Genomic DNA, 72,089 nt, shown 5'->3' on the forward strand with positions numbered 1-72,089 from the left:
CGAAAATTGGATGTTCTTTTTGTATTTTGATGTTTTAAATCTCTCGTTGAAAAACGGTTTAATCGTCCTATTATCACCTTATACACTGACAATGGTGGTAAATTCCTGGCCCTCAAAGAATTTCTTGGTTTGCACGGTATTTCTCACCTAACCATACCCCCTCACACTCCTGAGCATAATGGCTACTCCGAACGTAGTCATCTTCATGTTGTCAAAACAGGTCTTGACCTCCTTCACCATGCGTCGGTACCTACTCGTTTCTGGCCGTATCCTTTGCCACTGCAGTTTATCTCATTAATCGGCTACCAAAACACCGCCTTTCCTACAAATCCTCTTTTGAATGCCTTTTCACTGCTTCTCCTAATCTCTCCAAGCTTCGTATATTTTGGTGTCTGTGCTATCCTTGGCTTCGCCCCTATGCCCCACATAAGCTCTCCCACTGCTCTTCTCCCCGTGTCTTCCTAGGTTACTCCCTTACCCAGAGTGCCTATCTGTGTCTTGAGCCTTCCTCTGGCAGAATCTTTGTCTCGCATCATGTTGTTTTTGTTGAGTCTGAGTAACCTTTTGCTAGTGGTGATGCTGGTGCTGGTGCTGGTGCTGGTTCTCCTTCTGCAGTGCTGCCTGGTAGTGTCCCTGTGGAGGATTCCCCGTCTGACGATTCTTCACCTCCCTGTCCTCCTGTGCCGTATCTCGTTCCACCCACCTGCTCCATCCAGTCTCCACCCATCGCCAAAACCCGCCCCACTACCCCCCCTCGGCCTCTTGAGCCACCTCCCGAACAAGCCACATCCACCCCACCCATACCCTCGACCTCTCATCCTATGGTTACCCGCTCCAGAAATAATATATTCAAGCCCAATCCTCGCTTTGACCTCACTGCTGTCACTGACACCACTCCATCTGAGCCATCCTTGCACACTATAGCTCCCAAGGATCCCCGTTGGCGTGCCGCAATGTCTGAGAAGTTTGATGCTCTTTTTCGCAATGACACTTTGTGTAGTAACCCAGATTCCATTTTAAGATAATAATATGATTAAGGGTTAGTAATTAACCAATTTCAGGGCTAAATCGAACTTCATAACTAAGAATTGGGCTTCCATTGTAATGGTCCGCGTGCGTCCCTTCACAGCTCAGTGGGCCGACAACCATATTCTAATTCATGGTCTTCTCCCCACCTGGCTAGGAGAGTTTTTGCCCTCCCCAGGGATCGAACCATGCACCTCCAGGCTTAAGTACAAAGTCTTTTGATCCCTGGTACTATTAAGCTAGTCTGGTACCAGGGATCCTTAATGTGAGGACCTTGATTCCAATCATCTAAAACAAATCTTTACCAAAATCTTTACCTTTTTGGTCCGGACTCTCTGTTGTTTATTAACGATTTTTTTGATTAGATGATTGGAATCAAGGTCCTCACATTAAGTGGTATCAGAGCATCAGCTGCTGCATACAATCTCTCCAGATAGAAAGGATATCCAATCAAAAATTCTTCAGTACCTCTAATCACCTTCTCTTCCTCATACTCAGCCTGTACGGCGAAACCAGTACTACAGCTTCCGGATCAGGAAGATTACGGAAATATCCTCATAAGAAATAAAGATGCCAGATCTTCTAATCAATAAGATTGCTGCGAGCTCAAAATCCATAATCAGACATTGAGTCTCGAGCGTCTTCAGCTATTTCGATGCTCATGATATAAGTGACTTTTCTGAACAAGAATATATACCTCAAATCTCAATAAGAAGAAGTGCAAGGCACCGTAAGGTCATAAATACAGAAGGAATAAAAGAATAATGAAGCGCTGATCAATCTCTCCTTCAATCAATAAGAAATGGTCTCATAAGATTAAGTCCAGCCAGAAGAAATATTCTGCTAAGTAATCGGCTTTACAATCGATAAGAATCAATCGAAGAGTCTGCGATAGAACTTGCTAATCCAAGAATCTTCAAATTCTAGGTAAGGACGTTGCTTTAGATCAATTCATATCGGCTCCAGTCTTGAGGTGATCAACAGGACTTCCACCTCCCGATAATATGGTCGAGGAAGGACAACTCGATCCAGTCAGAATTCAGACGCCGATAGAGAAAGTATAACACTGCTCGGCTTGCAATTCCGCAAACAACTCTCAAGAATCTGAAAGTTCAGTACAACTCTTTGAACGATAAGAATTTCATCGACAAGAATAGTCATGAATCCAACTAAGTATCTCTGAAAATCAAAGCAGCTGCTCACTTTCTTCTAATCAGTTTACACAACCAATAGTATTCTCAGTACTCCTCAGAGTAGGCGGGTTAAAACAACTGCAATCCCAACAATAATGCTCCCAACGGTGTTGGATAGATCTCCATCTGATCAGTCGCATTAACACTCTATCCTGTCTAGATTCTATGCAGTTCGATTCCTATTCAATATACATCAAGAACATAAATTTCATACTCAAGAGAGTTAGGACACAAATTACTTCATACAGTCATGACATGCTATATATACAGGCATATAAAACATGCAATCACATAATCCATGAAAACACATAATACATGTGATGATGTCGAAATTTTCCTTCGGGTTCGGTCTGGTAGAGTGAATCTCCAAATCCTCCACAAAGCGGGTCGGGTCGGGCACGATAGAGCTCTGCAAAGACAGAATCTAAAATTAGGGGGCGCCGAAGGTGTTTTCAGCGTGACCCCTCCAATGCCTAAGTCAGTGCTCGCAAGTGAAAAGAGCTTGACTAAAAGTAAGAATAAGAGAATATTCGTGCGTGAGTGTGTGAACAAGAAGTGAATAGAAGAGATGAATGTGTAAATCCATAGGAAATACCTGTATTTATAGGGGCTTGGAGGGGTAGGTTACCTTGTCAAGGTAGAATATGTGTTAAAGTAGGACTCTAATTGATGTGTCTGAAATCATATCAAATCTTGGATTCATAAGATATTTGTCTTTATCTGTTGCAGATCTTCATGTATCCGAGAAGACTAGAAGGTTCTAGATACCGAGCCCGTCTTGGGCTCGGGTCGGGCTCCACCCATACCGGTTAGGGCTCAAGCCCATGAATTTATGATCACGAGCCCATTCCCTAACAGAGCCATCCCAGACTGGGCTTTTAATAAAATAAGACTAGATGGGCCTCACTATATACTTCCAAAAATATGGATTATTGGGCTCGGGTCGGGTTAGACCCGTATATTTTTTAGGGGCATCAATAGTACCTCCCCCAACTGGTCTAAAGAAGTATGAATTTTAGACCACATAGTCCTCTGACCGGACCCCGAGCCCCATATATTATGCTTGTAATGTAATATACCACAAAGTGTTTTCTGTGAGCAGTCCGGATCTCGATCCTTGTCATGTGTTTTCTCTGATTGGTCCGGATCTCGATCCTCGTCATGTTCTTTCTCTGAACGGTGAGGATCTCGTGACTGTACGATTCCCGAGAGATTCCCTGAGTGACGTGGCATGCCCTGAACCGCTGATCCAAGATATCATCGGTCGGTTCAGGTCCATTCAATCCTCCTATAAATAGGACGGTAAAAAACTTCATTTTTTTTACTTTTACAGCCTGGGCGTTACTCTGTCAAAATTTCGAGAGCTCTCCCGACCCGAGCTGATATTCCCGTGTCTTTTCCGATCAGTCAGTTATCAAGCTTCTCATTTATAATTCCCGACCAACCATATTTTTTCGTAAGTTTTTCTATTAAATATTAAGTTAAGATGTCCTCCCCTGATGACTCCAATGTTAGGGAATTAGCCCTTTTTATAGATGTTCCTTCCTCTCCTCATCCCGAATCCCCTGAACCCTCTGATCAGGCAGAATTGGATGCCGACCCGAGCACTTTTGAGACTCGGGAGGCTAAGATGAGGAGACTTCATCGGCTTAGGAATGACGAAGCCCAATTAAAATAAGATGGGAAGCATTGGTTCGAAGTACTTGCTTCCCATCTTAGTTCGGACATGGGTCCAACAATTAGAGATAGGTCGGGCATGCCCGAAGCCTACACATTGATAATCCCGGGACGCCATGACCGGGCTCATAAACCCCCCAAGGGTTTCCTAAGTTTTAGCCTAGACCAAGTGAAGATGGGTCCTAGATTTCCAATCCCGCACATCATTTTGGCCCTGTGCCAATTTTTTTGTATATGTCCGAGCCAGTTGACCCCTAACTCTATTAGCTCTATTTTATCCTTAGGACTTTTTTTGTTTTTTCCGGGTTCCCTTAGATGTGGGGAATTTTACCAAATTCCTTCAGATCAAGAAAACAGCCCCGGATCGATTTTATATTTCTATCCGGCCCGAGTACAAATTTTTGAAGGGAAAACCAAGCTCTCATAAAGGTTGGAACAATAGATTTTTCTTTGTTCGTCCTGAGCCCGAGCAGCATTGGAAGTGTCGATCTAACTGGGCAATGAATTTTACTTCTCCTGACTTTCCTATTCCACCCAGCCATAATTTCACTAATTTTCTTGCTACCCCTCTCTGAAAAAACCTTCAATATCGAGAGCCTAATCAAGGAAGACCTGGTTTGCAAATATGGCTTTTGTAGGAAAGGGATAGAGGTTCAGGGTGATTTAGGTAGGGGTACATAACCTTTTCAATCATTTTCTTCTCTATTCTCCCGTGCACTCGTGTTAACCTTTTCTTCTTCTACAGACGAAAGAATAATCGAAGCTGGGATCATGGCGGACTTCCGAGCTGCAGCCAAGAGATTGAAACGGAAGAAGCCCGAGGCGTCTGCGGAATCCGCCACTGAATCCAAGAAGTCTGCCAAGAAATTTCGGGGAGATGAAGCCCCAAGCAAGCAAGAGCCCACTCTCCAAACCAGCACCGTCGTTCATGGAAAGGGGAAGGAGAAAGTTTTCATCGATCTCGGGTCCCTTCCCGAGCATATGGAGCGGGGTGATCCTGACCATCCGTGCAGCCCGGGAGTTTCTTTCTTTGCCCATCCAGACCAGACCAGGAGTTTGAATATTCTTCAACATATGGTCTCTACTGAAGACCTAGATATAGTCCGAGCGGTCCAGGACAAGGAGGCTGAGGAATCCTTGGCCTTGTCTTTCATGCAGGTAATTCCTTGTAATTTTCATTTAGCATTTTTTTTTCTTATTCTCCTACCCTTGAATAATACTTTGAATTTTCATTTGTAGACCATGGTCTGGGCGGGAAAGGTCACTGCTCGATCATACAAGGCCCGATCTGACCACTCTCTGAACCAAGATGCTCTAATAAAGCGGATAACCGTATTGACCAAGCAGATCAGTGACCTTAAAGACGCTCATGGTCAGGAAATACATGACATGAGGTCGGACATCGAGACTGCTCAGGACGGGTGGGATGAGGCTAAGAAGCGTATCATCGAGCTCGAGGATGTTCTGGCTGCCAAGGATCAAGAGTTTGAGATCGGATGGTCTGAAAAGAAAAAGGATTTTATCAACTCCTCTGAGTTTTCCGACCTATGTGCTGAGAAGAATGTGGCTTTCTTCGAGGACGGCTTTAAGGGGTGTCTAGCTCAGGTCAGAGATGAGGGATATTCTGAGGCTGAACATCCTTTCTCCTCCCTTGACTCTGCCAAGGCCTTGGATGACTTGCCTGACGAGGATGAGAGATCTGAGCGGGAGGAAGCTGAACAAGAGGAGAAAGAGCCTGAGAAAAAGGAAAGATGCCGCCCCTTAGTGTTTTTTATTTTCCATATTTGAAGAACAATGCATCCAACCTTTTATTCGGACCCTGCGTGGTCTTCCTTTTGGTTTTTAACTTGTTCCGTATTATGAATGGATGTCCCGCATATGACTTGTGTTAATATTTTGGCAAAGATTGCTTTATGAGTTTAACAAAATTTTGTCAAGTACTGGATTGATTCCCGAACTGGAATCCTAACAAAATTTTAACAAGTATAAGATTGATTCCCGAGCTGAAATCTTAACAAAATTTTGCTAAGTGAAAGAATAATATCCGAGCTGGAATCTTAACAAAATTTTGACAAGTATAATATTGATTCCCGAGCTGGAATCTTAATCAATTTTGCTAAGTGAAATTGATTCCCGAGCTGGAATCTTAACAAAATTTTGACAAGTATAAGATTGATTCCCGAGCTGGAATCTTAACAAAATTTTGCTAAGTAAAAGAATGATGTCCGAGCTGGAACTTTTATGATACTTACCCAATTAATGTGAGTTTTAATCTGATCACAAAATAAGTGGTGAGCACCGAAATAATCGGGCTATAATTTTGATTTTGACCACGAATAGCGTGGTAAGTGCCGAGCTGTTCGGGTCGGATTAGACTCATATTTTTTTAGGGGAATCAATAGTACCTCCCCCTACTGGTCTAAAAGAAGTATGAAATTTAGACCATGTGGTCTGGTCGGATCCCGAGCCCATGTAAGAACTCTTGTATTAACCAAGTACAAGTAACATTTCCCAACCGAATGGGCTTTTGATGGAGGCAACGAGTGGCGTGGTAGGTGCCGAGCTGGTTGGGCTTTGAATTTGACCACGAAGTGCGTGGTAGGTGTCGAGCTTGGTCGAGATTTTGAGATAACCATAAGTGGCGTGGTAAGTGCCGAACTGGTAGGGCTTTGTTTTTATCACGTATGGCGTGATGTGTGCCGAATTGATCGGGTTTTGTTTTTTGATCACGTATGACGTGATGTGTGCCGAACGGATCGGGCTTTGCTTTTGATCACGTATGGCGTGATGTGTGCCGAACTGTTCGGGCTTTGCTTTTGATCACGTATGGCATGATGTGTGCCGAACTGGTCGGGCTTTGTTTTTTTTTTTTTTTATCATGTATGGCGTGATGTTTGCCGAACGGATCGGGCTTTGCTTTTGATCACGTATGGCGTGATGTGTGCCGAACTGGTCGGGCTTTGCTTTTGATCACGTATGGCGTGATGTGTCGAATTGGTCGGGCTTTGCTTTTGATCACATATGGCGTGATGTGTGCCGAATTGGTCGGGCTTTATTTTTGATCACGTATGGCGTGATGTGTGCCGAACTGGTCGGACTTTGCTTTTGATCACGTATGGAGTGATGTGTGTCGAACTGGTCGGGCTTTGTTTTTGATCACGTATGGCGTGATGTTTGACAAATATATGTAATTTTTTCATTAATAATCTCACAAAACATGTAAAAGAAATAAAAAGGAAATGAACTACTACTATTAACAAAAAACTCAAAAATAATGAAATAACTCACAACCCTTTACTCCCATGGGGTCGGGTGAGGCAGCAGGTCGGACCGGGCCTCTAAGAGTAATATTTCTTCAAGTGTTGAGCATTCCACGGCCGTTTTCCTTATTTTCCTTGTGCATCTTCCAGATAGTAGGCAGCTACTCCTGCCTTCCCCACCACCTTGAAAGGTCCTTCATATTTTGCGTCCAGTTTTCCTCTCTCTCCATGGTGTTGGATTTTCCTCATAACCAGGTCTCCCACTTGAAAGGCTCGGGGTAAACCTTTTTATTATAGGCTCGGGTCATTCTCTTGCGATAGGCTGCTAACCAAACTGTCGCTCTAGCTCGATTTTCTTCAACCAGGTCCAAATCCATGGCCCTTAATTTATTGTTGTCAGGACCGTAGGCTATTATTCGAGCACTTTCCTGTCCAATCTCGGCAGGAAGGACTGCCTCAGTCCCGTACACCATATTGTACGGTGTCTCATCCGTCCCGGACCTTGTTGTAGTTCGGTAAGACCATAAGACAGATGGAAGTTCATCCACCCATTTTTCCTTAGCTGAATCTAACCGGGTCTTGAGTGTTTGAACGATAGTTCTGTTAGTAACCTCCACTTGTCTATTCCCTTGGGGGTAGGCAACATATGTAAAAATTTGTTCAATTTTCATCTGTTTACACCAAGCTTGGACCTTAGAGCCGCAAAAATACCTTCCATTGTCCGATATGAGCCTGCGCGGTATCCCGAACCGGCAAACAATATTTTTCCATAAAAAATTCAAGACTTATTTTTCTGTGATTTTGGCCAGGGGCTCGGCCTCGACCCATTTTGAAAAATAATCAACTACCACCAACAAAAATTTCCTTTGACCCGTACTTATTGGGAATGGCCCAACAATATCCATCTCCCACTGATCGAAAGGACAGGAGGCTACCACCGCCTTCATAAATTCCGCGGGCCTCCACTGTAAATTAGCATGCCTTTGGCAATTGTAGCGTGAGTTGACCAGGACGGATGCATCCTTCTTCATTGTGGGCCAGAAAAAGCCGGCCAGGAGGGCTTTCCGAGCCAAGGCTATACTACCCAGGTGATTTCCACAACAACCTTCATGTATCTCTCGTAGGACATAATTAGCCTCGTCCGGGCCAAGACACTTGAGAAGAGGTTGGGAGAATGACCTTTTGAAGAGTATCTTGTCAACCATCGCAAAACGTAAGGCTCTTTTTTTAATTTCCCAAGCCTTCTTATTATCACTCGGGAGCTCGTTCTTGGTTAGGTATTTGTGTATGTCATACCTCCAATCTCCTTCCAGTACGTCCGCTATTATGTCATCAAGACTTTCAAGTTGGGATATCATCTTTTTACCCTTCAGTCCGGGCTCAAATGGTTCTCCCACGGAACTTGCAAGACGGGCCAATTGGTCAGCCTTTGTATTTTCAGTCCTCGGGATCAACTCCATAATAAGTTTAGTAAAATCTTCTTTGGCTTTGTCTAATTCTTGAGCATATTTTATCATTTTTTTCATTCTTAGTTTCAAACTTTCCTTTACTCTGTTGCATGGCCAGTTGCGAATCGGAATAAAGGGTAGCTCGGGATATACCAAGTTTTTGAGCAGCCTTTAGCCCGAGCAAGAGTGATTCATATTCGGCTTCATTATTAGATGCTCGGAAATCTAACCTTATTGAGATGGTGGTTTCCTCGCCCCAAGGTGATACCCATCTACAAATATCTTCCAATGGTCTTCTTGTTCTAACTGAACAGTCTCTGCTAAGAAATCGGCTAGGGCTTGAGACTTGATAGCAGTTTGGAGTTCAAATTTTATGTCATACTCACTTAACTCTGTAATCCACTTGATCAATATTCCCGATTAATCTGGGTTTGCTGCAATTTTTCCCAAGGCGCTGTTGGTAAGAACAGTGATCTGATGAGATAGGAAGTAGGGCCTTAGTTTTCGGGTTGTAATGACGAGGGCCAAAGCTAACTTTTCCTGTGTCATGTAATTAAGCTCTGCTCCCTTTAAGGCATGGCTGACAAAGTAGACGGGTAAATGATTCATTCCCTCTTTCCTTACTAAGACTGAGCTGGAAGCCCGGGGTGTGGCAGCTAGGTACACAAAGAGCCCTTCGCCCTGAAATGGTTTATTCAATACCGGTAGTTCTCTTAAATATGATTTCAATTCCTGAAAAGATTTTTTGCTCTGTTCATCCCATTCAAAGTTTTTGGTTTTTCTGAGTGCTTTGAAGAAAAGAAAACTTTTGTCCGCCGATCTCGAGATGAACCGAGCCAGTGCAGCAATCCTTCCTAACAGCCTTTGCACTTCGTGAATATTTTTATGTGATGCCATAGAGATAATGGCCTGGACTTTCTCCGGATTAGCTTCAATTCCTCTCCTTGTGACCATGTAGCCAAGGAATTTCCCGGTCTGAACCCCGAATGTAAATTTGCTCGGGTTTAACATTAGTCGATAATCGCGAAGTGTCTGGAATGTTTGGGTCAGGTCGGAAATGAATTGCGCGGCTGTTCAGGTCTTGACCAGGATATCATCCACGTACACCTCAATATTCTTGCCTATCTGTTGTTTGAACACCTTGTCCATTAAACTTTGATAAGTGGCCCCAGCATTTTTGAGTCCGAAGGGCATAACCACATAACAATAAGTTCCTGTGGAGGTGACAAAACTCACTTTATTCTAATCTTCCTTGGCTAAGGGAATTTGATGATATCCCTGATAGGCGTCCAGGAAGCATAACAACTCATGCCCCGATGTAGAATCCACCAGCTAATCTATTCGAGGCAAGGGGTAGCAATCCTTTGGACATGCTTTGTTCAGATCACGAAAGTCCACGCACATGCGCCACTTGCCCAAAGACTTGGGTACCAGTACTACATTTGATAACCAGGTCGGGAAGTATACCTCTTGAATGTGTCCGGCTTTCAAGAGTTCCTCGACTTGTCCTTGAATCACAGTGTCTTTTTCAGGCCCAAAGTGTCGTTTTTTCTGAATAATTGGACGATATTCCTGGATAACGTTCAATTTATGCTCCATTACCTCTCTTCGCACCCCTAAGAGATTGGATACAGTCCATGCAAAGAAATCTTTGTTCTCGTTCAAGAAATTTATCAGTTTTTCTTTGAGGGAGGCTTCTATCGTCCTTGCCACCCTGACTGACCCAGTCGGAGGGCAAATCAAAATTTCTTCGCATTATTCTTCTGCAGTCATAGGGGTATTTTCTTCTAACAAGTTTACTTGCTCCCGGCCTCTAGGCCCGGGTCGGTCATCATGGCCAACCTTGACTGCTTTTTGTTATATCCGTACTTCTTCTACATAGCACTTGCGAGAAATCTTCTGATCTCCCTGAACCTCGCCAATTTCTTTACCCACAGGAAATTTGAGCTTTTGATATAATGCTGATGCTACGGCCATGAAGATAGTCATGGCCGGTCTTCCCAAGATAGCATTGTACGCAGAGGGTGCATCCACGATAATAAAACTGACAATCCGTGTTTTGCTTGTACGGTCCTTTCCCAAAGTAAGCGGTAAATTGATCAGTCCAGTAGGTCGGATGGCATGACCTGTAAACCCGAACAACGATGTCACCACTGGTTCTACCTTATACTCTCCTAAATCCATCTGATTTATGGTCTCTTGAAATAGTACATTGACCGAGCTTTCGAAATCCACAAAAATCCAGGCCACATCGTAATTAGTGACCAGAGCTCGAATAACCAGTGCATCATTATGAGTAGTATCTGACAAGCCCTTAAGATCATCGGAACCAAAAGAAAGGGTCGGGCCTGTTCTAACCATATGGTCGGCTATCTCCATGTTGCTCAATTTCCTACTGCTCGTTTTCCTTGCTCTATTGGAATCTCCATCTGTTAGTCCTCCGAAGATCATGTTAATGACTCCTCTCGCAGGTGGGGGCGGCCCCTGATTGTTACCCGGTTGATTTGGATTCGGGCGCTGAAAGTTGCCCCGTGGTGGCTCGGGTCCTTGTCTGGGTCCTAGGTGTTTGGAACCATCCCGACCCCTCTTATTCGATTGATATCCTCCGTTCTGCTTTTCTATGATGTCTTTTATCCTCGGATTTTGTTGAATTATTCTCTCAATTTCTTGTTCCAATTGTCGACAGTCATTGGTATTATGCCCATACTCATTATGAAAGTCACAGTACTTGTCTGACTTTGGCCTGCGAGGCCCCTGCTTGCTCCACGGGGGCCTTTGTAAAAGTTGTTTTTCTTCGCATATCTGGAGGGCTTGAGTCTTGCTCATCCTTAGGGGGGTGAAAGAGGTGAATTGCCCAAGCAGCTCAGGTCAAGGAACTGGTCCCGCTCTCCGAGACGTGTTAGGAGTTCTAACATTCTTTGGACTCAAGGGCTTGTCCGTCCACCCATTCGACCGGGAAACTTGTATCTCTTCTAAATTCACATATTTTTCCGCCCGAGCAAGCAGCTCGTCGTAAGTAGATGGTGGTTTTTTGATCAAAGATTTAAGAAAATCCCCCATAGCAAGTCCTTGGGTGAAAGAGCTGATGAGCAGATCAGTAGTAGCAGTAGGTACTTCCAGGGCCAAAGCGCTGAACCGTCGAATATATGTGCGCAAATCTTCTTGACCTTGCTGTTTGATAGCAAAAAGACTAAGAGTAGTTGTAGGGTGTTTTTTGCTACTAGCAAAGTGGTGTAGAAAGACCTTGCTGAAATCTTTGAATTCCTTTATATCCCCCGGTCGTAGTAGGTTAAACCATTGCTGCGCTGGCCCAATCAGGGTATTGAGGAAAACTCGGCACTTGATCGGGTCAGAATATTTGTGTAGCAGTGCGGCATTCTCGAAATGGGACAAGTGCTCTTCTAGGTCTCCTTTTCCATCATATTCTCCCACATGTGGGAATTTAAAATTTTTGGGGAGTTCGGACTCCAGTATTTCGGCAGAGAATGGAATATTCCGGACTGGCGTGGCTAGATATCTGGATTGTTTTTTCTTCAAAAGCTCCATCTCTTCTTTCAATTTCTTTATCTCCTCTAATTGTGCGTTCTGATCTGGTGGTGGGGGAGGGAGATTGGCCGCCCTTGAAGCCATTGCCTTTTCAACAGCGGCCGCAACCAGTTGCTCCATCTCTGTATCTACTCTATTCGTGCCAACCATCTTAAATCTGTTTCTTCAAATTCCCACAGACGGCGCCAATTTATGATGTCGAAATTTTCCTTCGGGTTCGGTCTGATAGAGTGAATCTCCAAATCCTCCACAAAGTGGGTCGGGTCGGGCACGACAGAGCTCTGCACAGACAGAAGCTAAAATTAGGGGGCGCCGAAGGTGTTTTCGGCGTGACCCCTCCGATGCCTAAGTCAGTGCTCTCAAGTGAAAAGAGCTTTACTAAAAGTAAGAACAAGAGAATATGCGTGCGTGCGTGTGTGAACAAGAAGTGAATAGAAGAGATGAATGTGTAAAGCCATAGGAAATACTTGTATTTATAGGGGCTTGGAGGGGTAGGTTACCTTGTCAAGGTAGAATATATGTTAAAGTAGGGCTCTAATTAATGAGTTTGAAATCATATCAAATCTTGGATTCATAAGATATTTGTCTTTATCTATTGCAGATCTTCATGTATCCGAGAAGACTAGAAGGTTCTAGATACCGAGCCCATCTTGGGCTCGGGTCGGGCTCCACCCGTACCGGTTAGGGCTCAAGCCCATGAATTTATGATCACGAGCCCATTCCTTAACAGAGTCATCCCAGACTGGGCTTTTCATAAAATAAGACTAGATGGGCCTCACTATATACTTCCAAAAATATGGATTATTGGGCTCGGGTCGGGTTAGACCCGTATATTTTTTAGGGGCATCAACATGCATACTCAATTTGGATATCTCGAATAATACTTCCGTACCTCTCTTAAGGCAGATTCTAGAAGCTCTCCTCTAGGTCCAAGCCTACCATACACCACTACAATACATAATCTAGCATGCCAAACATCAACTAACAGGCTCTAAAAGCCTTAATTAAACTATAGCCTACTCCCTATTTACCATAGGGAACCAAAGTCATACCTTCGTCCGTCGTCAGCCCGCTAATGGAGAATGCCCCACAACTTGGGCATAACCCTGCTGCAAATCCGCAGCTTCAAGCACAGCTCCGCTACTATATCAGACACTGTCTGAATATACTAAAATATATACTTTTTACTCCAACTCTAAAATAAGAGTACCCAAAAGACATTAAAATAGAGCCATATGGGTGAAGAAGAGGATTCTGAACGGCTGAAAATGAGCAAATCTAGCCCCTATTTATAGACGGATAACTGACGACCGTTCTGGAGATCAGACGCAATGTTCTGCACCGTTCAGCCACGTGTCATGATCTCGTCAACACCTATCCAACCAGCAGAACGGACGCAACGTTATCGAGATCGGACGTAACGTTCTGCACTGTCCAGCCACGTGTCATGATCTCGTTGACACCTATCCAACCAGTAGAACAGACACAATGTTCTCGAGATCGGATGCAACGTTCTGGTTCGGATGCAACGTTCTGGTTCGGTCCTTCCGAACTCGTTTGGCTGTTTCTGGACTGTTGTCGTGAAAAATTACTCGCAAGCGTACGAGTGTCAAGTTTTAGTAAAGTGAAAAATAGAGTGTCGATCCCACAGGGAATAATTTGAAAATATTCAATACTTGCAATTATAATAGTCTTAATTTTATTTAGAAAATTACACTTTAGAGAGTTAATGACAAAGTAAATAAATATAGAAAATTGAAAAACGCACACAAACACTATCCTGTAAACATTATCAATCAAAGGAAAATAGTCTAGAGGTTTGATTTCACCTGGTCTCAACTATATTTAATCTCAATCAATCTATTTTCATGAATTCATGTAAATTAATAACCAAGAACACATAGATTATACTATTTCCCTCTCCCGAGTATCAAATAGAATGTATCAATTACAGATCGATTTCAATATCCCTATACAAAATCTACTTGTAATGATATGTGTGAAACAATGTTTTTTTTAAGCTCTATTAAAGTTATAAGCTCTCCCGAGTCAAATAAACAATTAACAGTGTGAATTCTATTGATCCTATTCTAAATCCCCTCTCCCGAGTATCGGATTCTGAATAAATATGACAAATCAATTTATGGCCAGTAAATTGAAAAGACTATCAAACCTAAAATTACAATTAATTTAGAAGAATTCATTCATAAAAATCAACCATTCATAAATATGTCTTGACCAGGCTACATCTACCTCTAGACTTAAAAAGTTTAGTTCATAATAAAATTCATAAAAATATAAATCATATTCAAAAATTCAAACATAATTCAATCTCAAAAGAAAAAAAATAAAGTAAAGATAACAAATCCGAAGTCTTTCTTCCGTGTCCGGTCGAAAAGTCTTCGTCTTCGTTCCAAGCAACTCCAAATCTCGATCGAAAACCTTTTCAACTTTTCTCTCAAGATACTTTTTGTGTAGTATCCGCCTCCCCTCCTCATTAGGTCTGAAAAAATCCTTAAATATACCCTTAAGATTCGTCCAAACACCTTCCAAAAGTATCCAAAATTTTCCAAAATTAAACACAGCACTTCGTAATACAGACTCCGACGCGCGGGCGCACCACAACAGGCGCGGGCGCGCATAGCCTCCTGTGGATAAATTGTTGAGTCACTTCTGTTGACGCGCGGGCGCTCCACTACAGGCGCGGGCGCGCATAGTCGTCTGTCCAAATTTCTTCAAACTACAAACCATCTTCGCTTACTTCGCTCTTTACTTGACTTCTATGATTTCTTTTATCAAACTTTCATTATTTCCTGTAATTCCTGACATCCACAAAAACAACAACATCTTCCACATAATACAGCTCGAAACCAAGCAATTATCCAATAATATCAACACAAATTACGTGCACAAAATGCACTTATCAAATTCCCCCAAACTTAATTGTTTGCTAGTCCCGAGCAAAAATTCATTCAAGCCTCAAACACAAAACACTAACTATTCCACTCAACAAATCAAGACCAACCAAGAAATACTATGAAACAATGGCCTTAGCAAAATATTCAAAAAATTTCATCCAATCATATCAAACTAACATTTTTCAAACACATGTTAGTGACCTCCAGAAATTACAAATCCCGCAGCTCACGTGCAAAATACTCTTATCTAACTCAATTCACACATTCATAGATCATGAGGACTTTAACAGGTGAAAGGATCAAACACATGATAATTACTTCTGAAACCCACACGAAAATCAGGTTATTTCACAAAAGAAACTTGTGTGCGTGTTTCGGTCAAAAATTCATATTCATTACGAGTGTCAATCAATCATCCATAGGCTAGATTCTCGCAACCCTTCTTCACTAGTATATTGGGCAACTGAGACTCGGTCAATAGGACTTAATTGGCTTATAATGTAAGGCCTGGCTCATGGCTACAAATGAAGGATAAGAATTCAAAATAAGGAGTAATTCATATTCATGCTCAATCACGACTCCTTTTTCATTCACAATTTCACTTCTATTTCAATTCACTTCATTTCTTAACTTTTTCACAATTTTCTCAAAATTTTTTTTTTTTTTTTTTCTACTACCTTTTTTTTTTTTCATCTTTTCAATTCATCCACCACACCAATCCTTTCTTCACAAATAAAGCTAGGAGCATACAACATTTTAGCATTCAAATTACTCCCTTAAAGGTAGGAAATAGTGTATAGGTTAATCAGGTAGTCAATGTAGGACCTTGAAATAATGACGAATGGGGGTATACTCACACGTTTACACGCATGCCATTCGATTTTCAATAAGGCACAAACAAGGTACTAGGGATAAAATAGTAGTAGGTAGCTTGAAAGGCTCAAACGAATTCAGAAAAATCGCCTAAATCATTCCTAATCTCAGTTTTTGCCCGTATTTCGCCTCGAAGGGTGTCCGAACTAGTTCTAGACAAACTCAATTCACAAGTAAATCACACAAATTTTAACCAGTGCAGAAAAAATAATCATCAACAGAAAACGATGATTTGCAACTCAGATCACGTACCTAAAGTACTCATGTATATCTTGTGAAAGCTCAAAGGGCAACTAATGATACAATACTTCCAAAAAAAAAAAAAAAATCAAGCCCAAAAATCTCAAGAATTGCCTCATTCACTTCTATGTTTGTATGTTTTAATTCAGACTTAAGCAAGAGCACAGAATGTATAGGGATTCATTCATCTCAGTGGTCTACTGATAAAAATTCTTTTAGTTCAATCATGAAGTAACGCTAAAAAAATTTCATTTGCATCATTGGCCAATGTATTTTCATCTCTTTCATGGTTTCTTGGATGTAACTCACATTCACTCAAAAATTCACCCTTTCACAACCTCACAAACTAATCCAATCTCGCAAATGCATCCCACCACTACACAATACCGAAAACTAACACAATAAACAGAAAAAATAAAACAAAACAAACAAACAGGAATAAAAAAAAACACATTCAACACATTGGAATCATGACGCAAAATCCCCCCCAAACTTGGTACAATCAATGTCCTCAATGATTTAAACAAGAAATAAATAGGACATGTACCGCAAATGACGACCGTCAGTGGTCGTCGCCATCATCACTCATATCATGACTATCCACAGCAGGTGTCGGGTTTGAAGTACCACAAGCAGGTGGCCACTGCGGAAAAGGGGGAAACGGATGAGCCAAACTCGCCGCTTGAGGAAATTGGTGGCTTAATGCACCAGTGAATCCCAGCATATAATCGATGAAAACATCATGTCTTTGCTGAAATTGATGGAATTCTTGACGATGTTGGCGCAAACCTTCCTCAATGGAAGTAACCCGCGCTTCCAAAGAAGCTCGACTAGCAGCAGCTCGAGCATTGAAAGATCTTCTAGCTTCACGTTCTCTTTGTTCACTAGCATATTGGCGGCGAGAGGACGAAGAACCACCGGGTATGAGAGCCGTAGGCTTCAACAACTCTTCAGTCGGGCTTCAATCAACCCCCACTGCTTCACACAAATCAGTAATAATGGAAGGCAAAGCAAGGCCCCCCCTTGATCGACCAGTAAACACATTTTGAATCGTCTCTTGACAGATACGGCCCAAATCCATAGCCATTCCTTCCACGAGGCAATAAACAAGAATCGCCCTTTCACGTGTGACCTCATGATCATGGTCGGTGGGCTTCAGTCGAGCACAGACGAGAGCGTACCATCTCTTGGCATCACTTTTCAAATCAACCTTTCGCAACTTGGAAGGTTTAAAATCACTTCCCAATCTCCACACAGCACCCTCGACACAGATAGATTGGATAATAGCATCATAATCAATGTCCCCAGATCGGTATGCCACATACTCATCATTCTCTATTGGCGGAATCTGAAAGAGAGTATTAATGGCAACTGAATCAAATGGCACCATATGTCCTCTGACTAAAACTTTGAAGTCAACGTGTTTAACTTTCAGATTGGCATAAAACTCTCGCACCACTGAAATAACCGCTTCTTGAGGCTGCTTAACAAATTGAAGCCATTGACGCTGTATCGCCTCATCCCCAACATCGCATCTAATAATTCCATTTGGCTCAAAACCAATGGTAGTGTCAAATCCTCTCTCAGGCAGAATATTCTTAGAAAGCAACTCTTGATAATTTGCTTCGGCCGTTGGATTCCAAAACCGATGATTATCAAAATTAGGGGTGGAAGAAGAAGATTCCCCCAACTTTGTCTTCTTCTTAGGAGCCATAAAGCAAACACTTGGCATGCACAGTAGAAACTTGCAATTCACAAGAACACTTCAACAATCTTGATACCCACAACTAATAATTCCAGTCACCCCACCTCTACACGTCAATGAAACACTACTACAATTGATTCACCCCACGAAATGACAAATCCACTCCAAAAGCTCCGTCTAGTTCAAGAACTCAATAACCAGAAAATTGGGCACACACGTGAACAGAGAGCTTACCACTGGAGCAAGAGAAAAATCTACAATAACCCAGAAATGTATAGCCTTGCACCAAGCGTGATGCCTCACCTGTGACGAGAAGTTAGAGATTAGAAGAACGAAACTTTATAAGGTAGAGAGGAAGAATTGAGAGAAGAGAACAAAAATATAGAGATAAAAAGGGAAAACAATTACAATAGAAGAGGAAAAGGAAAGAAAAGCGTAATCTTGGAGAGAAAAGATTTGGAAGAGAAGGAAATATAAGGTAAAATGAGAGAAGGGGAATGAGAGAAAGAAGGGAAAGAAATCGGGCAATATGATTCTTCGGGGCGGGCGCGCATAGAGCCCTGCTCATGTTATTTTATGCGTATAGCGACGCGCGGGCGCGCTCGAGTGACCGGCGCCCGCGCATAGCTCTCTGTAGAACTGCACTTTTGTGCATTGAGTTCGGGCGCGGGCGCTCCACTACAGGCGCAGGCGCGCATAATCGACTGGACCAGTGACGCATTTGGAATTAATTCCTGAAAATGAAATAAAGGAAAAAAATAAATAACTAACAAGGAACTGACAAAATGCAAAGCAGAGACTGAAAATATAAAATTAAAACGAAAAGGACCAATGGGTTGCCTCCCATTTAGCGCTTGTTTTATAGTCCTCAGCCGGACTTGCACCAGTATTAAGCCGGGTCTGTGAGGAGAGTACTCTCAGTACTTCTTACTTCAGTACCATAATAATGTTTCACCCTTTGCCCGTTCACTTTGAATATTCTTCCATCTGTACATCGCAGCTCAATCGCACCGTGCGGATATACCTTCTCCACCATAAATGGTCCAGACCATCTGGACTTCAATTTTCCTGGAAACAGTTTTAGACGTGAGTTAAATAACAATACTTTCTGACCTGGTTCGAATTCGCGAGGTATAATGTTCTTATCATGCCACTTCTTTGTTTGTTCCTTGTAAATCATGGCATTCTCATATGCATCATTTCGAAACTCGTCCAATTCTGTCAACTGTAATTTACGTAACTCCCCCGATGCTTCGATAGGCAAAAAGCTTCTTCTGTGGCTCAGGTAGTAAATACTTTACAGGAAAGGGGTGCCATGGACTACACTATTGTCGTAGTTATCCATATTCAGCTTCTTGACTGCCCAAAATGCTTTATGCTCTAACTCCAAGGGCAAATGACATGCCTTACCGAACACCAACCTATACGGTGACATCCCAATCGGTGTTTTGAACGCAGTGCGGTATGCCCATAATGCGTCATCCAGCTTGAGTGCCCAATCTTTTCTATTTGTCTTCACCGTCTTCTCTAATACTTGCTTGATTTCTCGGTTAGAAATTTCCGCTTGACCATTGGTTTGCGGATGATATGCACACGCCACCTTATGCCTGAAACCATACTTAGCGAGTAAGGTATTAAAAATTTTATTACAAAAGTGCGTACCTTCATCACTGATTATTGCTCGTGGTGTCCCAAACCGTGTAAAAATGTTCTTCTGCAAAAATTTTACTACAACACGAGCATCATTAGTAGAGGTGGCGATTGCTTCCACCCATTTCGACACATAATCCACTGCTAATAGGATATAAGTGTAGCCAAAAGAAGGGGGAAAAGGACCCATAAAATCAATACCCCACACATCAAATAATTCAACTTCTAAAATGTTTGTGAGGGGTAATTCATGCTTTCTAGAAATATTTCCCGTTCTCTGGCACTTATCACATGATTTCACTAAGGTATAACTATCTTTAATTAACGTAGGCCAATAAAAACCAGACTGTAATACCTTAGCGGCAGTTCGGGTAGCTCCAAAATGTCCTCCATAGGGAGAGAAATGGCATTGTTCCAAAATTTCAGCTGCCTCTTGCCCCGCCACACATCGTCTAATCACTTGATCAGCACAACGTTTGAAAACATAGGGATCATCCCATAAATAGAACTTAACGTCATGGAAAAACTTCTTCTTTTGGTGTCGATTCAACTCTGGAGGCATAACACCACAAGACAAAAAATTCGCTATATCAGCAAACCAAGGGGTATAGGAACTTACCTCAAAGATCTGTTCATCCGGAAACAGTTCCTTTATGCTTTCCTCCTCCTTCACGTTCTCTAACTCCAATCTCGATAAGTGATCTGCGACTTGATTTTCACTTCCCTTCTTATCCTTGATTTCAAAGTCAAACTCTTGCAACAGTAGGATCCACCTTATCAAGCGTGGCTTAGCGTCCTTTTTTGCAAATAAGTAGCGAATCGCTGCATGGTCAGTATAAACAACTACTTTAGTACCAATTAAATATGGACGGAATTTATCAAAGGCAAAAACTACTGCAAGCATCTCTTTTTCTGTAGTAGTGTAGTTTTGCTGGGCGGCATCCATGGTGCGGCTGGCATAATATATGGCTCTGAAAATTTTATCTCTCCTCTGGCCTAATACTGCGCCCACTGCGTAGTCACTAGCATCACACATAAGCTCAAAGGGATCCTTCCAATCCGGTGCAATCATGATGGGTGCTGTGGTTAACGCTGTATTTATCTTTTCAAAGGCCTGCAAACAATCATCATCAAAAATGAATGTAGAATCTTTTTCAAGTAAATTACACAAGGGTTTTGTGATTTTAGAAAAATCCTTGATGAACCGCCGATAAAACCCTGCATGGCCTAAAAAACTTCTGATGCCTTTTATGTTCTTTGGAGGTGGAAGCTTCTCAATTGCAACAACTTTAGCTCGATCTACCTCTAACCCATTGGATGACACTTTATGTCCAAGGACAATGCCCTCTTGAACCATAAAATGACATTTTTCCCAATTTAGCACTAAATTCTTTTCCTGACACCTCTGCAAAACAAGAGACAAATTATGCAAGCAATGATCAAAAGATGTACCAAATACAGAAAATTCATCCATAAAAACTTCCATCACATCCTCCACCATATCTGCAAAAATCGCCATCATACACCGCTGAAAAGTTGCAGGTGCATTACACAATCCAAACGGAATCCTCCTGAAAGCAAACGTGCCATAGGTACACGTAAAAGTGGTCTTCTCCTGATCCTCTGGTGCTATAGCAATTTGATTATAACCTGAATACCCATCTAAGAAGCAGTAATAGCAATAACCAGAAAGTCTATCCAGCATTTGATCAATGAAAGGAAGTGGAAAATGATCCTTACGAGTAGCTTTGTTCAACTTTCTATAGTCTATACAAACTCGCCAGCCAGTTACTGTACGTGTGGATATTAACTCATTATTTTCGTTTTTAACTACAGTAATCCCACCCTTCTTAGGCACCACTTGAACCGGAGATACCCAACTACTATCAGAAATAACATAAATCACTCCCGCATTCAGCAACTTTAAAACTTCTTTCTTAACTACCTCTTTCATGGCGGGATTCAACCGCCTCTGATGATCAACATAAGGAGTATACGATTCTTCCATCAAAATTTTATGCATGCAAATTGTTGGACTAATACCCTTAATGTCAGAAATTGACCACCCTAAAGCAGTTTTAAATTTTCTCAGAACTCGCAACAATTTATCTTTTTCTACATCAGACAAATGAGCAGATATAATAACAGGACAAGTAGAATTTTCACCAAGGAATTCATAACATAGGTGCGCAGGCAATGCTTTCAGATCATGAGTTTCAGGCGATACCTCAGGTGCACTATTTTCCAATGCTTCAGATTCCTTAGAACTCACCATTTTTTCTTTTGGAGCGCTGTCTAGGAATATTTTTTGTTCATGTAACTCCCAATCTTCTTCCTTATCAACCACCTCGTCCGCCACTAAACACCTTTCTAGTGGGTCATTACTTCCTGCACATGAAAAGGAATTATGAGAATTAACAATTTCAATGCTCTTACATGTACTCACCTCGCGTGGCTCCCTCATGGTATGATAAATGTTGAAAATCACAGCTTCACCACCAACGCGAAGTGTGAGCTCTCCTTTATGGACATCGATCAGTGCGCGTGCAGTAGCTAGAAAGGGTCGTCCAAAGATCAAAGGAGTTTCTTCATCTTCATCCATGTCTAAAATTACGAAATCTGCGGGAAAGATGAACTTGTCGACCTTCACCAAAACATCCTCCACAATACCTCGAGGATATGTGAGACTTCGATCAGCCAACTGTAAAGTGATGGTGGTTGCCCTAACTTCTCCAAGCTCTAAGGTCCTGTAGACAGAAAAAGGCATCAAATTAATACTTGCTCCTAAATCACATAACGCTCTATTAACTTTAGAACCACCAATAAAACAAGGGATAGTAAAACTCCCTGGATCCTTAAGCTTTTGTGGCAATTTTTTCTGCAGGATTGCACTACATTCTTCTGTCAAATTCACCACTTCATTGTCTTGCAGTCTTCTCTTCTTGGACATTACATCTTTGATGACCTTTGCATAGTTAGGCATTTGTTCCAAGGCATCTGCAAATGGAATATTGATGTGTATCTTCTTAAAGATATCTAGAAACTTGGAAAATTGCTCATCAAGTGCCTTCTTCTTAAACCGCTGTGGGTATGGAAGTTGCGGTTTGTACATCGGTTTAGAGTCAGCTTCCTTCTTGGGCTCTTCAACCACAATTTCTTCAGCCACTGATTCTTCTACTTCTTTTTCTCTGCACTTATCTTCAGCTTCTAACTTCTTCCCACTTCTTAACTCAACTGCTTTACATTGTTCTTTTGGGTTCACTTCAGTATTGCTTGGAAACTGCCCTCTGTTTTGATCCTTCAGAGCATATGCAAGCTGTCCAATCTGTGTCTCCATGGATTTCATCATAGCTCCCAAACTGCACATGTGTGTCTCCATGCTGTCCATTCGAGTTTCAGTCCTCGACATTCGCTTGTTAGATTCAGTAACAAATGTAGACACCACATCTTCCAACGATGCTTTACCTTCCCCTTGATCTGTGTTGAATCCCGGAGGGGGTTTCAACACATTCTTGTTGTTGGCATAAGAAAAGTTTTCATGGTTACGTAAACCAGGATGATAAGTATTAGGAGGAGGGTTACCTCGATAATTTCCATAGCCTCTGGGATTGATATATTGAGCTTCCTCAGGTGGATGAGATTCTTCTATGGCAACCGATACACCTGCAGGTTCTGCGATATTCACTTTGCTCAGAGAAGCAACTTGTGTACTCAACGCAGATAACTGTGCAGTAATGGATGTAAGAGGATCCACACTGTACACTCCCCTCTTGACTCCCGTACGTTCAGATGGCCATTGATAACTATTGATAGTCATCTGTTCCAGCATATCATAAGCTTGAACGGGGTCCTTGGCAAATATAGTACCTCCAGCAGCAGAGTCCACCGACATTCTTGTATGCGTATTTAATCCATTGTAGAAAAACTCTATTTCTTCCCAATCTGCAATATTATTATTAGGACAACGCCTTAACAAATCTTTGTACCTTTCCCATGCCTCATATAGCTGTTCAGAATCATGCTGTTGGAAGGTACTGATCTCAATCTTTAGCTGGGTTTCCTTGGATGGTGGAAAGAATTTCTCTAAGAATTTCACAGCCATGCCCTCCCAAGTTGTTATGCGTCCTAGTGGCAATGCCTGCAGCCAACTCCGTGCTTTGTCCCTAAGAGAAAAAGGAAACAAACGTAAGCGTATTGTATCCTCAGAAACACCATTTATTTTAACAGTATCAGTAATCTCTAGAAAAGTGCGCAAGTGTAAATGAGGATCAGCTGTGGCAGTTCCATTGAATTGGTTCTGCTGAACCATGTTGATTAATGCCGGCTTCAACTCAAAGTTGTTGGCATTTATTGTCCCTCGAGCGATTCCAGAATAGTGAGCCTGGATCGTCGGCCTGAAATGATCTCTAATTGGCACCAAGGGTAATTCATTAACATTTTCTTCAGCCATGTTAAATTGTTCTTCTCTCCTAGCTCTTCTCAAAGCTCGTGCAGTTCGTTCAATCTCTGGATCAAAGAGCAGAGAATTCGCACTTTGAGATCTTCGCATAGACTGAAATTAAGAATAATAACAAATTATTAGTAATTAGATTAAAATAAAGAAAAACTCTAAATTAAAACTTCGACTAATTGGTAACAAGATTAAAAAATAATCAAAATTATTCCCCGGCAACGGCGCCAAAAACTTGTCGTGAAAAATTACTCGCAAGCGTACGAGTGTCAAGTTTTAGTAAAGTGAAAAATAGAGTGTCGATCCCACAGGAAATAATTTGAAAATATTCAATACTTGCAATTATAATAGTCTTAATTTTATTTAGAAAATTACACTTTAGAGAGTTAATGACAAAGTAAATAAATATAGAAAATTGAAAAACGCACACAAACACTATCCTGTAAAGATTATCAATCAAAGGAAAATAGTCTAGAGGTTTGATTTCACCTGGTCTCAACTATATTTAATCTCAATCAATCTATTTTCATGAATTCATGTAAATTAATAACCAAGAACACATAGATTATACTATTTCCCTCTCCCGAGTATCAAATAGAATGTATCAATTACAGATCGATTTCAATATCCCTATACAAAATCTACTTGTAATGATATGTGTGAAACAATGTTCTTTTTAAGCTCTATTAAAGTTATAAGCTCTCCCGAGTCAAATAAACAATTAACAGTGTGAATTTTATTGATCCTATTCTAAATCCCCTCTTCCGAGTATCGGATTCTGAATAAATATGACAAATTAATTTATGGCCAGTAAATTGAAAAGACTATCAAACCTAAAATTACAATTAATTTAGAAGAATTCATTCATAAAAATCAACCATTCATAAATATGTCTTGACCAGGCTACATCTACCTCTAGACTTAAAAAGTTTAGTTCATAATAAAATTCATAAAAATATAAATCATATTCAAAAATTCAAACATAATTCAATCTCAAAAGAAAAAAAAAAAAGTAAAGATAACAAATCCAAAGTCTTTCTTCCGTGTCCGGTCGAAAAGTCTTCGTCTTCGTTCCAAGCAACTCCAAATCTCGATCGAAAACCTTTTCAACTTTTCTCTCAAGATACTTTTTGTGTAGTAGCCGCCTCCCCTCCTCATTAGGTCTGAAAAAATCCTTAAATATACCCTTAAGATTCGTCCAAACACCTTCCAAAAGTATCCAAAATTTCCCAAAATTAAACACAGCACTTCGTAATACAGACTCCGACGCGCGGGCGCACCACAACAGGCGCGGGCGCGCATAGCCTCCTGTGGATAAATTGTTGAGTCACTTCTGTTGACGCGCGGGCGCTCCACTACAGGCGCGGGCGCGCATAGTCGTCTGTCCAAATTTCTTCAAACTACGAACCATCTTCACTTACTTCGCTCTTTACTTGACTTCTATGATTTCTTTTATCAAACTTTCATTATTTCCTGTAATTCCTGACATCCACAAAAACAACAACATCTTCCACATAATACAGCTCGAAACCAAGCAATTATCCAATAATATCAACACAAATTACGTGCACAAAATGCACTTATCAACTGTCTGAGACCCTCGGGACCCTTCCTACCATTTTGGATGTTTCTGATCTGATTTTCCACTTATTTTCACCAAATAATGTCTCCTTAAACACGTTTTGCCACTTTTAAAATTATATGTCATTTCTTAACATGTTTAAAATCACTTGATCTTGTAAAATGGAACCGGGCTATTACAAGCTAGATACAGACTCAATTCAAGATTTAAATCCTTGAATTTTCTCGTCACAATCTACACCACAGTTCTCTCTATCTGAATTCTCCCTTCTCTTCTCTCTCAAACTCTTTTCTGAAGATTGAAGAATTTGATTTTCTGTTATGTTTATGGCTGGCTTCCATCTGCTTATATAGAGAAAATACACCGACTTTCTTCTTGGGATTTTAGGTCAACGAGTTGTTCCGGCCCATTCATTAAGTCAATCATGGCCCAACTCCAATAAGCTATCCGAAGCTTGATGCAATAGATCTGCCCTCACGTTTGATCTGCTTTGATCTACTTCTTTGCACTAAGCTCCAAACTCCATGAGCAATCGATCTGCTAGCTTAACTCATCTGCCCGTCGAATTCGATTTGATCCCAGTGCTTGATCTGACTATGAACTCATCTGACCACTGTACTTCGATCTGATCCCTTATCTCTTCTTTTCCAATCGAGCTGATAGAAGTACACTTCAACACAAATACTACATGAGCATGAATACAAGTGTGCGGGTACCAAGAATCGAGGTCAAGAATATCTGATCAAGAACAAATATAGGCCCTGGGTATGTAGCACTCTTCTTCGTCGCACCAGGAGGTGGCTCCCATACCCGATAGTGGAATAACGGTGACCTGACACGAGTCCACGTGTCCAACCATCCACTAACAAGATAGGGTCAACACCCTACTACATGATATCTCAAGGATATAAGCTCAAGATGCTCATGCATGAAGCATAATAACATGTCATAATATATATATATAGACAAAATCATGCCATATAATCAATGCAACACATAATACATTCATACTCAGCCTGGATATCTCGAACAGTACTTCTGTACCTTACTAAGACAGTCCTAGAAGCATCCATCTAGGTTCCAAGCCTATCACCAGCACTACAATGCACAATACCCATGCATTATAAACTTGCTCTAAAAGCCTTAACTAAGTTATTGCATAGTCCCTAATATTAATAATATATCGGAAATACCTCCGTCCGTCGTCAGTCCGCTGAAGTCGATTGCCCCATAACTTGGGCAAAACTCTGCTATGACTTCTGAACGCCTCGCCAAGGCCCCGCTACTCGACAAATATGGCTAGAAATCCCCAAAATACACAAGAAACGAGATTGAAGAAGCTGGAATGAGCAATGAAATGAGGCTTTCGACTCCATATTTATAGGCCACGATCGGAACCTCCAATCTCTACGATCGGAGCTTCCGATATGCTCCAATAACCATGTAACATGCATCTTTGACAAGTGTTCCTGCCAACAGATCGGAAATTCCGAACTCAGATCAGAGCTTCCGATCTCCACCGATGACATCATCATTCTAACCTCACTATTTTGATACTTGGCTGGGAACGATCGGAGCTTCCGATCCCTTCTTCTTCCAAACGCAACATAGCTTCCGAACTCAATGCAGTTCAGAGCCTCCGAACTATGGTTCGGTGTTTCCGATCTGTCCTTTAACTCCGGACCCTCTGGGCTATTTTCGAGCGTTTTGGATCCATTTTTCAACTCTATTAATCCAATAGAAATTTTATTAATCATGTTTTATCCTTTTAAATCACTTAATCTTATAAAATGGAACTGGGCTACTACACACACAACATCACTATCTTAACCTATTTAAGAGGGAAACCCTATGCTAATCATCATAGATTTCAAGACATGCCATTCAACTCGATCATATGCTTTCGAAGTATCTATCTTAAGAGATGCTACCCCCTTCTTGCCTATACATTTGCATTTAAGATAATGACTGATTTTGAAAGCAATAATAACATTATCTGTAATACTCCTCCCAGAAATAAAGGCACTCTGCTGCTCCGAAATAATAGATTTAATCACTTTCTTCAATCTATAGCCATCACTTTTGAAACGATTTTATAATCACATTGCATAGGGAAATAGGGCGAAGATCAGAAATAATTTCAGGCCGCTTCTTTTTTGGGATCAATACAATAGAAGTGTCATTCAGGTTCTCTAGGAAATAGCAACGATTTAAGAAATCCAAACAAGCAGAGGTAACATGAGTACCTATAATATCCCAGAAGTTTTGGTAGAAACTAGGGTTCATCCCATCTGGCCTTGGCGATTTATCCAGATGCATTGAATATAAAGCTGTCTTAACTTCATGCTCATCAAAATGCTGCGAAAGGATCTGAACCTGATCATGTCTAGACGTTTAGAACATAGGGGTATGAGGTTTTGAGTACCTTCTCCCTTTGATTCGAACAAGTTCTGGAAATAATAAATGATGAGTTCATTCATGCCATCGCCCCAAGAACACCGTTTGATTGGAAGTTTATGTGGAAGCTAAAAGTGCCGGCTAAAGTGAAGAATTTTCTATGGAGACTTTTCTCCTCTTGTCTGCCAACGAAGAAAGCTCTCTTAACTCGGAGGATGAATGTGATTGAGTGGTGTTCATTGTGTCGTCATGAACCAAAAGATGAATTTCATGCATTAGTTGCTTGTCCTCTTGCTCGAAATTTTTGAAGTCTCACTTCTATTGGGAGTAATCTGCCAATCACTCATTCTATCTTAGAGTGGTGGAATAGTATGGTAATGCGTCTCAAGCAATCAGATATTGAATTTGCTTGTATCGTTCTTTGGTTTATTTGGCAGAATAGAAATGATGTAGTTTGGAATGGTAGAAGTCAGCTTGCAACTTCTATTTTCCAGTCAGCAATCCAGCTTCTTTATCAGTGGAAGGCAGCTTCGATGTCTGCTGCTCCTCTTCAGCAAACTCCTCAGTTTGTTCACAGTACTATTTGGAAACCACCACCAGCAAATTACTTGAAGTGTAATACAGATTTTGTGGTGTTCGAAGGAGAAGAGTATATTGGTTTTGATTGCATCCTAAGAAATTCTCATGGACTGGTGATTGATGCTATTTATGGTACTTTGAGGAGGTAATTTTCTCCAACTACTGCTAAAGCTATTTGTATTAGAGATGCCCTTAGCTGGATGAAGACCAAAGGATTTTCGCATGTTGTTGTGGAATCAGAATCCTTTCTAAGGATGTTTCTTATTGTAGTTTTTCTTTTGCGTATGGATCAGCGAATCAGGCGGTTCATGCCTTGGTTAGAGAAGCTGTTTCTTTGACTGATCGGCCAAATGGGTCACTCCGTCTCCTTCTTTGATTTTCAATGTAATTTTTCCGGACTTGGTTTAATATTATCAAGTGTTAGTTTTAAAAAAAAATTCATGCTAACAAATACCAAACAAAACAAAAGAGCTACAAAATCAAAGAGAACAAACATAACCGTACATTATTTTATATGGCTAATTTCATACATTACTCATATGAAATCACGAGATTGTTGAAAAACCCTATAACTGTTAGTTTTTCGTATTTTCAAATTTTTAGCACAAACACCCCTTAAAACGCGTACAAACATGGAGTGAATACTTAAAATTTGAAAACATAAGAATGTATGCATTCAAGATTTAAAAACACATGAAGTTAATATATCATTCGTTTTTCATAAGGAATTTTTAGCAATATCGAAATTTCAGAAAGGTGATATGCAATTAACCCTATTTTAAATTCTAAAAGTTATGCTTCAAAATTTAGTTTACAATTTTTGAGCTAAGCAATCGATCCAACCTCAATTTTTTACACACATTCTATTTCCAATGAATAATTAATATAGTTATTGGTTTCCAGCTTTAATTTTGTAAAATTTAAAACAATTTTTATTTGATTATTATATTATTTATATTTATATTTAATAAATAAAAATATAAAGGAGCCAGAAAGTTGAAGGGCAAGATCCCACGTGTGTGTAGCTAGTTTCTTGCATACATCGGAAGAGAGATGTCGTGCCTCGCGTCGTGCTGTGCGTCGATGACTTGCGGCCTCTGTTCATCGGTGGCGTCCAGTATCACCAAGCGCTCTGCAAGAATCGCATACTGTGGACTCTTCGGCTTCTCTTTGATCGTGTCTTGGGTTCTTAGAGAAGTAGCTGCACCTTTGCTTAAAAAATGCTCCTGTGAGTATGTTGTGATCGAAATTGAGGGGGGAAAGTTTTGTTCTTTGGGGGGATTTCGAGCTAGGGTGATCAGTGTTCTTGTATCGTGCTTGTTTTTGGTTTTACTTTAGTTTTCTTGGCATTTTTGCAAGTGGGTGTTCCTTGTGTGTGTTGAAAAAAATGATTGAATGATGACAGTTTTATGTTCTTTTTTGAAGATGTGTGAATAAATTAATTTATTTATTCAGTGTCTTGTTTATGTGTACATGAGATTGTTGGAATTCATGTATGATGTATCAGTAATCGAGTTCAAATTTCCATGGCATTGAATCGAATTTTATGCTTACTTTGTAATGGAGAAAGTAGCTGTTATTGCGATTTGCATCAAATGTTTGTGGATGGTCCTGATTTTCTTCTTTAAAGTATCCAACTTTTGTTTCTTGATCAGTACATACATGCATGAGTTGCCTGGTTTGAGATCATCATTCACGCATTCAGACTGAGACGCTGGTATGATCTTTGGTGTACCTTGTAGGGATAAACACTTCAGACAACCTCTCAAACGAATGGTTTCAAATGCAAGCTGTTCTTCGTGTCAGCTTGGGGAATTTCTTGTTTTTTGGAATACTAGCCCTCATAATGATCGGAGTGAAGGATCAAAACGACAAACGTGATTCATTGCATCATGGTGGATGGATTGCGAAGATGCTGGTTTGGACTTTGTTGGTTATCCTCATGTTTTTCCTCCCGAATGCCATCATATCGATATATGGTTAGCCTCTATCTCTTTTTTGCAATATGTTGCATATTTCATTTGTGGAAGTTTAGCTAATATATTTATAATATTTTCTTACAATTCTTATCAAGATTGCTAGTACTTATCTGATGGTGACATTTTGTTGACTGTCGAGAGAAAACTTTTGGTTTGTGTAGGATTTATTTCGAAGTTTGGTGCCGGGGCCTTCTTATTGGTTCAAGTCATAATATTATTAGATGCCACACATTCATGGAACGATTCATGGGTAGCCAAAGATGAGCAAATATGGTAGTCCAAATAAAAATCATATCCTCTTTTTAATCCTGGGTTTTTTGGTCTGCTGATAACCATGTCCTTGTTGTTTTCAGGTATGTTGCCTTACTTGCAGTATCAATAGCATGCTATCTTGCTGCATTTACGTTTTCGGGAATTCTATTCATTTGGTTTAACCCTTCCGGACATGACTGTGGCCTTAATATCTTTTTCCTCTCGATGACCATCATTCTTGCTTTTATCTTCGCTGTTGTCGCGTTACATCCCAAGGTAAATGCTTCGTTTCTGTATGTTATGACGTTAATTCAACTTAAATTTCGAGAATTTTTCGATATAAATAACACAAACCTGTTGCACGACCTGGTGGAAAACAGTAGTTTGTTATTTTTCAATTGGTAAGAACTTTGATTTCGACAGGTTAGCGGCAGCCTCTTGCCTGCTTCGGTGATATCCGTTTATTGCGCGTACCTTTGTTATACTGGGCTCTCTAGTGAACCTATAGAATATGTATGCAATGGTCTCCACAACAAGTCAAAAGCTGTAACTTTGAGTACCCTTATTCTGGGTATGCTTACTACAGTTCTCTCAGTTTTATATTCTGCTCTCCGAGCTGGATCTTCGACAACCTTTTTGTCTCCACCAAGTTCACCCAGAGCAGGTATTTAAACCTGCTGAAAATCTTAATAATTTTTAATGCTAATGGTATGTGTTTTTTTCTTTTTTCTTTTTTTTTTTTAACTTTACCCATTGGCTCACTTTTAATTATCATTCATGATCCTATAATCACATGACTGCAAATGTCATATTTACCTCTTTAATAATGTCTCATTTGCAAATATTATATTTCTTTATTTCAAATTTATTCTTTAAAGTGATACTCTCTTACCATGTTCAAATCTTTCCTCAATTATTACTTTGGGGCGAAAATGTATATTTTTAATTTTTTACATATACATTTTTTTAATAAAATTTATGTGTTGGAACATTGTGTGACAGATGACAAGAAACCTCTCCTAGGCTCGGACGAACTTGAATCCGGGAAAGGATCCGGTAAAGGGAAGGACTCAGAAGCACGACCAGTTACTTACTCTTACACATTCTTTCATCTGATATTTGCTCTAGCTAGCATGTACTCAGCCATGCTTCTTTCTGGTTGGACGAGCAGTTCAGAAAATGCTGACCTCATAGACATCGGTTGGACTTCAGTTTGGGTTCGTATCTGTACCGAGTGGGTCACGGCTGGATTGTATATGTGGTCTCTTGTGGCTCCATTGCTGTTCCCTGATCGTGAATTCTACTAAATCTTTGCTATTATGTATAGATGTTAGTATCAGTATGCGTGGACTTGCAATGTGGTGTGCCAAGTTTCTAAACAGTGATGTGCTGCTTTGTTTTTTGTATATGCAAATGTTCATTACATGTTAAAATTTCTGGCGTGGCTTCTCCTTTTGACTTTTGGTGTGTCTTGTACTCTCAGTCTGTACATGTATATATAAACACGATAATTATGCACACAAATTGCCTTTTTTTTTTCTTTTTTTTTTTCGTCTTTAGGTCTTTTCCTATTTTTTTTCATTGACGTGAGAACCCATTATTTTCGGAGTCACGAACGGTTTCCCCTGCCACAATTGAACTTTGTTATTTAGTTTTGATGTGGTTTTGCTACTTTATGGAATGATCGAAGAACAATTGAATGGGATGTAGGTGAAGTAAGAGGTTTAAAGAAATTCTCGACTCGGTGCTTATGGAAAATGCGGAACAAAATTAAAGGATGAAAAACACAAGTGAAACTAGACATGATCCCTAAATCAACTGAGTTTTGTTTTTTAGGCTAAGTTATTTCCGAAATGTTTCACACGGTTCGGCTGCCACGGAAAAATTGAAAAATTGTAATTTTGGTTGAGTGTGATTGCTGATTTGTGATTTTGGTTCATCGGGCCGTCAAATTTCAATTTCAGTCATTAAATTTTTTTTTCAATTTCAGTCATTAAATTTTTTGTTTGGTAATTTTGGTTCTTTGACATGACATTGATGTGGTGTTGAGTTGCCATGATGCTCACGTGTACAGTGTTATTTCAACAGTATTTTCAACGAAAAATGGGTAAACTTGTCCGAAATTGAGAGATGTGTACGTGAGTAAAACACCATTTGGACAAAATTGCAATTTTGCCATTGGAGGAAGCTTGAATTTGCATTGGAATCGGCGATATATATGTGTAGGAGTTATCCTATTGCGCATGTGAGACATAGAAAGCCTTATCTAAAATGTTGGTTTATTACATTGCTAAGTTGGTTGGTGACGGAATAGGGACAGTAACCAAGAATATTTTCCTCCACACACCCAACCCTATCAACTCATCGAAAGCCAACCACTATTTTCCCATTTAAATACACCACCTTGGGTTCTTAATTTTAAACAATATATATAAAAACTCTCTATCAATATATATATACTAGTATATTTTATTTTATTTTATTAATCTCTCTCTCTCTCTGGATTTTAGGTATGTGTTTTTCATGCAAATTTCATTTATTCTTTTGATCATCAGGAGCCTTCTTTAACAGATGGAATCAAATGTTATCCATGCATTAAGCATGAATCTTACACTGTGCATGCATGTCGACTCGACTCTTATATGAAGATTTTAATCCATTTTTGCGGGATTTTTACACACTATTGGAAACTTTGGACAGTGGTTGGCAATCTGGGACTCAAACTTCTGTAAGAAACAGAGTTAGTTTAACTAAGTAAACCCACATGGGCACGTACTCCTGCATAATTTAGCTGAAATCATATTTTCTGAGGTCTATTTCATTCATACCGTCTGCGAAAACTAATGGTTATTTATTTTCTCGAGTTTTCTGTAAATCAAAGGTCTCACATGGCATCTACATGCAATTTATCAGAGAATTTGCAATCTATATACAGCACATGAATGCTATAAAAACTTCCTAAGTTGTTCTGATTTGAAATTTCTCAGTTAAACAATTAAGGTGTGGAATGGCGCAAATCTTGGCTCCTTCAGCGCAATGGCAGATGAGATTTGGGAAGAACTCGGCAGATTCAAGCCTGTTGAATGCAAAGATGGTGAGCTCATTTGTTCTGAAGCAAAACAAGACAGTGGCAGTTAAAACTTCGACCAAATTTAAGGTCTTTGCCACCTTGTCGGAAAATGGCAGCACCATCAACCGTCTCAAACAGCTCCTAAACTTGGACGTAACGCCGTACACTGATAAGATCATTGCTGAATATATTTGGTACGGTTTCTGCATGCCAAAATTCGGCACAATAGATTTCAGTAGCTACTACTTTGTGCTGAACCGATTAGCTCGCATTCTCGGGTCGACTGACATTATCTTATATTTTGCTGGTCTTTACAGGATTGGAGGATCTGGAATTGACGTGCGTAGTAAATCAAGGGTAAAGAAAACAGTGATATACTTCTTGATTTATGCAGAACTTTACTTGCGGTTAACCATTCTTCCATGTTAATTTCTCAGACAATATCAAAGCCAGTCGAGCACCCTTCCGAGCTACCAAAATGGAACTATGATGGATCAAGCACAGGGCAGGCCCCTGGAGAAGATAGTGAAGTCATCCTATAGTAAATATCATCCAGTAAAAGCTAAACTATTACAGAAACAGTCTCATGAAAACCTGACACAATCATTTTTCAATGCAGCCCTCAAGCAATCTTTAAGGATCCATTCCGTGGTGGCAATAACATCTTGGTGAGTCCATCAATTTGGCCGTCATTGGATTCACTTTGCTGCTCCGCTTCCTAGTTTCTTGAAGTGTGTTGCTACGTGGATCTAAGGTTTGTTTGTCGTACATGTACGTCGTGGAATGAAACAGGTCATCTGTGATACATATACACCGGCGGGTGAGCCTATTCCTACAAACAAGCGCCACAAAGCTGCACAGATATTCAGTGATCCTAAGGTGGTTGCCGAAATTCCATGGTAATTTCTTCCGACACTTGACAATCTTATGGACTTTTATCCGAAAATAAAATGCAGCAGACATTCCTCCGATGGATAAGTACAAGCTGAGCAAAAAAAAAACTCGATAGCTTGTTATCGAAACACTAATATTTGGCTGTCTGCAATTAGGTATGGCATTGAGCAAGAGTACACTTTACTCCAAAACAATGTAAAATGGCCATTGGGCTGGCCGGTCGGAGGTTACCCTGGCCCTCAGGTACTGTCATCTTTCCAGAATGATACTCTCCACATAGTACCTGAAAAGATTTTAGGTGACATATAAGCAGGCTTCGCCCCATCATGAACTTGGCTCCTTATATGGACACTTTCTTTGGTTCAAAGCAACAGCCTGTGATTATAAATCAAGGATTCAGTTAAAAAATGCTACATTAGAATTTAGAGACGCTTACTGATCCTAATGTTTTGTGTCCAGGGACCTTACTACTGTGGAGCAGGGGCAGACAAGTCATTTGGTCGCGACATATCTGATGCTCATTACAAGGCTTGCTTGTATGCAGGAATAAATATCAGTGGCACCAACGGAGAGGTCATGCCTGGACAGGTATCTTTCCCCAGCTTCGTGTTTCAGAACCGGACATAAAATGTATGTTCAGTCCTCCGGTTACAGGATTGGTCCTTGATTGATGATGCATCTTGCAGTGGGAATTTCAAGTGGGTCCCAGCGTTGGAATTGAAGCCGGAGATCACATCTGGTGCGCGAGATACCTTCTGGAGGTAAACCATTCTTGTTTCTTGATGGAGTCGAATGGAGATTTTCCTTTTTTCTCCATGGATGAACTTTAACAAAGTGAATGCCAGAGACACCAGGGGAAGTGCGAGAAAGCATGACAATCCCCGTATTAGTGATTTATGTAAATATGATATTTAACCAAATATACAACACGAACAAATGTGTTACTCTAATACTTTTGGATCTGTCATCTATCCAGAGAATAACAGAACAAGCAGGAGTCGTTCTCTCGGTCGATCCAAAACCAATAGAGGTACCGTTTATATGTTTTCTTCCTGGGAAAAGCAAGAAAATCTAAAGTGGTTTCTTGATGGAACATTCAGGGTGATTGGAATGGTGCAGGATGCCACACCAATTACAGGTATTCGTTGATTTTATTAAACTTAAACAGTTCTTCAACATGCTGACGTTCTTTGGTTTGGCTACGAGTATCGAACAATCTGTTGAAATTTTTCAGCACAAAAAGTATGAGGGAAGAAGGAGGCTTTGATGTAATCAAGAAAGCGATTTTGAACTTGTCGCTTCGCCACAAAGATCATATAAGTGCTTATGGAGAAGGAAACGAGAGAAGGTTAACAGGCAAGCATGAAACAGCCAGTATCAACACATTTTCTTGGGTACGTGTACTAGAATTACATACCGTATGGTGCTATACCGTTGCATATGAGTCGAACCCAAGATTTAAACATTGTGAAACCAAATGCTAAGTTCCATCTTGAATTCATACAAGATGGAACAAATTATCCTGGGTATGTATGCTTCAAATTACATATGATACACTGGATACCTATAGTGCCATGCCTACACCATTGCAAATGATTCCGATCCATGATTTAAGCATCGCGAAACCAAATGTTTTACCAGCAAAATTTCCATCTTGAATTCGTACATATCTTGCTTTATAATTATATGCAGGGTGTTGCCAACCGTGGATGCTCAATCCGTGTGGGGCGTGACACTGAGAAGAATGGAAAAGGTACTAAAAGACACCCTACATTTACCTCAGCTAAAGCAAATTGATACAGAATTCATTTAGCAACAAAGTTAGGCCTAAGTTTTTTTCAGGTTAAAGATAAACCCATGGTAACATCTACCAGTCCTAAGGTTCAGAAAAATATAAACTGATATCAAATGTAAACTATTATTTTCTGATAGGTTATCTGGAAGATAGACGCCCAGCTTCTAACATGGACCCATACACTGTGACTGCACTGCTTGCTGAAACTACAATCTTGTGGGAGCCAACTCTTGAAGCTGAAGCTCTTGCTGCTCAAAAGCTCTCATTGAAAGTCTAAGCCATCGGATATTCAAGCAAAATGGAATGGAGTTAAACAGGGTTTATGGGATCAAGGTGCAAAATTGTGTTCCGCTGTTGACTGATACCTTATGTAAGATGTTTGTAAATAGGGGATTAAAATGAGGATCATGTTAATGTGCGAAAAGTTCCTTAAACTTGTATTGTTGGGATTGGTTTACAGGAATATCTTGATCTACAACTTCATTCTTATTCGGTTACATAATCTATTGAGAGTAAGAAACATCGCCTTTACTGTTTTTCATCATTCCCTGCTAATCGCACTGTAACAGTAAGCATTCTTAAGGTTAATTATATTGGCGTCTCATGAAGCTTAATCTAATTACATAAGCACTCTTGAGGTTAGAATGAAACAGGCACCCTGTCACAAGGTGGTTAATACTACTTTTTAGGTCTATTGTAACTCCAGTTACATAAGCACTATTGAGGTTAGAATGAAACAGACACCCTGTCACAGGGTGGTTAACACTACTTTTTAGGTTTATTGCAACTCCACAAACATCGTTGTGAGGGAGTATAGTGATTATTCGAGCTTTAATGAGTGCTTATGTTACGCAACACCACTCAGATTGCTTGATGTAATTTACACATAAAAATACCACGGGAAAGGTCGCAAACGATGAAAGGAAACAGTGATAAATAAAATACCGTAAGATGGGATGCAAAAAAAAATTGGACTATATACAGATTAACATGACATGTTTCTTACCTTTTTTTAAGAAACATGTTTCTTGCCTTTGCATCCAAAAATGAGAAGGAAAACAGCACATGAGGTTGACACGATACATTCTGTACTGATAATATATTCAAGATTGATGATATATGAGATAGAAATCAAGCCAGCCGATTTGTTTATAAAGAAGAGAGAGAAAAGGTTACAATCAGTGATATCACGGTGACATGGCTGAAATTGTGCAAAACAAGAACAGGACGGTAGAGTTAACCGCATTTAAAGAGCAGATGAATATTTTCTTAGAATGACAAGACCACTCTAACCTGCTTTGGAGATTTTAGCTAATTCTGCCAACGGAAATTCCTTCTACCCTCCTGCATGATCTCAAAAGCAAGTTTGTATCTTTCTAAAGATGCAACTCCAGCTTCGATATAATTCCGAGCCTCTTCTCTTAAACTCCACAGCATCAAAGGTTTAAGATCTTGCAGGCCACCTCCTGAATCAGCATCTCTTAGTATACCATACTTTGCATTTTTACTCCATCGATGCAAGATATAGCGAGATGGAAGCTCCTTTATATTCATTATTTGGAACACCTTCAGAGCATGCCTACAAAGAACACCTTCAAATTCAAACATTCTACAGCTACAACTGATATTCAGATTCGATGAATTAAAGGCGATGGTGTTCCTCTCATCACCATTTCCACACTTTTGCACGAGATATCTATTAATGGATCCTTCAACATTTATCTTTATTCCAACATAACTGTAGCATTCCAGAAGCTCCTTCTGAAAAACTTTGAACATTGTGACTGTGTAAAGGCTTCTACATTGCTCTTCTATTGGGTCTTTGGTGTGCAAAACTGCTTGCAAATTATATGAGTTGAAATCTTCCTTTCTTTCCTCTTCACGGCAATTTTCCAGAGCTTTCTCGTACCTCACAACAAATTCATTCAGAGGTGTTTCTGCTGTCAAAAGTGTGCCGAAATACAATTTTAATCTTCCATCCACTGGGATTCCAGCAAAGAACGTTCCCTTTATGTACAAGGGAACCCAACTTTTACGCATTCTATACATCTCTTTAAGCCATGCATTCTCTCTCAGATTATATTTATTCATAATCATATTCCAAGCAGAATCAAATTCACTGGCCGTCTGACTTTGGAAAATGCAAGTTTCATATTCATATTTGAACTCGGAATTCATGGAGAGTAATGCACCCAAATTCTCCTGCTCTTTAGCGAGAATTTGCGAGGCAGAGAATCGATGATGTGTCCCAGGTAAAACTTGCGCAATTGCACGTTGAATGTTTGTCTCCTGATCGGCTATTATCGACAATGGGCGACGTCCCAACATTGCTGTAAGCCAAGCCTTAAAGATCCAAGTAAATGACTCCTCGGATTCATCTGCAATCAAAGCACAACCAAGAAGAACCGGCTGGCGATGATGGTTGACACCAACAAATGAAGCAAATGGCACCAAATAATTACTTCTCCTATATATTGTATCAAATACAATTGCATCTCCAAACTGCGCACAGGAAAACCTAGATCGTGCATCAGCCCAGAAAATATTCATACCTTTTCCATCACGGATTTCCACAGAGTAAAAGAACCCTGTATCTTCAGATTGCCGAGATTGAAAGTATTCAAGAAGCATATTATACCAATCAGTTCCAATTTTGCTTTCATGAACTCGTTTGACAAGGCTGAGGCCCCCATTAGTTTCAACCAGATCCAAGTTTTCCAAAACACTGCTTCCTCCCTCTCTATATTCCTTTGATGCCAGAGTCACTGATCCACTAGGAGCTGTCGGACTGCCGAATTCATGATTGTGTTCTTTCTGAAGACGATCAACCACCCACCTTCCTGATTCTTGTCTTTGAATTCTCATGTATGCTCCACAGCCAACCCTTGAAGGATGCTGACGCCCTTCCTTTGAGCACACAAATCTTCGAGATGTGATTGATCCATCATGTTTAGAGCGGAATAATTGGCCGATCCTTACTTTGAACCCAGCAGTAGCAGCAAAAGTGTTGTAGAATTTGTACGCTTCATTGGCAGAAATGAATTCAAGACCTTTGTAAGGTTCACAAGAGGACCCTACATATTCATCCATGCCTTCATTTTTTTGCCTTTTTACATCAACATCAGATAGATCATCATTATCATACGATCTAATTCCTGTCCTACTAGCTCCACCTGCTGATGATCGTGGAGTTGGAAAACTCTTCCTCTGTACCTGTGGTGGACAATGTTCTCCAGAGACTTCAAATTCATGATTGTGTTCCTTCTTTATATTAGCTAAGACCCATTTCCCAGAATCTACCTTCTGCACTCTTATAAAAGCCGGACAACCAGTTCTTGAGTTCGTCTGAAAACCCTCCTTCGAACACACAAATTTCCTGGAAATGATAGCACCATCAACTCTGGACCTATAAAGCTGCCCGGTCCTGATTTTGAACCCCTCTTGACTGGCATAGATATTGTAAAATTCTTGTGCCTCTTCAGCCGAATCAAACTCCAACCCCACATAAGGTTCCATCTTAGATTCTCCATCATTCCGATGCCCATTAACTAGAGGTGGTGGCTTTGTCCTGACAGTCATGATATTTCCCAGCAACTCCAAATTCATATCAATATCTGCAAATGTCAACAAATAATATTATAAAAGCAACATATGCTATGTGCATACATATTCAAGCTTGTCTCACACTAGATTGCTTTTGAAAAATGAGTTCAATCACAGAGAAAACACGCACAGATGAAAACATAAACATTATCTCAAAAGGTTAAACAAACCTTAGCAAAGCACATAAATGCAGGAACCATGACGGTGTTAAGTAAGAAATAAGGACTAAATAAAAAAATCCTAAAGCAACATAACCTTAGTAAAGTTCAACATCATGATTTTGAACAGAATATTAGTCTAGACACAAATTGACAAAATTATTAGATGCTGATGCATTAAAAAACCTAATCCCAGAGAGGTCATAGGGTTTAGTGACACATACCAAATTACATCTGATTTGAAATCCTCAGAAACTGAAATCTGTTATAGAGTGTGCAAGATTGTATATCAGCCGAAACTGGCCATCAGGTTTTCAGGACGAATATCTGCTCAGCACACAATAATGACAATATTATCAACTTACAAGTGTAACAGGGAATAAGCTGAAACTAACATCAAAATAGTTAGTAAAATTGAACTTTAGAAAGTAGGGTTGCTGATTTGGATGCTAGGAGGTTAACTGAAATGTACAAGTGCAACAGGGAATAAACTGAAACGACCATCGAATATAGTTGGTGAAATCGAACATTAGTAACTAGGGTGGCTGATTTGGGTGCCAGGAGGTTAACTGAAATTGTGGATGGAGTAAAGTCGCCCGAACACTCTATGATGCTTTTTATGTGATACAATTTAAAGCTGGAGTTCATTCCGTGTCACCCACCACTAAAATAAAGTCCCGTTCACCATCCATCTCGCAGAAGTAACGATTGTTATCAATAATACAAAATAGGTTCATAAATTAACATACAAAATGGAAAAAAGGCAACAGATTCATAAACCCCGTGAATTAGATCCCATCACAGAATAAACTACACAATGAATTCATGCACTAAGTAGATTCCAAAGCCACCATTTGCATTTCTCCTCTCCTCCCAGTCAAACCCTATCAGGAAAATATCAATAATAACCATCACAGCCATAGACTCAGCAATCGGCAGACATTCAAAAGGAATCAACCGCATTCCTAAATACTAACCAACCACTTGAGTACATACAAAAAGGGAAGAAATGCACAGAGAACCGTAACGATCAAAAGTTTGGAAATGAATGAAGAACACCAAAAACAAGGAATAAGCTATCAAAGTCCACAATTTAGGCACAAATAGTCGCGTACCTACCAGAAAGGAGTTGAAAATCCAAAGTTTTCAGTTCCCAAGTAAAAAAAATCAAGAAAATATGAAGCAAAACGGATCAAAACCAAGAAGCAAATAGGGATTTACCTAACGCATGCAGAAGGGGCAGAATCAAACTCCCAAACAAAGGTTTCGACCCACATAAATCACTATCACAAAAACTTTCAGCAAGCCACTGAGCCACTCGCCCGCTTAGCAACTCCAAATAAAACGATTGCTAAAACCGAAGATTTTACGCTAAAAATATGATTAATCAAAGGAAAAAATAAGCAAAATAATCAACAATTTATTAATTTTCAAATGGGGAAAGATGTGGGGCTCTGCCGCGATCTGGAAGAGCCATGGTTTATCAATTTTATTATATTAATTAATTAATTAACAAAACTAAAATCATTAACTTGCAATCTGCCTATATCCTGTTTATAGTTGAGTAGATGTTATCCGCAGGGTAGTGTCTTGCGTGTGACGTGGCTATTCATGATTGGTTAAAATTAGTGGGCAATGTGAGACCCACTAATTTTGATCAATCATGGGGTTATACATCACCCGCAGGATAATACCCTGCGCGCGGCATGTATTAAACCCCTCTTTTGTTGCCCTTTACGTTCTCTTGTTAAAAATGATATTAATTGATTTATCTCCGTCCCACTCATTTTGATTATATTTCATTTTTTATCCGTCCCAATTAGATAGTCTAATTTTTATATTTAATTTATATTTCCTACTCTTTTAGCAATTTATCGTTGTTAAATTAAGGGTTAGTCTATGCTACACCGGGAGTGTTTCTCCCCCTATTTCAATATTATTAGATCACGTATGACCCATATATTTTTATGGAAATTGACATATATCTTGATGATCCAATGGTTGATATTTGACCACATCATGGGGGAAAAAGTACTTCAAGTATAACATAGAATAATCCGTTAAATTAATATCATTAACTATTTATGCAATTATTTTATTATATTAAAATATTAATTAAATCAGGACAAAATGAGAAATTAATTAAAAAAATTCGCTTTTCCAAAATTTTTTGTGATTTTTTTATGAAAACGTTACATTTTTTGTAATTTTTTATTTTACAATTAATTTTTTTTATTTTCGTAAAATTAAAACAGACTGTAATTAAAAATTTTAAATGGAAAAAAGTAGAGCTCCATTTGAACAATTACTTCAAAAATATTTTATGAAAGTTTTTTAAAAATATTTTAAATATTTTTTTAAAAATTAATTAATATGTGTTTGGACAACTATTTTGAAAAAAAAATGTTTTTATAGTTGAAAATATGTTTGGACAACTATTTTAGAAAAAAAACAACAACAATTTTAAAGTAAAAAAATAATTAAGAATGCATTTGGACAATTATTTTATTAAAAAAAATTCATATGAATTTTTTATTTTTTTATTTTATTTTTTTCTTTATGTTTGTGATTCATTTTTTTATTTTATTTTATTCCAGTTAGTGAATTATTAAATGTATAAAATTTAAAAACATATAAATTTTTATTTAATGTTGAAAACAAAAAGACATATTGTTGAATATTCTATTTCTTATTTCTAGGATTTTCAATATTGTATTATTGGTATATAATCATGTTAAAGTAGGAGTAGATTCTTTTCTTTAATTTTGCTTTACTTTAGTCATATAAATTAGGTTGTACTATCTATTCTTTAATCAAGTGAGAAAATATTTTTCTCTACAATACTTTCTATATTATTCTACATGGTATCAGAAGTTCCAGGCAAACCCTAGCCTTGTTCTCGGTCGGCAGTATGGCTTCTTTCAATGACGATACACAGCCCAAACTGCCGTCGCCCACCCATACTGCGTCGCCTCTTCCCGACGCCATTTCTTTCTCCAACATCACGTGCCATAAACTCACCAGCCAGAACTGCCTCCAATGGTCTCAGTCCGTCAAGATGTTTATATGCGGCAAGGGAAAGGAGGATTATCTCTCGGGTGCCTCGAAGTGTCCCGCTTCCGGTGAGGCCAAATTCAAAATTTGGAATGCCAAGAACAACATGATCATATCTTGGCTCATTTATTCGATGACCCCTGAGATTGGTGAGAATTTTTTACTGAAACGACCCTCTAACATCTAATATTTAATAGATATTAAAATAATGTGGAATTTTCAAAAAAACATTTGGCATGGCCTTTTATAATCATTTACAAACCACTTGTCTCAACCAACACACAAAAGACTGAACTAAACGAGGCAAAAGACTAAACAAGGAAGCGAGAAATTAAAATGGAAATAGTTCAAGGTTTGCGATTACCAAAATTTAACTAACAAATATTTAACATGCAAATAAATCTGATCTAGAAATTCTTAAATTTACATATAACCAATATACAAAATAAAAGACATCAAAACTATCTGTTTAAATAACACTACGGAATACTAGCATAGGTCGGATGGATGCGCCAAGCCCACATCGCATTCCACTCAAGAGTCATGCCTCTCGATCTCAACGAAAGTCTAACCTGCACCAAGCAAAGTAGTGAGCCTAAAAGCGCAACAAGTATAAAGCATGGAGTAATGAAGGATACATAATACATGCACACGTCCTTAAAATATCTGTACTCAAAATACTTTGAAACTTTCCTCAGAAAAATGCTTGAAATTAAAAGTAGCTAAGACTTGTAACTTTAAAGAAATCGCATACAACGAACTCACTAAACTTTAACTCAAACTCACACAGAAAACTTTAACTTTACTCACGCCTTTAAACATAAACTTTCATAAACTTTAACTTTGAACTTTCCTCTGTAACTTTCATAAATTGTAACTTTAAACTTTAACTTTTAACTTTCCTCTGTGAATTTAGATACTCATTTGTGATCCTCTTTTGATTTGATCAATCAATGGCTACACTACTATGTCGGCAAGGAAGCCAAGATTTTTCCGACCCCACATTGCCCCTCTATGGTAAGGAAACCAAGATTTTTCCCGGCCCCTCCTTACACGTCTGGTTGGTAAGGAAACCAAGATTTCTCCCGGCCCCTCCTTATACATCTGGGTGGTAATGAAACCAAGATTTCTCCTAGCCCCTCCTTACACGTCTGGTTGGTAAGAAAACCAAGATTTCTCTCGGTCCCTCCTTACACGTCTAAACGTTACAATAAACTTTCCTCATTCAAACTTTACTTTAACTCAATCTCAAACTTTTCTTAAATCGAAATCGCAAAGGCGATTTTACTCAACTTGTTTAAAACTTTACTCCACTCAAAGAATGGGAGCAACCCACTCGAATATACAACTTTAGGGGATGAAAACGTGCTTTAAAAACAAGAAAGAATGATGATCAAGTGGCTGCCCCTAGGATGAACTATCCAACATGACTCCCTTTTCCACAAACGCGGCTTACCTCGAGTGATCCAAATGAAAAACTCATAACTCAACCTTACCTTAACCGAAAACTTCCGCTTGAACCGACACTCTCTACACACTCTAAAATAACCCAAAGACCAGATTCCAACCTCCAAAATAAACCCGAGCTGCCCCTTCACTCTGAGATCCCGGACAGCCCCTAAACTCTCCCGAAATCTGCACTAACCACCTTAACTTAAATCGCCCTTATCCTATCCAAAACTTAACCGAATTGAGTCCAAATTGAACCGAAACGACCAAAACATCCTACACTTGAATTATGAAAAATCCAATACCCTCTCTAGACCTCTTAACCTAACCCACCAGAACCAAACCCTTGAGGCCAATACAAGAGACAACAAAAATCTGCACAAAACCGAGATTAACATAACTCCTTATGAACCCTTGATCGACTGGACTTCCCGACTTCCAGCCTAAAAACCAACTATATTAACTCCCCTTAGACCATAACAAAACCTTGAGCCAAGCTTTCACACCCAAACCTAGCTCAAGTCCCATTCTAGGCCGACTAACCTCCACCGGATCACTCCCAACACACAACCACAACTTCAGTCCACTACCCCTGAACCTTCAGCCCTTCATACCTTCCTAAACCTCAACCAAAACACCATTTTAACTCCCTTTCAACTAGCCTGGGCAGCTTCTTACACCATTCAATCAAATTTTTAGAAAACGAGCCAAAACGTCACAAGCTAGCAAGATGAATTTTTTGAAATGCATTACGTCACTTCAAGGATTGACTAATACACATAGCATGGCTCATAATAACTCCAAAACACAAGCATAATTTGAAATTAAAGCATGCCTTTCTGAAAATTGCCCAAAAATTTGAAATTATGCAAGACCCACCAAGTTTTAACTCCCAAATCATCTCATAACTCATTTTAACAAAAAAAATGCATCACATTTTCGAATCCAAGGCCAAATCCTACTGAATTTGTAACGCCCCAATTTTATCTTAAATGAGTTTATTTGAGTTAATCGGAGATTTCAGAGTTCAAGAGCCGACTTGATTTTGATCAGGGTCTATTTTGCAAATTTTGGAAATTTTAGAGACTAAAACGCAATTTTGGAGTTTAATATATTATTTACACTTGGATTGCTTTTGACTTAGTCTCATTATCCTTTTATCCTTCCCTTCCATCGGTTTCTTCCATTAAATCTTGGGGAAACGCCTTTTCAAGCTCCCAGATTTCAGTCCGAACTCGATCCGTCCGATGGAATTTATTTCTGAAGGCAGATTAGCGATCACGGCAACGAGAGCTCCGTTATACCATAAGTATTTCTCCGATTAGACACGTTTTGTTTTTATGATGTTGTTAGAATCGATTGAATTTCGAGTATGTTGTTCTTGGCAGAGTTCTGATCGTTTATTCTCAGTCGGTTTTGAATTTAAGCGTCGTTCGGAACTGTTATGATTTTTGGAAGCCTTTGTTCGAAAATTTGGGTTTGAGATTTGTTGGGTTTGAGATTTTGTTGTGATCTTAGCGTTGCTATGAGTTGATATCGTTGTTGTACTGCTGTTTGTATTTCTGGTTTGATCATTTATAGCCATTATGCCGCCGGTTTGAGTTTGGAGGATTTTGAACCGTGTTTGAGTTGTAGAACTTTGGGCATTGGGTTTGTTCGTTGTTGTTGATCATATTTTTGAAAGAGTGGGTGCCCGGTTAGCCAAATTGTGGCTAAGGGCTTTTATGACTCTATGTAAAACAATCTTTTGTTTAATATAATTTACACTTTTATAATGGTATTGACTTTATCTTTCTTCATATTGTTATATTATGATATAATATTGTTGTTTTGATAAAGACCTTGAATATACTATAGTGTATGTACGATGTGGTAGCACATGGGGATGGCTATCATGAAACACATCTTATAGTCACTGTATATTCTAAACTGTTCCTAGTCAATTGAGCCGTCCGCAAAAAGGGATAAGGATCGCTCGAGATTGAGACTAGAATTTGCGATGCCGAGTACCACGTTTCATTGGTATGGAACATAGAGATGTTCAAAGCATGCAAATGGATATTCATATGATGAATGATCGAACTACCCTATTCGGACTTTCCAAGTGGTTATCACTTATCGAGTGGATAAAGTCTGCGGTTTTGGTTGTACACCATTAGTCCTTATTACTTGAAACATCATTGAGACTCTATATGCTAGTACTGTACTTTGACTCGTTTAACGACTCTATTGGGGTCATCAGGTGTCGGGATTGGGTACAGTTACGACACATATAGGAGTCGATGCTTTGTTGTCAAGGATTCACTACATACTTGCGAGTATGGATATCCTATGCGATCTGAGGAGATATTAGTGTGACGAATCTCTGGCCAGAGTACATGATGTGTTTTAGGTTAATGGGTTATCCTAGTAACACATGCGATGTCACTATTTGATCTCCAAGATGTTATGCATAGTTATCGAATCTCGAACGACTCTCGATATACCAATGGTTGTTGATTCGATCGGGATATATGGATGAAGGGACCGTACTGTACGCTAACCAAAATCTACTGGTTCTTGCAGGCACTATCAGTAATACCTAGGGAATCATGGGGCGATGTTGCTAGGCGCTCTTACCATGATTCGATGGGTAAGTCGGAAATTGTTGTTCCGAGTCACAAGGAGTTGTGAGCCCACGGCTAGCTGTATTCCTGAACCATTGAGGGTTACACAAGAAATGGATTACTAAAACCCCGTAGAGATAGTTAAATTTAAAGAGTTAAATTTAATGAAAGAGAAGTTGGACTTCTTAACTAAAGAGAGTGGGATTTCCTAAAATGACATAGGGATGGGCATTTTTGGAAATCACTGAATTCGGATTCAAAAAAATTATCTTGACTCTAAAAGATGCAGAAATGGTTTCTGTGCACATTGGTGAAATCAGTTTATCAATCGGAGTCACGATGAATTTTATATTAATTTCTATAACAAAGGGCTTGGCTTATTGGGCTTAAGTTATGGATTGTGGGTTTTAAGGAGTTAGAGTCCTGATACAATTATAACTAGAAATTATCTATAAATAGAGGTGTTGGGTTCGAAAATCAAACACATTGTGTCTTATAATTTTTGAAATTACACTCTAAATATTTGAAGGGGATTTTCGAAATCCTCTGTCCCTTTCGGAGAAAATTCGGCTTGTGATTTTTATGAAAAATTACAATCTGAATTAACAGATCATATCTGTTTATTCTCTACGCAAACTTCTGATTGATTTCTAGTGCAGTCAATCAGAGGGTTTTGTTTTCTATTCGTGGACCTGATTGAAGAAACGTTCGTTCATCAGTTCCGGGGATATACAACAAGAGCAGATTAAATTCTGTTGGTGTCCATAATCTCGCTTCGAGATTTTAAGGTAAAATATTTAATTGTGATTATTTATTTTACTTACACAATTTAATCGTAAAAGTTTTGATACCCAGATATGGAATCGTTTCATATTAATAAAATAAATTTTTAAACTTCCGCTGCACCGGGTATCAATTCTAATTGATCTGAACACAGTTTTCCAACAGTGGTATCAGAGCCAGGTTGCTCAGATCAAACGATTAAATTAATCGATTGTACAAAATTTTTAAGCCTCGTTTTTGAAACAAAACAAATTTTTTAAAAATCAAAATTTTGACGGGAAAAACACGGGCAGCGACGGGCTGCCCAGCCCGAGCCCCGGTCGGGGCACGGGCTCCCCGGGATTGTCCCGGGCAGCCCGGAAAATTAAAATTTTAATTTTTTAAAAATTTTGAATTTTTGAAATTCTTGTGTTTGATCCTATCGAAAATTGTTTTTGATTAGATCACGAGGCATCAGATCGAATTGTTCGAGTCCGAAATTTTTAAAATTGATTTTTGGATAAATTTGAATTTTTGGAAAATTTATAAATTTTATCCGTTAAATTAAATTTTATAAAATTAATTATTTTGGTACAATGGATGATAAGATATGATCTTATGGATGGATAAGATAAAATATGATTTTATCTTTTAAATTATGATGCCATTGCATGTTTATCCAATTATTTAATTATTGAATTAATTAATGGATAAAGGATGATCGATTGCCATGACCAATGTTTTAGGTGTATGTTAGGTGATTTACATTTGTCTTATTGTTGTTGATGTTTATTAATGGGCTTGGTTTATAGCCCAATATGATTGTCATATGTAATAAAAGTGGGCCTGGTTTATGGCCCGTTCCCACCCCTAAAAATGTATCCCATATTTGTCATCGAAATTTATTGTAAATTTATTAGACTTAGTGGGAGACAAAGATTTGAAGAAATGGTGGGCCCAGCAGACAATGAAGACCGAAGAAATGTAAATTGGAAGCACAATGTAATAGGATTGCATTGCATACTTGCATAACACCTAGGATTGGACTTAAACTCGTGATTGGCAACCACGGGTCGAATAGTTAATGGGATCGATCATCCTTTAATAATATATGATATTATTGCTGTATGCATGTTTAGACTAAATTGTATGAATCCCGCAAGCATACATATATTTGCATGATGAGACAAATTTTCAAAAATAAAATCCCTCATTTTAAATATGATTTAAAATTGATATCAAGATAAACAAAAGGGAATTTTAAATATTGTTTAAATATTCCTACCTTCCATCAACGATCAATGTATGTGATGCTACCCGCGGATACGGTCCGGCTCATATTATTGGAGGGGGCCCGTTCGTCGGAAAGCTGTACATTGGATCGACACATGTTGTAAGTTGGGTGGAACTCCCATGGGATTGGCTCATATTATTGGGGATCCACATGGCGACCGTCCATCACAACTTAATATTGATGGGTCATCTTGACATGTCACAATAAACGGCGTCATATTATTGGGCCCTTATTGGACATGAGGTAAAAACATGGAGGTTGCTTCGGAAGCAATTGGGCTCTACCTTTTGAAAATTATGGTTGGCTGATATTATTCGGGACCATAGTTTGTCAATTGGACTCCATGTTCCCACTAAAGAAAATGTTTCTCGTTTTCACTAGAGGGTAGTGAAATCGTCAAAATAGTGGGAGTGTAATTCATAAAATGAAATTCGCCATATTTTATGTCTTAGTAAATTAATTAAACAAATCACTGATTATTGTCTGTTTCCTTTTCAGTATTTCATTACTATGAATTCGCGTAATCCACTACTCTCAATTCTCGATCAAAACAAGTTGACTGACGCTAACTATACGGAATGGTTCCGTAAGTTAAAAATCATTCTCAATTCGGAGAAGGCTTTCTACGTGTTAGAGAAGCATCCTCCGAAGGAAGCCCCGGCTAACACTAGTCCGGAAGAGTTGAAAAAGCTTGACGATTGGTGGGACCATGATGTCAAGGCAAAGAGTTATATGCTAGCATCAATGTCTGATGAACTCCAGAGGCGATTTGAGGATGCGGTGAATGCTGCTGACATTCACAGCGCACTCAAGAAACCTTTTGGAGCTCAGTCAAGGGCCGAGAAATTTGCGACTGTCAAAGAGCTCATGACATGCCGCATGCGAGATGGGACTTCGGTCCGTGAGCATGGGGTACACATGATTGGGCTCATTGAAAAGTTGGTAAAACTCGAACTGACATTAGAGCATGAACTCAATGCGGACTTGTTGCTTCTTTCACTTCCTTCGTCGTTTGACGGCTTTGTGATGAACTTCAATATGAACAAGATAGAGGCCACCCTTGAAGAGATGGTCAATATGCTTGTGACTTATGAAGCCACACTAAAGAAGGATAAACCGGTACTCTTGGTTGGCTCCTCTTCTAACTCTAATAAAGGACCAAGTGGAAAGGGTAAGAAACGTTCTGCCCCGCCCAAGAAGATTGTACCAAATAAGAAGGGAAAGGCTAAGGCTTCAATTGGAATAAAAGATGAAAACGTTTGCCATTACTGCAAGAAACCCGGTCATTGGAAACGTAACTGCAAGAAATACCTCGAACAGTTGCGAACTGCAAAGGGTATGTTTTACATTGAAATAAATGTTTCGCTTAATACTTCTTCTTGGGTATTGGATACCGGATGTGGATCTCACATTTGCAATGATTTGCAGGTGATGACAAGAAGTCGTAAGCTAAGGATGGGTGAGACCCAGCTAAGGCTCGGGAATGGTTCTAGAGTCGAAGCCAAAGCTATAGGAGACATTTATTTAGTTTTGCAGAACAATTTTAAGTTATTTTTGAGAGATGTTTTATATGTTCCGGATTTGGTCAAAAACATTATATCTATTTTTATGCTTGATAGAGATGGTTTTTCTTGCAATTTTGTAAATGGGATTTGCAATATTTACAAGAATGAATGTTTGATTGGAAATGGACAACTTGAAAACGATCTATATAGCTTAAAATTAAAAGACGTTCCAATTAATTATGTTGATAAACCGGTAACAACAATTAAAAGGAAGGACGATAGTCAAAACCCGGCAAACCTTTGGCATGCTAGGTTAGGTCATATTTTCTCAAGGAGGATGAACAAGCTAGTGGGAGAGGGCATGTTTGATATGTCTGATATTAACTCTCTACCTACTTGTGAGTCCTGCCTAAAGGGAAAAATGACTAAATCTCCTTTCAAAGGGAAACCTGAGCGTAGTCAAAATCTGTTGGATTTGATCCATACAGATGTTTGCGGTCCATTTAGGATTGGTACTAAATGTGGCAACACCTACTTCATTACCTTTACTGATGATCATTCTAGGTATGGGTATTTATATTTAATGAAATATAAATCTGAAGCATTTGAAAGGTTCAAAGAATTCAAGGCTGAAGTAGAAAACAAACTAGGTAAAAGTATTAAGGCACTTCGATCGGATCGAGGTGGAGAATACTTAAGTACCGAGTTTTTGGACTATCTAAAAGAGAATGGGATTCTCTCTTAGTGGACTCCTCCTATGATACCTCAGCTTAATGGTGTTTCGGAGCGTCGCAATCGAACTTTGTTGGACATGGTTCGATCCATGATGAGCTTCACTGAGCTCCCACCTTCGTTTTGGGGCTACGCGCCTGAAACGGCGGTATTGTTGTTAAACAACGTCCATACTAAAGCAGTAAATAAAAAACCATACGAGTTATGGAATGGCAAAGCTCCTAAGTATTCGTACTTGAGGATTTGGGGATGTCCTGCTTACGTGAAGCAGACAGTGGGAGATAAATTGGATAGTCGATCCACTTTATGTTATTTTGTAGGGTATCCGAAGAATTCAATCGGATATTATTTCTATCATCCTAATGAAACAAAAGTGTTTGTTTCAAGGAATGCCACCTTCTTGGAGAAGGAGTTCTTATTGGATAAGAAAGGCAAGATGATGGAACTCGAAGAAATTCGAGAAGAACCCGAGATACAAAATAGCGATCCTACACCTCAAGAATCATCACAAGACACGCCTACTACTAGGAGATCCGAGAGGACTTCTAGGCCTCCTATTAGATATGGTCTTCTTCTTGAAGGGGATCAAAGTGAACCCGACATTGGATGTGATCCAAGAAACTTCAAGGAAGCAATTTCTGATGCGGATTCAAATTTATGGCTTGAAGCTATGCAATCGGAAATAGATTCGATGCATTCTAACCAAGTTTGGTCTTTAGTAGATCCTCCCGATAGAATTGTTCCAATTGGGTGCAAATGGATCTACAAGAGAAAGCTTGGGCCTAATGGAAAGGTATTGACCTACAAGGCACGATTGGTGGCAAAAGGTTATACTCAAAGACAAGGAGTTGACTATGATGAAACCTTTTCACCATTCGCAATGTTCAAGTCCATAAGAATCCTTATTGCCATAGCAGCATGGTATGACTATGAGATATGGAAAATGGATGTAAAGACTGCATTTCTTAATGGAAACATTAAGGAAGAGATCTATATGACGCAGCCTGAGGGATACACATCCATGGAAAGCGAGCATAAGGTATGCAAGCTTCAGAGATCAATCTATGGTCTCAAACAAGCATCAAGAAGTTGGAACCAGAAATTTGATGAAAAAATAAAGGATTTTGGTTTTATCAAAAACCCGGAGGAACCATGCGTGTACAAGAAAGTAGTTAAGGATTCGGTAACATTCTTAGTACTTTATGTTGATGACATTCTACTCATGGGGAATGACGTAGGGATGTTGCAGTCAACAAAGATATGGTTATCAAGTATATTCTCGATGAAGGATTTGGGTGAGGCCTCCTATATTCTTGGGATACAGATCTATAGAGATAGATCTAAGAGAATGATAGGACTTACTCAATCAACCTACATCGAAACCATATTGAAAAGGTTTTCAATGGATGGGTCCAAGAGAGGACATCTACCTATGTGTCATGGAGTTTCTTTATCCAAGTCTATGTGTCCCAAGACTGACGAAGAGATAGAGAAGATGACACACCTACCATATGCATCAGCCATTGGTAGTATCATGTATGAGATGATATCTACCAGACCGGATGTGGCCTATGCTCTGAGCGTCACGAGCAGATATCAAGCCAATCCTGGTCAAATGCATTGGAAAGCCGTGAATGATATTCTTAAGTACTTGCGAAGGACTAAGAATGTGTTCATGGTTTATGGAGGAAGAGAATTGAAGTTGGAAGGCTACACCGACTCTAGCTTCCAATGTGACGTGGATGACTCGAAATCAACCTCTGGATTTGTATTCGTGCTCAATGGCGGTGCTGTCTCTTGGAAGAGTTCCAAGCAAGACACCACAGCGGATTCCACCACTGAGGCAGAATACATTGCAGCATCAGCTGCTGCTAAAGAGGCGGTTTGGATAAGGAAATTCATCCAAGAGTTGGGTGTAATTCCTGAAGCTGTTGGTCCAGTCCCGGTGTACTGTGACAACACGGGTGCCGTTGCTCAGGCAAAGGAGCCAAGGTCTCATCAGAAGTCCAAACACGTACTGAGGAAATACCACATCATCCGGGAGATTGTGGAAAGAGGAGACATCATTGTCGAGAGAGTGGCCTCTACAGAAAATATCGCTGATCCGCTTACTAAGCTCTTGCCAGGACCATTGTATGACAAACATCGCGAAGCAATGGGATTACGTAGTATTACTAGTTGGCTTTAGGGCAAGTGGGAGATTGAAAGAGTGGGTGCCCGATTAGCCAACTTGTGGCTAAGGGCTTTTATGACTCTATGTAAAACAATCTTTTGTTTAATATAATTTATACTTTTATAATGGTATTGACTTTATCTTTCTTCATATTGTTATATTATGATATAATATTGTTGTTTTGATAAAGACCTTGAATATACTATAGTGTATGTACGATGTGGTAGCACATGGGGATGACTATCATGAAACACATCTTATAGTCACTGTATATTCTAAACTGTTCCTAGTCAATTGAGCCGTCCGCAAAAAGGGATAAGGATCGCTCGAGATTGAGACTAGCATTTGCGATGCCGAGTACCACGTTTCATTGGTATGGAACATAGAGATGTTCAAAGCATGCAAATGGATATTCATATGATGAATGATCGAACTACCCTATTCGGACTTTCCAAGTGTTTATCACTTATCGAGTGGATAAAGTCTGCGGTTTTGGTTGTACACCATTAGTCCTTATTACTTGAAATATCATTGAGACTCTATATTCTAGTACTGTACTTTGACTCGTTTACCAACTCTATTGGGGTCATCAGGTGTCGGGATTGGGTACAGTTACGACACATATAGGAGTCGATGCTTTGTTGTCAAGGATTCACTACATACTTGCGAGTATGGATATCCTATGCGATCTGAGGAGATATTAGTGTGACGAATCTCTGGCCAGAGTACATGATGTGTTTTAGGTTAATGGGTTATCCTAGTAACACATGCGATGTCACTATTTGATCTCCAAGATGTTATGCATAGTTATCGAATCTCGAACGACTCTCGATATACCAATGGTTGTTGATTCGATCGGGATATATGGATGAAGGGACCATACTGTACGCTAACCAAAATCTACTGGTTCTTGCAGGCACTATCAGTAATACCTAGGGAATCATGGGGCGATGTTGCTAGGCGCTCTTACCATGATTCGATGGGTAAGTCGGAAATTGTTGTTCCGAGTCACAAGGAGTTGTGAGCCCACGGCTAGCTGTATTCCTGAACCATTGAGGGTTACACAAGTAATGGATTACTAAAACCCCGTAGAGATAGTTAAATTTAAAGAGTTAAATTTAATGAAAGAGAAGTTGGACTTCCTAACTAAAGGGAGTGGGATTTTCTAAAATGACATAGGGATGGACATTTTTGGAAATCACTGAATTCGGATTCAGAAAAATTATCTTGACTCTAAAAGATGCAGAAATGGTTTCTGTGCACATTGGTGAAATCAGTTTATCAATCGGAGTCACGATGAATTTTATATTAATTTCTATAACAAAGGGCTTGGCTTGTTGGGCTTAAGTTATGGATTGTGGGCTTTAAGGAGTTAGAGTCCTGATACAATTATAACTAGAAATTATCTATAAATAGAGGTGTTGGGTTCGAAAATCAAACACATTGTGTCTTATAATTTTTGAAATTACACTCTAAATATTTGAAGGGGATTTTCGAATTCCTCTGTCCCTTTCGGAGAAAATCCTGCTTGTGATTTTTATGAAAAATTACAATATGAATTAACAGATCATATCTGTTTATTCTCTACGCAAACTTCTGATTGATTTCTAGTGCAGTCAATCAGAGGGTTTTGTTTTCTATTCGTGGACCTGATTGAAGAAACGTTCGTTCATCAGTTCCGGGGATATACAACAAGAGCAGATTAAATTCTATTGGTGTCCATAATCTCTCTTCGAGATTTTAAGGTAAAATATTTAATTGTGATTATTTATTTTACTTACACAATTTAATCGTAAAAGTTTTGATACCCAGATATGGAATCGTTTCATATTAATAAAATAAATTTTTAAACTTCCGCTGCACCGGGTATCAATTTTGTCTCCGTACAGATTTTTTTGGAGTTATCGAGACAGAGTAGCAGCAATCGATTGTCTAAGAGTTGGACGAAGAATCGGTAAAGAGATTACCTTGAGCCGTTGTTGTTAGATTGTATAGTTCTGATATAACCTTTTTATTGTAGCTCATCCAGAGTTGGAACTACTTGTATTAAAAGGTTAAAACAGTCATCGTGTGCGGGATAGCATACTCGAGACAACTTGGTTCTTGAGTTTTCCCTTAAAATCACATATTGCATCAGTATTTGTTTTAGTATGTGGAACTTGTATTTGGTTATTATTTGAGTTTTGTTATATGGCTTATGTGTTATGTTTTTTTATGCATTCATCTTGAGCCAAAACCTTTGTTTCAGCGGGCAGAACAGCCCTTTTTAATTAGACGTTTGGGGGCTATGTTGTGAGTGGCCTAGGTTGTAGAAGTTCACCTAGTGTCAGCATACTCCTCATAGTCGCACCAAAGCCTAGGGAATTGGGATACGTGGCACCACCTCGATTGGGAGAGTCGGTGAGTCGTTGCGTGATCTCATCCTCGAGATCCCAAAAGTAGAGCAGCACTCCCTTGTTATCAGAATTGATATCATGATTTTAACGACATGCATATCATTAGCTTGATTTGCTTACGTTGTCTTGAAAGCATGTTGTTGAGATATTACATGTATTACTTGTTATGTTGCTTTTACTGGGAATATCATTCTCATCGGTTTATTCGGTTGTTGCTTTGTTTTGTATGTGTACTTGGAAACAGGTGGGGCATTATCAAGTCAGAAAATACATGGTTAGCTTTGGAATCAAGGGATAGAAGTGAGACTCGGTTTAGAAGTCGTGTCGGCATGTCTACCTAGTTATGTTGGAACATGTTTAGTTATCGAACTTCATTGTTATGTTGTTTTGATTATGCGGGTTTTCTGGTTGAATGTTGTTGTTGCATGTCCTATACTTTGAGCAGTTGTTAAACTCTAGAACTTCTTATACTAGTTGAAGGAATTGAGTTTGTAATGCATGTTTATGTTTTGAAGTATTGAATGGCTTTTGAATGGAGTTGGTTAGCCTTGTTCTGTTCTGATAACTCGTGGGATCGAGCGCGCCCCAAAAATATGTTGAGGCAGAGAATTTGTAAAAATGGTGCGCTCGATCCCACGAGTTCGTAGGATCGAGCGCAACACTTGAGTTCTCCGGCAGTACTTGAGGCATGATTGGTGCGCTCGATCCCACGAGTTCGTAAAATCGAGCGCAGCCCTTTTTTTTAAAAAAACTTTTTGGCTTTTAAGCTTGGATCTTTCTTTCAATTAATTGTTGTATAATCCGAGTTTAGTTGTTTAGAACCGAGGTCTCACATTAAGTGGTATCAAAGCGTAATTTCTTGGTTGAACTAGAGTGAGCGGGGTAGATCGAGTATGTGTGTATTGGCTCCTTGCATGTGATTGAGTTATTTAACTGTTTATTTAATTTCATGAGAGCATGCTTTATTAATTGAGAATTAATTGAATTACATCCTTATGTGATTTAATTTATAAAGCATGATCTACTTGAGATATGATTGTTTTTGTTATCGACTGGTATCCGGTTTTCTGAGCGGTTGAAAAGGGCACCGAATTGTAGCGATTGAGATATCTTGTGTCCTAACCTTTGATTATCAGATGGGTCCTCGTCGAGTTATAAACAGAAACCCACCGCCAGTTATTCCTATGACTGAGCAAGCTAGTACTAAAGTTGACCAGTTGGATGCTACAGCGACCCCGATGGAAACCTTGCTGAAGAGGTTTCAGTCGTTTAATCCGCCCTTGTTGTTGGGTACAGAAAATCCGGTTGATTTTGAAAATTGGTTGGACGACATTGATCAGTTGTGCGATTCCCTTGATTACTCTGACGACCGCCGAACCAGATTAGTCATTCATCAGCTTTGTGGTGTTGCTAAGAACTGGTGGATCACGACAAAGAGATCCATGGAAAACCGAGGTACAGTTGTTAATTGGTCTCTTTTCAAAACTGAGTTTTATAAGCGGTTTTTCCCTGTTTCGTACCGAAAGAACAAGGGAGCCGAGTTTACCAATCTGAGGCAAGGGAATCTGAACATCGAGGAGTATGTAGCCAAGTTTGACAGCTTGTTGCGTTTTGCACCGCACATTGCCGACAGTGAAGAAGCCAAAGCCGATCAGTTCATCAATGGCTTGAATCCAGATATCTTCACGTTGGTAAACTGAGACAGTCTCAGAACCAACTGTCTCAGTATCAAAACCAGCAGCAGAGGTATGAAGGTGGAAGCAGTGGGGGAAACAGAAAGGATCAGTACAAAGCAAGAGGGAAACAGTTCAAGAGAGAGGGGAATAGTTCTTCTAGTTCCAGTGGTTCCAAGCAATTTGGTTCAGGACAGAGTTTTGGATCTTCATCTTTGTTCTGCAACAAGTGTGGAGGTAGACACTCATCGGATCAGTGTGTAGGAGTCTTTGGGAACTGCAACACCTGTCAGCAATCGGGACACTTTTCCAAGGTGTGCCCTCAGCGTAGTAGAGATCGAGCTCAGAGTGGGAGTTCATCTAGACCTATAGCTCAGCCTGAGAGACAGTCTTCTGTGGTTCACTCCTTCCAGCCTCAGCAGCAGAACAGACAGGGAAGTAACTCTAGTGCAAACCAGCCTCCGAGACAGCAGGCACGAGTCTTTGCTTTGACAGAGGATCAGGCTTAGGCAGCACCAGACGATGTTATAGCAGGTAACTGTTCGATTTTTGGTTATTCTGCTCATGTTTTGATAGATACAGGTGCTTCCCATTCCTTTATCTCTGAGAAATTTGTGTTATTGCATGCTTTGCCTATTGAGTTGTTGCCTACTGTAGTAGCTGTTACTTCACCTTTGGGTGGAGGAATTGTTTCTGTCAGATTAGTCAGGAACTGTGAACTCTGTTTTGAGGGCAATTTGTTAGAGTTCGACTGTATTTTACTTGGCCTGTTAAATTTTGACTGTATCGTTGGTATAGATGCTTTAACCAAGTACATGGCAACTATCGATTGTTTTCAAAAGGTTGTCAGATTCAGACCTGAAATGGCAGACGAGTGGAAATTCTTTGGTAAGGGTTCTCGATCTAGAACTCCTTTGATTTTAGTATTATCTATGACTCGTTTGTTACAGAGTGAATGATATGAATCTTATGTATGAAAGGCAACACGATTTCAATGAATCGCACCTCAATTCGATAACAAAAGAATTCAATAATGTTGTCCCGACTTTGAAACAAGTAACAGATTTTGGAATCTCCACCTCTAGTTGAACCTATAACTAGCAACAGAGAATTCACGATAGAAAACAATCAAAGATTCAATTAGACCTTCAAAGGAACCTGTCTTTGACAACCCAATTGAAAATCGATTGACAAACGCCACAAAGCTATGAAACTTTGATAAGTTTGATTTTGGGTAAAGCAAAAGCTTTGATAAAATTCTAAAGAGAATTTTTTGTATTGAATAATCAATAATCTGAAAATATTAATTCCCTTCAAATAATGAATGTTGTAGTATTTATATTACAACCCAAAATATTGAAAGATAACGCAAAATAAATCAAAAAGATATCAAAGATATCTCCTAAAGTTTCCTAGTAGGAATAAAAGACCTAAAATAAACAAAACAATACCAAAATATTAAAAATCCCAAACACACACACAAACACCTTCGGTGTGTGTAAAAACTTTGGGGCGGGCGTGCTAGGGCTAGGCGCGGGCGCGCCTTTGTTGCGCAGGACACGGCGCGGGCGCACGCTCAGGCAGCGCGGGCGCGCCTATGGTTCACAAGAACATCGTCAATTTAGTTTCCGTAAGCGCGGGCGCGCTTCTTCTCCGAAAAATAATGGCGTGGGCGCGCGAGTCTGGGGCGCGGGCGCGCCTTGGCTTCAAGAAGGGTCTTTAATTTCTTCACTTTCTTGACCTCTTTTGACCTCAATAAGATTATAACTTCCTCCAAATTGAATATCAAGAAATCCAATGCCCTCTTGTGTCTTCAACAACAAAGATTGAAGTGCTTCCTTAAACTTTTGAGCTCGGCCTCTCGTAACCGGTCCTCGTGGTATCTCCAACGGATCCTTAGTCACTTGATCATCATGCGAGCCATCAATGATCGCATCATCCTTCCCTTCTTGAAAAGGATTTTTCCTCAAATCTTGATCATCACCTATATCAAACGGAGATAAATCAAAAACATTAAAAGTAGCACTGACATTATACTCACCTGACAAATCCAATTTGTAAGCATTGTCGTTGATGCGCTCCAACACTTGAAACGGTCCATCGCCTCGAGGTTTCCTTAAAAGTAGCACTGACATTATACTCACCTGGCAAATCCAATTTGTAAGCATTGTCGTTGATGCGCTCCAATACTTGAAACGGTCCATCGCCTCTAGGTAAAAGCTTTGAGCACCGTTTTTCAGGAAACCTCTCTTTCCTCAAATGCAACCACACCCAATCTCCTGGTTCAAACACAACTCTCTTCTTTCCCTTATTTGCTTGCTTTGTATACTGCAAATTCTTTTTCTCAATGTAATCCTTCACTTTTTCATGCAAATTTCTCACAAATTCCGCCTTTTTCTTACCATCCATGTTAACCCTTTCACTCATAGGCAAAGACATCAAATCCAACGGGGTTAAAGGATTAAAGCCATACACAATTTCAAATGGTGAAAAATTTGTAGTAGAATGCACACTACGATTATATGCAAACTCAACAAATGGCAAACATTCTTCCCAACTCTTCAAATTCTTTTTAATTATAGCACGCAACAAAGTTCCTAACGTTCTATTAACAATTTCAGTTTGACCATCCATTTGAGGATGACATGTAGTCGAAAACAGTAGTTTAGTACCAAGTTTGCACCATAATGTTTTCCAAAAATAGCTCAAGAAACGAGTATCTCGATCAGACACAATACTCCTAGGCATTCCATGCAATCTAACAACTTCATTAAAGAACAATTCAGCAACATGAAAAGCATCATCAGATTTATGACAAGAAATAAAATGTGCCATCTTAGAAAATCTATCAACCACAACAAAAATTGAATCCCTCCCCTTCTTAGACCTCGGTAGTCCTAAAACAAAATCCATAGAAATATCTACCCACGGTTCACTAGGAATGAGAAGTGGAGTATACAAACCATGTGGTTGTTGTCTAGACTTTGCTTTCCTACATGTCACACATCTTTCGCAAATTTTCTCAACATCATGCTTCATATGTGGCCAATAAAAATGTTCATGCAAAGTTTCATAAGTTCTGGCCACTCCAAAATGCCCCATTAAACCACCCCCATGTGATTCCTTAACAAGTAATTCACGAATAGATGACTTAGGAATACATAACTTATCCTCCTTAAACAAATACCCATCATGCATGAAGAATTTATCCTTTGAACCATGCAAACATGATGCATATATCTCACCAAAATCAAGATCACTAGTATATAACTCTTTCACATACTCAAATCCTAAGAATTTAGAATCTAGAGTAGATAAAAGTACATAACTTCGTGATAGAGCATCCGCTACCACATTTTCCTTCCCTTGATTGTATTTGATAACGTATGGAAAAGTTTCCACAAACGCCACCCACTTAGCATGCCTCTTGTTTAGCTTGTGTTGTCCTTTGAGATGCTTCAATGATTCATGATCCGTATGAATCACAAATTTCTTTGGCCTCAAATAGTGTTGTCATGTCTCAAGTACCCTTACCAACGCATAAAACTCCTTGTCGTAGGTAGGATAATTCAAGGATGCCCCACTAAGCTTCTCACTGAAGTAAGCAATCGGTCGCCCACCTTGCATCAAGACACCTCCAATTCCTACACCTGACGCATCACATTCAATTTCAAAAGTGTTTGTAAAATCAGGTAAAACAAGTAAAGGAGCATTAATTAATTTATGCTTGATAATATTAAAAGACTTCTCTTGCTCTTCACCCCAATGGAATGGAACGTTCTTCTTGATCACTGCAGTCATAGTTGCCGCCAAAGTACTGAAATCTTTCACAAATCTCCGATAGAAACTTGCAAGACCATGAAAACTTCGAACTTGACCAATAGAAGTAGGCGTTGGCCAATCTCGAATGACACTTACCTTGTCCTCATCAACTCTGACACCTTGGGAACTCACAACAAAACCAAGAAACACAAGTTCTTTTGTACAAAACACACACTTCTTCAAGTTAGCATACACTTGTTCAGCTTTTAGTGTGATTAGCACAATTCTCAAATGTTCGACATGCTCATCCAAATTTTTGCTATATACCAAGATATCATCAAAATATAGCACAACAAATTTTCCAATATAAGCACGCAACACATGATTCATCAATCTCATAAAAGTGTTAGGTGCATTAGTTAGTCCAAAGGGCATAACCAACCACTCATACAAGCCGTATTTGGTTTTAAAAGTAGTTTTCCACTCATCACCTTCTCTCATCCTAATTTGATGGTAACCACTTTTTAAATCAATTTTACTAAAGACGCTAGAACCATGCAACTCATCCAACGTATCATCTAGTCTAGGAATAGGATGCCTATACTTGATGGTAATGTTATTAATGGCCCTACAATCCACACACATTCTCCATGAACCGTCTTTCTTAGGAACTAACAAAACAGGCACAGCACACGGTGACATGGACTCACGCACAAAACCTTTATCTAAAAGTTCACTTACCTGTCTTTGCATCTTTTTTGTTTCCTCCAGGTTGCTCCTATACGCTGGACGGTTTGGCAACGCACTTTCGGGCACAAAATCAATTTGATGTTCAATCCCCATCAAAGGTGGTAATCCTTGAGGCAAGTCCTCCGGAAATAAATCTTCAAATTCCTGCAAAAGAGAAACAACATTGCTCGAAAGATTTCCGGCTATATCACTTGTGTTAAGGAGAAACTCCTTATAGAAAATCAACACAAGTGAAGTATGCTTATGTAAAATCTCTCGCAACTCACTCTTTTGGGCCATAAATATTTTTTTATCGGCCTCTTTCCTTTCAATTTTTTTTTCATCTTTTTTTCTCTCAATATTTTTTCCTAAGGCCATCTCACTTTTTTGTTCACTCTTTTTTTCGGCCTCTTATTTCTTTTTCTTTTTCAAATGGTCCTCCAACACTTGCTTTGGAGTCATCGGTAACAATACAATAGGCTCCTTTTTCAAGGTAAAAGAATAACGATTTTTAAAACCGTCATGTATCACCTTTCTATCGAATTGCCACGGCCTATCCAACAAAATATGACAAGCTTGCATAGGCACCACATCACACAACACTTCATCTACATATTTACCAATGGAAAACGGTACTACCACCTGCTTATGCACTCTCACCTCCGAGCTATCATTAAACCACTGCAATTTATAAGGTTGAGGATGCTTTATAACAGGCAAACTCAACTTTTCCACCAGCTCATAACTCGCTACATTAGTGCAACTCCCACTATCAATAATAACACTACATACTTTGTTATTCACAAAGCATCTAGTATGGAATAAATTCTCCCTTTGAGTTTCTTCCTCCTCCTTTTGTTGTACATTCAACACTCTCCTGGTCACTAGCAATTCTTCAACCACCGCATCATATCCCTCTTCATCAGGATCCTCCAACGCAGGCATACTATCATATTTCTCATCCTCACTCTCCGACTCAATCTCACCACCAGCATTCATAATCATAATTTTTTTATTAGGACACTGACTGGCAATATGACCAAGTCCTTGACATCTAAAACATTTAATATCCCTAGAACGAGTATTAGTAGTTTCAGGTGTACCTTTACCCACTTTTTTTGGTGCCTCCAATTTGGCGTCAAATTTTGGCTTGGACACCGACTTGTTGTCCTCCCGTTTTGCAATGCTTGGATGCCAAGGAGTTGACGAGCCTCCACTGGTAGGAAGTCGACCAGCTCCTCTCCTCTTGATTTGCTGCTCCACCTTCATGGTTGTTTGCACCATCTCATCCAAATCAAAATAGTGGCGAAGCTCCACTTGATCTTGGATTTCTCTATTCAAACCGCACAAAAATCTGGTCATTGTAGCTTCATTATCCTCCTCAATGTTGGCCCGGATCATCGTGGTTTCCAACTCCTTGTAGTAATCCTCCACGCTTCTTGGACCTTGCTTCAGAGTTTGTAATCGCCTGTACATGTCACGATAATAATAGTTAGGCACAAACCGCTTCTTCATGACACGCTTCATCTCCTCCCACGTCTCAATAGGTGGCTCTCCACACCTTTTTCTAGTGGTCACTAATTGATCCCACCAGATTAACGCATAGTTTACAAACTCAACCACTGCCAACCTCACTTTCTTAAGGTCAGAATAGTGATGGCAATCAAACACAAACTCCACACGCTTCTCCCATTCCAAATACGCCTCCGGGTCAGACTTCCCATGAAACACTGGAATTTTCATCTTAATACTACTAATATTTCCATCCTCCTTACTGTACTCCGTATATTTTCCTCGTACCGCTTCTCGCCTATGTCTAACCTCATGTACTCTTCTCCCTCCATCCCAATTCTCATCAAAACTCTCCTCATCTCCTTCAAAATTATTTCCCTTCCTATCTTTATTTTTTTTCCACTACCACTACTCTCCTCCAATCTACTCATCCGCTCATGAAGAGGTTCCAACTCCGACCTCATCACCCTAGTAAATTAACCCATCAACGTATCCATTTGAACCTTGGAAATTTCTTGGTTCACACTTTCACTAGCATCTTTATTAGGATTCATGGTACCTGCAAGAAAAAGGTTAGTAGTAAAATTCCTCACACAAGTTCTCACAGCTCACTCCAAACGAATCACTCCAACACTCTTTTTCTTTCCACTCAATTTATGTAGGATTTTGATTTGTGTAAAAGTGAATCAAACTCTCAAGTTCACAACTTTTAGACGCTTGAAGATCGACTCTCGAAGATTGACAAAAACAAGAAGAAGAAATTTAGGGATGCTCAAATTTTGACTTGCATCCAAGGATGAACAATAACGAAAATTTTCCACAAGTTATCTTGCTTTTTCTATTATTATTTTTTTTTGAAGCTTTTTTTCGGTATTTTTTTTTTTTTTTGAATTTTTTTTTTCGAGATAACTTGAAGAAGGACGAAGAACGCGAAGAACACGAAGAACAGATAGACACAAAGATGTGAAAACTTACTTGTTTCAAACCTCGCTTTGATACCAAATGATATGAATCTTATGTATGAAAGACAACACGATTTCAACGAATCGCACCTCAATTCGATAACAAAAGAATTCAATAATGTTGTCCCGACTTTGAAACAAGTAACAGATTTTGGAATCTCCACCTCTAGTTGAACCTGTAACTAGCAACAGAGAATTCACGATAGAAAACAATCAAAGATTCAATTAGACCTTCAAAGGAACCTGTCTTTGACAACCCAATTGAAAATCGATTGACAAACGCCACAAAGCTATGAAACTTTGATAAGTTTGATTTTGGGTAAAGCAAAAGCTTTGATAAAATTTTAAAGAGAATTTTTTGTATTGAATAATCAATAATCTGAAAATATTAATTCCCTTCAAATAATTAATGTTGTAGTATTTATATTACAACCCAAAATATTGAAAGATAACGCAAAATAAATAAAAAAGATATCAAAGATATCTCCTAAAGTTTCCTAGTAAGAATAAAAGACCTAAAATAAACAAAACAATACCAAAATATTAAAAATCCCGAACACACACACAAACACCTTCGGTGTGTGTAAACAATTTGGGGCGGGCGCCCTAGGGCTAGGCGCGAGCGCGCCTTTGTTGCGCAGGACACGGCGCGGGCGCGCGCTCATGCAGCGCGGGTGTGCCTATGGTTCACAAGAACATCGTCAATTTAGTTTCCGTAAGCGCGGGTGCGCGATCAGAAGGCGCGGGCGCGCTTCTTCTCCAAAAAATAATGGCGAGGGCGCGCGAGTCTGGTGCACGGGCGCGCCTTGGCTTCGAGCAGGGTCTTCAATTTCTTCACTTTCTTGACCTCTTTTGACCTCAATAAGATTATAACTTCCTCCAAATTGAATATCAAGAAATACAACGCCCTCTTGTGTCTTCAACAACAAAGATTGAAGTGCTTCCTTATAATTCTGAGCTCGGCCTCTCGTAACCGGTCCTCGTGGTATCTCCAATGGATCCTTAGTCACTTGATCAGCATGCGAGCCATCCATGATCGCATCAGTGGTGTAGAGGGATTTTTGGTGTATGCAGTTGATGTACTGAAATATAGCCCTGAATTGGTTGATATACCAGTAGTTAGAGATTTTGTTGATGTGTTTCCGGAAGATGTTCCTGGATTGCCGCCTATTCGAAAGATCGAATTCAACATCGATTTAGTGTCAGGTACTTAACCGATTTCCAAAGCTCTGTATCATATGGCACCGATTGAATTGAGATAGATGAAAGAAAAACTTAAGAATTTGATTTCCAAGGGATACATCAGACCTAGTGTACCGCCTTGGGGTGCTCCTGTTCTGTTTGTTCGGAAGAATGATGGTTCTATGCGGCTCTGTATAGACTACCGTCAACTGAATCAGGATACAGTAAAGAACAGGTATCCTTTACCCCAAATAGATGACCTTTTGATCAGCTGCAGGGTTCTTCTATCTATTCAAAGATTGATTTGAGGTCAGGTTATCACCAGCTGAGAGTACGAGAGGAAGATGAAAGAGTGGGTGCCCGGTTAGCCAACTTGTGGCTAAGGGCTTTTATGACTCTATGTAAAACAATCTTTTGTTTAATATAATTTACATTTTTATAATGGTATTGACTTTATCTTTCTTCATATTGTTATATTATGATATAATATTGTTGTTTTGATAAAGACCTTGAATATACTATAGTGTATGTACGATGTGGTAGCACATGGGGATGAATATCATGAAACACATCTTATAGTCACTGTATATTCTAAACTGTTTCTAGTCAATTGAGCCGTCCGCAAAAAAGGGATAAGGATCGCTCGAGATTGAGACTAGCATTTGCGATGCCGAGTACCACGTTTCATTGGTATGGAACATAGAGATGTTCAAAGCATGCAAATGGATATTCATATGATGAATGATCGAACTACCTTATTCGGACTTTCCAAGTGGTTATCACTTATCGAGTGGATAAAGTCCGCGGTTTTGGTTGTACACCATTAGTCCTTATTACATGAAACATCATTGAGACTCTATATGCTAGTACTGTACTTTGACTCATTTACCGACTCTATTGGGGTCATCAGGTGTCGGGATTGGGTACAGTTACGACATATATAGGAGTCGATGCTTTGTTGTCAAGGATTCACCACATACTTGCGAGTGTGGATATCCTATGCGATCTGAGGAGATATTAGTATGACGAATATCTGGCCAGAGTACATGATGTGTTTTAGGTTAATTGGTTATCCTAGTAACACATGCGATGTCACTATTTGATCTCTAAGATGTAATGCATAGTTATCGAATCTCGAACGACTCTCGATATACCAATGGTTGTTGATTCGATCGGGATATATGGATGAAGGGACCGTAGTGTACGCTAACCAAAATCTACTGGTTCTTGCAGGCACTATCAGTAATACCTAAGGAATCATGGGGCGATGTTGCTAGGCGCTCTTACCATGATTCGATGGGTAAGTCGGAAATTGTTGTTCCGAGTCACAAGGAGTTGTGAGCCCACGGCTAGCTGTATTCCTGAACCATTGAAGGTTACACAAGTAATGGATTACTAAAACCCCGTAGAGATAGTTAAATTTAAAGAGTTAAATTTAATGAAAGAGAAGTTGGACTTCTTAACTAAACGGAGTGAGATTTCCTAAAATGACATAGGGATGGGCATTTTTGGAAATCACTGAATTCGGATTCAGAAAAATTATCTTGACTCTAAAAGATGCAGAAAAGGTTTCTGTGCACATTGGTTAAATCAGTTTATCAATCGGAGTCACGATGAATTTTATATTAATTTCTATAACAACGGGCTTGGCTTATTGGGCTTAAGTTATGGATTGTGGGCTTTAAGGAGTTAGATTCCTGATACAATTATAACTAGAAATTATCTATAAATAGAGGTGTTGGGTTCGAAAATCAAAAACATTGTGTCTTATAATTTTCGAAATTACACTCTAAATATTTGAAGGGGATTTTCGAAATCCTCTATCCCTTTCGGAGAAAATTCGGCTTGTGATTTTTATGAAAAATTACAATCTGAATTAACAGATCATATCTGTTTATTCTCTACGCAAACTTCTGATTGATTTCTAGTGCAGTCAATCAGAGGGTTTTGTTTTCTATTCGTGGACCTGATTGAAGAAACGTTCGTTCATCAGTTCCGGGGATATACAACAAGAGCAGATTAAATTCTGTTGGTGTCCATAATCTCGATTCGAGATTTTAAGGTAAAATATTTAATTGTGATTATTTATTTTACTTACACAATTTAATCGTAAAAGTTTTGATACCTAGATATGGAATCGTTCCATATTAATAAAATAAATTTTTAAACTTCCGCTGCACCGGGTATCAATTCTAATTGATCTGAACACCGTTTTCCAACAGTGGTATCAAAGCCAGGTTGCTCAGATCAAACGATTAAATTAATCGATTGTACAAAATTTTAAGCCTCGTTTTTGAAACAAAACAAAATTTTAAAAAAATCAAAATTTTGACGGGCAAAACACGGGCAGCGATCGGATCGCTGCCCAGGGCAGCACACGGCGCTGCCCAGCCCGAGCCCCGGTCGGGGCACGGGCTGCCCGGGATTGTCCCGGGCAGCCCGAAAAATTAAAATTTTAATTTTTTAAAAAATTTTGAATTTTTGAAATTCTTGTGTTTGATCCGATCGAAAATTGTTTTTGATTAGATCACGAGGCATCGGATCGAATTGTTCGATTCCGAAATTTTTAAAATTGATTTTTGGATAAATTTGAATTTTTGGAAAATTTATAAATTTTATCCGTTAAATTAAATTTTATAAAATTAATTATTTTGGTACAATTGATGATAAGATATGATCTTATTTTTATTTTTGAATTATTGTTTTCAATTATTGAGTAGTTTTTCTTCAACCAAGACCACGTGATTGGGCCGAACAAATTTATGTAGAAAACTTGAATGTTTATTTGGGATTTTTCAGATTTGGTTTTATATTATTGATTTTTGGATTCAAATTTGTCTTGTGAATAATCTGGTCAATTGTTTACTTGCATGTCAATCGATTCCAAGTCGACAGAGGATGAATTGATTTCGATCACTCCTTAAATCAACACGAGGTTAAATTGACTAGAAATATTATTCAATTTTATTGTGCGGTTTTAGGTGCAAACTGAGTTCTCACAATTCTAAATCCATTTGAAGTTGATTTGAATTATAAAAGATTGATCTGTCAATATTTGAATAGGTTTAATTGTTCTAGAAATAGACAAAAAAGTTAGGAGAATTCATCGTAATTTAAGATTTAAATCTGAGTCCTGAATTGACTACATGTTACATGATTTGTTCGGTACCTGCATGTGTCTTGGTTGGCTTATTTTAATTAGAATTATTATTGAGTTCTAGTTTTTAGTTAATTTCATAATTATTTATTATTTTAAATTCTTATTTTATTCAATTCATACTCTTTTCTATTATTTTGTCTAGATTAAGTAAAATAATCAAATCTTGAGAATTGACAATAGTCCCTATGAGATCGATACTTGGACTCTCTGTCTATTTACTATAACTTGACCTAGTGCAGTTGCTAGTAAATACCGAAGGAAGCGGTCACTCACCATCGCATCGATGTTGTAACTCGCCATCGATTCGTCATCAATGTTGTAACTCGCCATTGATGATATTTTATTTATCGTCGATGTTGTAACTCGCCATTGACGGTATTTCAATTCGAAATAACGCATGATCAATATGAATGAGATGATGCAATATACAAATATCGATGTTGTAACTCATGCATCTAGCTCGTACTCATTTCAAGTCATCTCAACTCATGTGTATGCTAACACATTCGATTCATATAATGGACAAATAACAAGTATCGATAATTATCGAATAATATCAAATAAAACTCATGCCATCAGTCAAATGCGTGAATCGAAACATATAAATTAATAAATAGCACATAAACAAGTAAAGTGTGTGATTTTTTTTCAGGACTCGAGAAATCAACTCATCTCGAAGTTCAATCCCATTCTTTCATCGTCAATTCATACCTTCAAATCTCGGTTCCGAAATAGCTCAATCCACAAGCTACAATATACAAAACTCATATCAATTCATATTAATAAAATATCAATATTTCCAAGGCTAGATTCAACTCAAACCTTGATCGAACTCTAAACAACTCGAATTCTTGCAACTTGAATTCGATATACTCCCAATCAAATCTGAAATAGATTTTCATAGCTTCATCAATATCATTCTCAAATTCATCGGTTCCATTAGAACTCAAAAACTCATTCAAAAATTTGAATCGATGGCATAACGGCTAAAACCCGACATTTTTGAAATTTCTCGACATCAATAACATAATGTTTTTATCATAATATCATCATCAATTCATCCTCTAATTTTCAAATTATACACCGCCCCTTAAACGAGAATTTCCAAAAAAAATCATCCAAAAATGAAAAACATGTTCAAACGATAATATTTTCTCAAACCGTCTTAGATATACCATCTCTATTAACTCTAGAACATGTTTATCAAATAAATTCTCGAAACCAACAACACCCAAAATTTTGAACTTGATATAATTTAATAAAACTTACGTAAAAACGTAGCTCTCATCGCAAAGATTCCGAACCCGTAATTATTTTTTAAATCTGACGGTCGGATGACGTCAAATCGGAGGAATAAAAGCTTGAAGAAATATTGGTTATGGCTTCCCTTCCTCTCCCGTGAATTCTTTTGAAATGGAATGCATACAATACATGCAATTACCTTAATAATTGCTTCAATTATTAATAATTTCAGATTTTTCAGTTCAGTCCCTGAAATTTCCCAAAATTGCAATTCAGTCCTTGCTTAAATTTTCAAACTTCGATTCATTCCCTTAATTTCTAAAACTCGGAATTTAAATCCAAAATTCCGTAAATTCTCAAATTAAATATTTTTGGGGCATTAGAGGTTTTCACTATCGATTTCTTTAATTATGGCACTTGACCTTAAATTTACAGTAAACTTCACAAAGTATTCATTTATTCATATTTATTGCATATTGTGCATGTCACAATTTGTTGATCATATTGACCTGCATATTTAATATATGGACTGTTATTGTTTCTTGACTGTCTACTAATCGCCTACTAAATGAATGAATGATTCAATGACAGAATAAATTGAACCTGGACAACCGTCTATGTATCGGATTGCTAGTCCTCTGAACAACGCGACTTCGGTCCAGAAATGTGACTTTACCTTGTCTCATAAATGATCGATTGTACGGATCCTACTTGAGTACGTGGGGAAAAGTGTTATGCCAAATGTTGGTATGAGACACCTCTTTAGCCTACGATATTCACTACAGAATCCTAAACAGTCACTGCATTTCACTTGACAAGATACTTCGTACTGATACGTTATTATTGATTCATGGCATCTCATATTGAAATACTGCACTGATATTTTTTGTCTTGTTATAAATGTATAAAACCAGTTTATTCCCTCATTAAGTCCTTAAAGATTTAACCTCTATTTTCTTTCTATTTATTGCAAATTCCAGATACATGGTACAAGATCTCGAGTAATAATGAAAATTATGGAAAGAGAAATGTTGGTTTAGCTACTGTGGTGACACAAGTTCCTGTGATTGTATTAGTATTTGGGTATCATTTGTGTAAATTTAAGGATTGATTACGCTTCCGCTACTGTAAGTTGAATGCATTGGACTTTACTACAAGACGGGAGGCCCACGGTTGGTATCAGAGTCCTCCCAGGTTATCCTGAATAATTCTTGGGGATAAAATAAAATCCTTAGGATTTTTAGTTTGGGTTATATGGATTTGACATAGAATAGGATTCTTGGTACCTACCAGTATGTCTAAACCTCATGGGTAAGGAAATGAAAAATGTTAGTGGTTGTTTTCAAACTAAAAATTAGCTTTGCCATATTTTGATTTAAGTTGAATCTTGAATGTCAAATTGATTATAATATTATACAAAATCCCTTCTGAATATATCTGAGCACTAATCCCTGAGAACTTCTGTTTTACAATAAAAATGGTTTAAAGTTTTGTTTCTTAGGATGTTTTCTTCAAGGAATAGTTCACAGGCTATGAATCCAGATGAATCATCGTCAATTTCAAGACGGAATAACCCCTCTAATCGTGATGAAGATCGTCGC

The 72,089-nt window shown here is 39.0% G+C and overlaps 6 protein-coding genes across 18 annotated transcripts; 3 read left to right on the forward strand and 3 right to left on the reverse strand.

Annotated features, from left to right (window-relative positions):
- Positions 1-7,401: 7,401 nt before the first annotated feature.
- Positions 7,402-7,874, reverse strand: LOC140872945 (uncharacterized). Its single transcript, XM_073275871.1, has 2 exons — positions 7,868-7,874; positions 7,402-7,784 (listed from the first exon to the last, which is right to left on the reverse strand). Exons 1-2 carry the CDS (start codon positions 7,872-7,874, stop codon positions 7,402-7,404), a joined length of 390 nt encoding a protein of 129 aa, XP_073131972.1.
- Positions 7,875-10,461: 2,587 nt separating this feature from the next.
- On the reverse strand, positions 10,462-11,430 carry LOC140872946 (uncharacterized). Its single transcript, XM_073275872.1, has one exon. It carries the CDS (start codon positions 11,428-11,430, stop codon positions 10,462-10,464), a length of 969 nt encoding a protein of 322 aa, XP_073131973.1.
- A 16,912-nt stretch (positions 11,431-28,342) lies between these two features.
- Positions 28,343-28,920, forward strand: LOC140872947 (uncharacterized). The gene is made up of 2 exons (XM_073275873.1): positions 28,343-28,689; positions 28,815-28,920. The coding sequence occupies exons 1-2, from the start codon at positions 28,343-28,345 to the stop codon at positions 28,918-28,920; spliced, it is 453 nt and encodes a 150-aa protein (XP_073131974.1).
- Positions 28,921-29,547: 627 nt separating this feature from the next.
- On the forward strand, positions 29,548-32,233 carry LOC140872956 (uncharacterized). Its single transcript, XM_073275886.1, has 6 exons — positions 29,548-29,772; positions 30,287-30,523; positions 30,685-30,796; positions 30,877-31,051; positions 31,199-31,439; positions 31,778-32,233. Exons 1-6 carry the CDS (start codon positions 29,598-29,600, stop codon positions 32,080-32,082), a joined length of 1,245 nt encoding a protein of 414 aa, XP_073131987.1. The 5' UTR covers positions 29,548-29,597; the 3' UTR covers positions 32,083-32,233.
- Positions 32,234-33,213: 980 nt separating this feature from the next.
- LOC140872960 (glutamine synthetase leaf isozyme, chloroplastic) lies at positions 33,214-37,015 on the forward strand. 2 transcript variants are annotated; one of them, XM_073275899.1, is made up of 14 exons: positions 33,214-33,285; positions 33,763-34,039; positions 34,163-34,202; positions 34,283-34,386; positions 34,465-34,513; positions 34,638-34,744; positions 34,895-34,982; positions 35,199-35,327; positions 35,426-35,500; positions 35,716-35,769; positions 35,840-35,877; positions 35,974-36,133; positions 36,432-36,492; positions 36,672-37,015. In XM_073275899.1, exons 2-14 carry the CDS (start codon positions 33,783-33,785, stop codon positions 36,809-36,811), a joined length of 1,302 nt encoding a protein of 433 aa, XP_073132000.1. In that variant the 5' UTR covers positions 33,214-33,285; positions 33,763-33,782; the 3' UTR covers positions 36,812-37,015. The 2 variants fall into 2 exon arrangements, with proteins under 2 accessions (XP_073132000.1, XP_073132001.1); XM_073275900.1 differs by lacking the exon at positions 33,214-33,285.
- On the reverse strand, positions 35,468-41,759 carry LOC140872958 (protein FAR1-RELATED SEQUENCE 12-like). Of its 12 annotated transcripts, XR_012147948.1 has the most exons (5): positions 41,517-41,759; positions 40,520-40,622; positions 37,828-40,148; positions 37,541-37,620; positions 35,468-35,563 (listed from the first exon to the last, which is right to left on the reverse strand). XR_012147948.1 is itself a non-coding variant. In XM_073275897.1 (4 exons), the coding sequence occupies exon 3, from the start codon at positions 40,138-40,140 to the stop codon at positions 37,846-37,848; it is 2,295 nt and encodes a 764-aa protein (XP_073131998.1). In that variant the 5' UTR covers positions 40,141-40,148; positions 40,520-40,622; positions 41,517-41,759; the 3' UTR covers positions 35,899-35,956; positions 37,828-37,845. The 12 variants fall into 12 exon arrangements, 11 of the variants coding, with proteins under 11 accessions (XP_073131998.1, XP_073131997.1, XP_073131996.1 ...); XM_073275897.1 differs by lacking the exons at positions 35,468-35,563; positions 37,541-37,620 and adding an exon at positions 35,899-35,956; XM_073275896.1 differs by lacking the exon at positions 35,468-35,563 and having other exon boundaries at positions 37,136-37,620.
- Between the last annotated feature and the right edge of the window lie 30,330 nt (positions 41,760-72,089).

The sequence above is a fragment of the Henckelia pumila genome, unplaced genomic scaffold (assembly GCF_033568475.1).
Source record: "Henckelia pumila isolate YLH828 unplaced genomic scaffold, ASM3356847v2 CTG_517:::fragment_1, whole genome shotgun sequence".
NCBI lineage: Eukaryota > Viridiplantae > Streptophyta > Magnoliopsida > Lamiales > Gesneriaceae > Henckelia > Henckelia pumila.

Coding starts and splice junctions, on each gene's coding strand:
- LOC140872956 (XM_073275886.1), top strand. CDS start 29,598: ATGTCGTGCCTCGCGTCGTGCTGTGCGTCGATGACTTGCGGCCTCTGT. Junction 29,773..30,286: donor TTTGCTTAAAAAATGCTCCT/GTGAGTATGTTG, acceptor TGTACCTTGTAG/GGATAAACACTTCAGACAAC. Junction 30,797..30,876: donor GCCAAAGATGAGCAAATATG/GTAGTCCAAATA, acceptor TGTTGTTTTCAG/GTATGTTGCCTTACTTGCAG.
- LOC140872946 (XM_073275872.1), bottom strand. CDS start 11,430: ATGAGCAAGACTCAAGCCCTCCAGATATGCGAAGAAAAACAACTTTTA.
- LOC140872958 (XM_073275897.1), bottom strand. CDS start 40,140: ATGAATTTGGAGTTGCTGGGAAATATCATGACTGTCAGGACAAAGCCA.
- LOC140872947 (XM_073275873.1), top strand. CDS start 28,343: ATGCGTCTCAAGCAATCAGATATTGAATTTGCTTGTATCGTTCTTTGG. Junction 28,690..28,814: donor ATTTATGGTACTTTGAGGAG/GTAATTTTCTCC, acceptor TTCTTATTGTAG/TTTTTCTTTTGCGTATGGAT.
- LOC140872960 (XM_073275899.1), top strand. CDS start 33,783: ATGGCGCAAATCTTGGCTCCTTCAGCGCAATGGCAGATGAGATTTGGG. Junction 34,203..34,282: donor ACGTGCGTAGTAAATCAAGG/GTAAAGAAAACA, acceptor TTAATTTCTCAG/ACAATATCAAAGCCAGTCGA. Junction 34,387..34,464: donor GATAGTGAAGTCATCCTATA/GTAAATATCATC, acceptor TTTTCAATGCAG/CCCTCAAGCAATCTTTAAGG.